Below are 66,338 nucleotides of genomic sequence, written 5' to 3'. Positions count from 1 at the left end.
TTCCGATATAGAACGACTGTCGCGCCTCGCATACCCCGAGTGTCCTTATGAAATTCGTGAAAAGATCGCGTGCTCACAATTTGTGACGGCCGTCGCGGATCATTTTATCCGACGGACGTTACAAATGGAGGGAATAACTTCTTGTGTCAAGCGGTTGAGAGAGCTAAAGCTTTAAAGATCATTCAGGGAGAGGGTTTCGGCCGCGGAAAATTTAATGGAAATACTGTTAAAGAAGGACAGAAAGGGGGCGCAAATGTTGAAGGGGGGAGATTGAGGCTGACAAAGAGCGAAAGGAGGACGGAAAGACAGAAAGGAAGGGAAATTTCCAAAAAGGAAATGGGCGTGGCAACAAATTCAGCGCCAACCGGGGAGAGTGTTGGACGTGCGGGAAGACCGGACATTTCCGGTCCGAGTGCCCCGAACAAAGGGGAAACGCGATTTAGTCAAACTCTGCGGGGTGAGTTTGGCGAGGGTTATCAATACCCCGAATTCTTACAATGAAAATGTTATTTCAAATGTGTGTAATAAAGTTACTTCGAATGAAAATAGAATTAAGCCTTATTTTAATCATTTTTGCTATAAGGGGAAAATTGATGGGAAAGAATGTTTTTTCAAGGTTGACACGGGCTCTGACGTCTCCATATTAAGTAGTAAATTCGTAGAAGCAGGAAAAGAAAGGTCCCATATAAAGAATCTGAATCTGAAATATCCTACTGGAGAAAAAGTTACAATTAAATTCGAGATAGAAGCTAGAATTGAAATAGGCAGTCATTCGGTTGTGTTTCCTTTTCTCGTGGCTGATATAAGTGACGACTGTCTTTTAGGAGTGAATTTTCTGAAAATGGTAAATTTAGAAGAAATTTTTGATTCTGTTTTTGGGACTGTGAATTCGGGAATACGAGTAGCTCGAATTGAGTATGAACCAGTCAGAGTCCCAGTTTCCTTGAGGGAACTTTTTAGAAATAATTCCCAGGATCTTGACTCTTCTCAAAAAGAACTTTTTGCTCAATTCCTTGGAAAATTTTCCGAAGTATTCTCCGAGAACATTGTTGCGGGAAATTGTGATATTGTACAGCATGTTATAAATATGCAAGACTCTCTCCCCAAAAAGCAGGTACCTCGTCGAATTCCTTTTCGGTTGAGAGGGGAGGTGGATAAAATTATTGAGGAGATGAAGGCATGCGGTGTGATCGAGGAATCAAATAGTCCTTGGGTTTCTCCTGTGGTATTAAGACATAAAAAGGATGGAACGATAAGATTCTGTGTGGACTATCGGATTGTAAACGCATTGACGGAAAAAGATTCATATCCCCTCCCCAGAGTTGACGTAATATTTGATCATCTAACAGGTAACGTTTGGTTTTGTACTTTAGACTTGAAAAGTGGTTATTGGCAAATAAAAATTCGCCCTGAAGACAGAGAGAAAACGGCTTTCTTTTTCGGCAGGGGGCTTTGGCAATTCACGGTGATGCCTTTCGGTTTATGTAACGCCCCCGCAACTTTTGAACGTCTCATGGAAAAAGTTTTGCAAGGATTATTATTTGAAATTTGTTTAGTTTACCTAGATGATGTGATAATTTTCGGGAAGACTTTCGAGGAAATGCTAGTAAATTTAGAGAAAGTGTTTTTACGGTTGCAGAAAGTAAATTTAAAAATCAATCCTAAGAAATGTGTCTTATTTAAGAAAGAAGTAAAGTTTTTGGGGCATATAATTTCGGCAAAGGGAGTTGCTACAGATCCCGAGAAGGTCGCTGCCGTGGAGAAATGGCCGGTTCCTCACACAAAGACTTTATTACGGAGTTTTCTCGGATTTTGCTCATATTATCGCAAATTTATAAAGGGATTTTCTTCGATTGCTAAACCCCTTTATGAATTAACGGGGAACCAGATAAAGTTTATCTGGAACGAGGATCATCAAAACTCTTTTGATGAGTTAAAACGGGTGCTGTCCTCTCCTTCGGTGCTTTCTTTTCCGAACGAAGAGGGCGAGTTCATTCTGGATACTGATGCCTCCAATATTGGAATTGGCGCAGTTCTTTCTCAAAAACAAAACGGGGAGGAGAGGGTCATCGCGTATTTTAGCCGCGTGCTGAATAAAGCTGAGCGGAATTATTGTATTACTCGACGTGAGCTTTTAGCGATTGTGGATTCTGTGAAGGTTTTTCGCCATTATCTATTAGGATGCGAATTTTTGATCCGTACGGATCACATTTCTTTGCGTTGGCTTATGTCTTTCAGGGATCTGGATGGACAATTGGCCCGGTGGCTAGAGAGGCTCCAGCAATTTCGTTTCACAATTGCTTACAGGAAAGGACTGTCTCACGGGAATGCCGACGGATTGTCGAGGCGTACGTGTGAGTCGTCTGGTTGTGGATATTGTGCCAGAGTGGAAAGAAAGAACTCGGTAACGAGGACAGGCCATGTCGCTCGGATTATATTTGCTGCAGAAGATCTGTCAGAATGGCGTTCTGAACAGAGAGCAGATCCGATTATTTCGGTCATACTCCGTGGGAAGGAGGCTGGTGTTCGCCCATCACGAGCTGAGTTGGCTTCGGAAGATATTTCCGCACAGATTTATTGGTCATATTGGGATGCCCTGGTCCTGGAAGAAGGCGTGCTCTATAAGAGATGGGAAGCTCCAAACCTTAAGTCTAGTTTTCTCCAACTCATCGTTCCACGGAAATTCGTTAAAGGAATTTTAGAAGAGTTACATGACTCACCGTCTGGAGGACATTTTGGAGTAAACAAAACTCTAGAGAAAATTCGGAAACGGTATTTCTGGGCAACCTGTAAGCAAGATGTGGAAGATTGGTGTAGAACGTGTAAAGTCTGCATTGTCAGGAAGGGCCCTTTAGGAAAGGGGAAATCTCCCCTGCAAATTTATAATGTGGGGGCACCTTTGGAGAGGGTTCAGATGGACATCCTCGGTCCTCTTCCTATGACTAAATCCGGTAATAAGTTTCTTCTTGTTCTTGTGGATTGTTTTACGAAATGGGTGGAAGCTTTTCCTCTAAAAAACATGAGAGCGAAAACGGTTGCGGAAGTTTTTGTTAATCAGTTTGTTTCCAGACACGGGGTGCCCACTGAGGTTCATACTGACCAGGGAAGGAACTTTGAGTCGAGACTTTTCTCAGAATTGATGGGGCTTCTTGGGATAAGGAAAACAAGAACAACTGCCTTACATCCTCAATCCGATGGACAAGTCGAACGTCAACATCAGACCATAACAAATTACTTAGCGAAATACGTCTCTGAAAACCAGAAAGATTGGGATCAGTGGATCCCTATGTTTCTCCTGGCATATAGATCCTCGAAGCATGAAACAACTGGAATCACCCTTGCGGAATTATATTTCGCACGAGATCTTAGATTACCATCAGATCTATTGCGGGGGAATCCTTCTAAACTTCATGGAGAAGAGTCCTCATTGGTAGGAAGTTTTGTTAGAAATTTAAGGAACAAATTGGAGGAGATACATTCTGGTGTACGGAACCAATTGAATTTGAAATCTTCTCGAATGAAAGCACGATACGATCGTGGAGTTCGTCGAATTCTTTTTCAGGAGGGGCAGAGAGTCTGGCTTTTTAATCCCCGAAGAGTGAGAGATAGAGCTCCAAAACTGCAGAGTAATTGGGAAGGTCCTTATTTGGTGATTAAGAAACTTAGCGATGTTGTCTATTGTATACGGAAATCACCTCGACATAGAAGCAAAGTGGTTCATTCAGATAGGTTGGCTGTTTATTTAGAAAGGAAATTGAATTGAAAAGTATAGATCAGAGTTTGTGAAAAGAGGAATGAGTAGCGCTATTTGAGTTGTAATGTGTGGTTAATAAAGAACTATGAGACAATGTGCGAAGTGTTGTAACTTAATATGTAAAGTGTTGTGATCGTATCTTATTGTTCAGATGTTTCTGGTTTCTGTGTGTTTTATTTGCGTTTGTTTAGTGGAACGGAGTCCGAGGAAGTCGGCGATCCTTAAGGAAACGTGGGATACCGCGGCAGAACAACGGCCGAAGACTTCTTCGGGGGCGAGTTTTTTTTTTTTATAGAAGACTGCCTCGCCCACGGTTTTTGAGCTGTGGTTTTCCCGTGGGACGTTGAGCAAATGCTGAGGCAGGGACTTGGGGAGCCTGTAAAGGCGTTGGGTCCACATAAGTTTCCCCCCCCCCCTTGTCCGAAGATTTAGCGGAACGACGACGTAGGAGGCCGGCGGCAGAGGTGACTACACCGGGGAAGCGGAGCTACGAAGTCATCCTGAGACCGTCGGAAGGGGGGAGTTTGGCCAGCTCTCTCCTGAAGAGGTTCCAGGGATTGATGTGCGGCTACCAGGGACCAAAAAGGATAGAGTTCGGTAACTCTGGGCAACAGCTCGAGGAGAACAAGTATCCGGTGCCCTGGAGCTCACAGAAAAGGAGCTGTAACCGCGAGAAACTACCCTCCCGGATTGTCGGGGCGACAATCTTGGAACGGGGGGGGAAGTGTTACACCCGTGCTGTACGCCCGGACCGTGCGCTCACGCGGGTCGCCCCGTTTCAGAAGTTGCGAATCGCCCTTGACGACAACTATGTTTGTTTACTTACGGCGACTGTCGAATTATGCTCCGAGGTTCCGTCACGTTCGGACGTGTTAACCCGAGCTCCGTGTACAAACAGATTATTATTAAACGAGTTCCTTTTATATAAATAAACGAGCCTTATTCATTGAGTGAGTGCCGGAGTGCGCGACGCGAGTGAGTGTGAGTGAGCGGTAAACGCCGGCGGACGTAACAGTATGTACCGACGGAAATGGGATCCAGTCAATAAGAAGTCCTCTTTGTTAGCTACTGATAATATTATCATCACCTTTAAGGATGACCGTGTTCGGAATTTAAGCATTTTTACCAATGGCGTCGGTCTTAGAGTCAGGCCCTACGTGCCTCAGGTGCGTCAATGCTTCAATTGCTTTAGATTCGGCCACACAAAAGTGGCATGCAAGAGCGAAACTCGCTGTATCATATGCGGTGACAAATCCCATGGCCCGTGTGAAAAGACAGTACGTTGTTGCAATTGTGGGGGTCAGCACAAATCAACCTTTCGAGGCTGCCCCTCTTTTGAGAAAAAAAAACATTAATGTTGTAATGGCTCACAAAAACATTTCGTTCCACAGTGCGAGACGGATTGTTGAGGGGGATGTTCCACCCCCCTCGGGGACCCACGACAGATTCTTGAGCCCTGAATCATGGCCAAATTTGCCGACGCCCGCCAGGACAGCTACATACTCGGAGTCCACTAGGACGGACAGACGGGGGGTCAGAGAGCCGCCTCCTCCTGCCCCACCTTTTACTATTGACAATCGGGAACGTTTTCCCCGTGCTGACAATAAATATAGAGACAGGCGTAGCTCGTCTTACGAGGCTTCGCGAAATTATTATAAGTCTTTTGATCTGCGTGCTGGTGAAATCACCAGAGAAAAGAGAGGAATTCTTCTTTCTGCGTCCCAAAATGGGAGGGCGTGGTCCGAAATCGCCCGCGGAGACGGCGCCTCCGCTTTCGCTGACTCGGACTCTTCTCAGAGTGGCTCACGGATCAGGGAGACTATATCGACAACATCCTGCAACTTCTGCAGAGGGTCCCGGAGGCGCGGGAACTATTGATTCGTGCATTGGGTGGATCAGATTATTATGGTGCCCATAGGGGTAAGTCACTCACCCCAGATAGAAGCTACGTAAGGTTTGAAGAGGATTCGGAAAGAAGAGAATTTTCAGGTCGTTTTGGTGGTAATGAGAGGCCTCGTTATCTCCCTGTGCTTTAATTCAGGCTCCTACTTTGGAATTGCCGAGGTTATATGAGTCACAAGAGCGAGTTATCTAAAAATATCTTGGAGTATGATATTGTTGTTTTGACGGAAACCAGATGCTCTGGTCGGAACCAGGTATATTTTTCGGGATTTAAGACTTTGAACAGTAGAAATTTGCTCGGTAGTGGCGGAGTTTCCATTTCCGTTCGCTCTCATATTACATTTGATATATTGCCTATTCCTGGTGCTCTCCTTGTAGGATACGATGTGATAGGCGTCAAGACTACAAATTTGACCCGTAATATTAACATTGTCGCGGTATACAGACACCCTAGAACTGATGTGGCCCGCCGAGACCTCAACTCTATCTTTAATGCGGTCAACGGGAACAATAATAATACCGTCATCCTTGGCGACTTTAATGCCCACAATACCACGTGGAATTGCGATTCCACTAATGACAACGGGGATGTGTTGTATAATTTGATGTATGATGAGGATTTCTTGTGTATTAATACTGACACTAAATCCCGGGTAGGCTATAGTGAACAACGAGACTCCAACCTCGACCTCATGTTTGGTACTGATGGGGTCGTTAACAGGGTCGATTATCAAATGGAGGAGGCCTGGGACAGCGATCGCGTCCCTATCTCCTTCTCCTTCGACATTTCCGCAGGTGTCTACAGGAAGAGCACCAATAGAACCTCTGTTAAAAAGACCGATTGGTCTCAATATCAAGAGTTTGTTAAGGACGAGATCACTTCTTCAATCCTGCCCGATGTGGCACTCTTCGGGAGCGATTTTGAGAAATATTACAATATCTTCACTGACACCCTCAGAAACTCCGTCCACCGTTCTTCCGGCAGGCGAGGAGATCGCTCCACGCATCCTGTTCCGGATGATCCGAATAAGCGTAAAAGATCGCATAGATGGTGGAATGCTGAATGTGACTCTACGATCCAAGACAGGAGATCCGCATTCGCGGAATTCAGGAGGCTCAAGAGTCTTCATACGTGGATCAACTACAAGCGTGTTTGTGCTGTTGCAAGGAAGACCATTAACCGCGCTAAAAAGGAAAACTTTGAGGACTTTTGCAAAGACATAAACAGATTTACAAGCCTCTCCTATGTATGGAGCACCATGCGGATCTTGAAGAACGCCCGCAAGAACGTGGAATGGAACAAATGACAGACCAAAGACAGGGAGACCGAGATCAGAAATACCATAGACAGTCTTGCTCCTCCTTTCGTCGGCACGGAGCCAATCACAGTGTTCGGACAAGTATATTCTGACGAGGAAGTGGAGGCCCCCTTTCGGCGCTCTGAACTGGACAGAGCTCTTGAGATGGTCAAAAGGGACTCTGCTCCGGGTCTCGATGGTATGGAGTATAAAATGCTAAGACTTCTCCCTGAATCGGGTAGGGTTTGTCTGCTCAAATTCTTCAATATTGTTTGGTCCACAGGTGTGCTCCCTGCTGATTGGTTTTGTTATCAGGTCGTGTTTATCGACAAGACTGGCAAGGAGAAGGTGCGACCTATCTCGCTCTCCTCGTGTATTGGGAAGTTAATGGAGAGAATGATCAATGAGAAGCTGATCTGGTGGGCCGAGAGAGAGGAAAAATTCAGTAAGTCTCAGAGCGGCTTCAGGAGAGGAAAATCTTGCGCCGACAACCTGGTTAGAATCACCTCGGATATCCGCGCGGCCCTCAGTGCGGACGAATACACATTGGCGGCTTTTCTCGACGTTTTATTTGCGTATGACTGCGTGGATTACCGCATTGTGCTTGACAAACTAGTGGCGCTTGACTGCCCTGTGGGTATAGTCAGATTTGTTGCTAATTGGCTGTATCGTCGCAAGGTGCGATTCATTATAAATTCTTGTGAATTTGTGGATCGACTTGTATACAGGGATCTCCTGCAAGGCGCCGTACTAAGTCCGGCATTGTATTCCCTGTTTACTCGGGGTTTATGTGCGGATCTTCCGGAGGGTATTGAGGCAGTCGAATTTGCGGACGACGTCGGACTGTACGTGTCACAACCGCCGGCGCAACCGTCTTCTTCTGCAACAAGCCGTCAACATCATTGCTGAGAGATTGAGATCGATCGGTCTTGATCTTGAACCTAAAAAGACGGTCCTGGTTGAGTTTTCCAGGAGTGGCTGTGTCGACAAGGAGTTGAGTATCCGAGTGCAGGACTGCGACGTTTTTAGTAGCTGCGGAGCCAAATTTTTGGCGATCTGGTTGGACAACAGATTAAATTTCCACCGTCAAGTCCAGGAAGTAAAGGGCAAGGTCAGTCGCGCAAATTCTATCATGAGATACCTGTGTCGTGTATCCAAGGGCACGGAGGTCAATACTGCCCTCATGCTGTATAAGAGCCTCGTCAGATCTGTCGCGGATTATGGCATTTTTGTATACTTCCCCAGGGACTCGGCATTTCAGCTGAAATTGGAAAGAACCCAGTATATGGGGATTCGTACTGCCCTGGGTTTTCGTAATAGCACTCCCAACAATGTTCTTATAGCTGAGGCCAAGATCAGACTACTCAGGGACCGGGCGGATATGCTCGGTAGAAACTTCGTAAATAAATCCATTGCTTATAATAATAATAGATTGTGTTCTAAATTGCAACGTACTATGGACCGAGAGAGCTACTGTCGCTTTTGACAGCCGCTGTATAGATTCTCCTTGGTGTCTGAGATCTGGAGGAAACTCTCCACTAGGGTCGGGATCGGCCTCCCGAGACAATTTGAGGTTTTCCAGGGATCCTATGGTGCGCACACGTTCAGATCTGTCGTTGATTTGGACATCGGAAAGGCCAGAAAGCACAACAAGGACTCTGACTCAGCCCTTGTCCGGAACATCATCCGGGCTTACGACTTGGCGGCCTCGCCTGAGGTCATCTACACGGATGGTTCGTATGATGAATCAAAACGATCCACGGGTGCCAGCTTGGTTATTTGCGACCAGGACGTGGCTTATAAAATTAGCCTACCCTACATATGTTCTTCGTACACGGCAGAGGCGTTCGCCATAAAATCCGCCCTACAACTTATGACAATACAAGCTGAGTACAGAAAGAGGGAAATTGTTATTATGTCGGACTGTAAATCTGTCCTCCAGTCTATTAGAAACAACCACCTCAATGTTCACAAGAATTGCTACGTCACGGAGGCCAGAGTTTTGCTATTCAATCTAGAGAGAATCTTCGGTAAGAGAGTCGTTTTAACATGGATCCCTGCCCATGTCGGCATCTTGGGCAACAAACTCGCTGACAAGCTGGCCAAGGAGGCTTCCCATAAGGAGGCTGACCCGTCTATTGAGGTCCCAGTGGGGGACTATACGAGGTGGGATAGGAAGGATACCTGGGAGGCAACACAGATGTCGATTGTCCGGGATTCTACGCATAAGGGAGAATTTTACTTTAGGAATTTCTACGACGATCAGGCAACTAAACCATGGTTTCGCGAGATCAATTCGGAGAGATATTTCGTGACGCTTTTTAATCGTTTGAGGGCTAATCACTTTAATCTGGCCTCCTCTTTGAAAAGAAAACGTGCAGGATGGGAAATGTTAATGCGGCTACGAGAGTGAGAGTCTCTATCACGTGCTTCTAGTCTGCAGAATGTACGATGACTTTAGAATCACAATGGATCAGGAATTGAGAGCGGCCGGATTTCTGGCAGATATTGACCTTATCAGTCTTATTAAAAGGAAGCAATGGAATTTTTTGTATATTATTTTTAGATTTTTTAAAAAAATTGGTAAAGTAATTTAATCATCGCGTTTAGCTTCAAAGTCTATTTCTCGGGTCTACATTGCTTGTGTCAATTACCTCAGGGTACAAGGCACCATATTTCCTCATCCGAGGAAAACAAAGAAAAAACCCCCCATTGTGTTGTAGGAGTTTGGCTCGAACCGCCGTGCGAGACAGACGTGTGTGCTCGATTGCCCCTCTATTTGGATCGCTTAGCGTTTGGACCGTGTGTGCAACGGCATTTGATCGCGTGGGGATATTCCGCGTGATCTTTTCGGGAGGGCTTTTGTTCTTTACATATTTGTTGCTCCCCTCTCGGAGGGGGAGCGTTGATTTTTACTGCTTAACTTGTAATGGATTTACCGGACCCTTCCGCCACGCACTCAGCACGTGACAGCCCTCGCACCTCGGATGACGAATCCCATAATGTGCATAAGAAATTAAAAACAAGTGTAACCGAGCAAGAATTCGATAAAATTACAAAGGACTATATGATTAACGAATTGTCGGATGCAGATCGTAATGTGACTAGGAGTCGCCGAAGTCACTCTCTGAATCAACAAAGGGACGAGGAATTAAACAAGCGGCGTAACCTGACCATCGATTCGGACATTCGCACGCCTGAGGACGAAATGGAGGTGGACGGCATCTCCACGGAAAAATCCGGGGAAGGCCGGGGCCGCGAGCTTTTGATAAATAAAGCGATCCTGCCTAGTAGCGGTAATATTAGTATAGATTTTAAATATGGGCAATTGCCTTGCAACGATCACGTGAACAATTCTTGCGACGCACGTGATACCGGCATGGCTAATACCGTGCCGTCTGTTGACAAGGAATCCTACATAATAACGGATTCTGCTTTGAAAAAATGTGCCTCTGGCTCTGTATTTACTGACACGCAACGTATTGCCAGGTTTGACGAGGATTTTACAGGTACGGCTAAGATAACCCTACGTCTCCCCCCTGACCAGTCTACCACGAAAAAGGGTAAGAATCGCATAAAAATTTGGATGATTCTAATGGAATTGCAAATCCCACCTGTATCAGTAGACATGGTTAACCATTTTTCGGCAGAGGCGATATTTAAAGATTTTGTTGACGCCAATCGTGCTTTGGAAATTATTGATAGGCTCCCGGATCCAGTTAAACTAAAAGCGTATCTTGAGCAGCGCACAGTGATTCGCAAAGGGGTGATAACGGATTGGCCCTCGACGATACCGGAGTTATGGATTGCTATACAGGACAGATCGAATATTACTAAACTAGATAGAATGTATCGTAGAAAATGGGACGCTACTACGAAAACGTCCTCGTTGGTCGCTACGGATAATATAATTATCACTTTTAGAGCTGATAAAATTAGAGACTTAAAAATTTTTAAAAATAAAATCGGACTAAGAGTAAGGCCATATGTCCCTCTGACTAGGCAGTGCTCTAACTGCTTTAGATTTGGTCATACAAAGCTCGCTTGTAAAAGCGAGACTCGCTGTATAGTCTGTGACGACAGAGCACACGGTCAGTGTGAAAAAAAGGTTCAATGTTGTAACTGCGGCGATGAGCACAAGTCTACATTTAGAGGTTGCCCTTCCTATGAAAAAAACAAAAACATTAACGTTATTATGGCTTACAATAATGTATCGTTTCACAGAGCCTTACGGATGGTAGAGGGGGACAACGAGCAACGCCCGCCTGATAGATTCAGACAACCTGAGTCTTGGCCAGAACTGCCCAGCAGGAATGATATGTCCGAACGTGGCGATGGAGTTGATAATGGACGACGGGAGCCTGAGTTCCGGGAAAATCAGGCGGAGGTACGTCGTGAACGACAAACTAGGACAAGGACTCCCTCTAGGAACTTACCACCCACCACAAATGGTGCTCGGGAACATTTTAAGCAGTTTGATACACGTGCGGGAGATATCCCCAAGGAAAGAAGAGGAGTTGCCATCCCCCGGGGTAATTCCTGGGCTCAAATTGCTCGAGACCCTCGCGAGGACAAACGCGGGAAAGCCCGACCTCAGAACACGATTACCGACGTAATCGAGCATATCCTGTGTTTGATACAGAGATCCTCAGAAGCTAGAGAATTGCTTGTTAGTGCGCTAGTGAATTCTAATCTGTTTGATTCTAGAGGTAAGTCAACGTCTGTTGAATACGAACCGTATAATATCAATAGACCGAAGAGAGACGAATTGACTGAGACCAGATGTTCGGGTAGCAAGCGAGTCTATTTTCCAAATTATAATACCGTATGCAGTCTAAACCGATTGGGGAGCGGAGGCGTTTTTATGTCTCTTCGTAGCCATCTCGAATTTGAAATCTTGCTCTTTTCCGGAGTTGTGCCGGTGGGTTATGACATAGTCTGTGTCAAGACAAAGAACCTTTGCCAGAATCTGAATATTGTTGCTGTTTACAGGCATCCTCGCAGACCAATGTTCAGACGGGACTTGTTACCTGTATATAATGCGGTGGGTGGAAATGGCTGTGATACTGTTTTTCTGGGCGACATGAACGCCCACAACATTATGTGGAATTGCCACTCCACGAATGAAAGAGGCGACTTACTATATGAGATGATGACTGAGCAGGGATTTTTCTGTATCAACTCTGATACGTTATCACGTGCGGGCTTCTCGGGTCAGCGTGACTCTAATATTGACTTGCTGTTTGGCATGGAGGGTGTTGTTAATCGAATCACATACCAGCAGATGGAGGAAGCATGGGATAGCGACCACTTCCCCATCTCATTCACGTTTGATAATCACCCTTTGACATATAGGAAAATTACTAATAGACTGTCCACCAAGAGGACTGATTGGCCACGATTCAGCGAACTAGTGGAGGGTGAGATCCAATCCAGGCTATTACCCAACATGGGTCTTTTCAAGAGTAACTTCGACAACTATTATGGTCAATTTGTTGACATTCTTAGAAGATCTATTAACGTTGCCTTGGGCAGAAGGAGCGATGCTCTACCTTTAGCGATAAGCGATGACCCAAACACTCGCAAGAGGTCCCACAGGTGGTGGGACAAGGACTGTGATGAAGCTATTAACAACAGGAGACGTGCATTTGCTGCCTTCAGGAAGACAAAAAGTATTCATACTTGGAACGAATATAAACAGCGTCGAACAGAACTCTGGCGCACTCTCTCAAAAACAAAATGAAGCTAGTAGAAGAGTAATAAATTGCGATTATTTCATTGGTATATTATCAGAGTTTCAAATATTCAAAGGCCTGGACTGACAGGGTTACTTCGAAGAACATACGTTCTTAATCGAAAGTTGTTCTATTTTAACGCCTTTCCTTAAGTTTGGCAGTAACCTTTTGAAACACTCTGTATATATTAATAGTATAATTATAAAATGTTTGTTTGTATAAAAACTATGACTTTAATAAAAAATCAATACCCAGATAGCAGAGTGACGTCAAATAGCATATTAATTTCGTCATAATGACGTCTCTAACGTCATTATAAGACGTCTTTAGACGTCATCTTGCTACCTGGGTACATAATTGACGGCATTAACAATAGAAACAATGTACATTTTTAAAAACATATAAGTGATAATAAGTGTACTGTTTAATGAAATGTATTTACAGTAGGAATCAAAAATAAGTAGTCAGTACTAAAATGTTATAAATTAAAAATTTATGTAATAAAGTAACACAATAATAGTACTGTAACGTATATATATTAAAGATAACATAAAATAAATAAATAATATTCTTTATATTAACAAAAAAATTGCATTTTATCTTATTATGGTTTAATTATATAATTTGATCACTTTTCCTCAATAAGTAGTCATGTGACGAAACAACCTTCAAAAATTATATAACGTAAATAATTTATAGTTAGTAACGTGTTGGACCTTCCTTTGCTTTTATCACAGCCTCTAAACACCGTGGCATAGAATCAACTAATTTCTAAAACATATTGATCAATCTTACTCCATTCCTCAAATAAAGTCGTTCTGTATCTTTTAAGATTTCTTTCTCTTTGATTTTGGTATTCTACGATCTAATTCACCCCATAAGTGCTCTATAGAATGAATTAGATCATAGAATACCAAAATCAAAGAAGAATCTTAAAAAAATAAAGGTAGAAAAAATTGAAGAATATAATAGAATTAATAAAAATTGCTAATAATAAAGGGGTTATCGATTTCTGTTTAAAAAAATCTACGTAATTGCTATAATTTCCGCAAATTTTGAGATATCAAGCTTAATTTTTTTTTTTAGAAACTTGCACCTTGCTTTCTTATAGCTTTTAAGTGTGCAAGTAGAAACTTGCACATTGCTTCTTCGTAGCTTTTAAGTGTGCAAGTAGAAACTTGCACATTGCTTCCTCATAGTTTTTAATTGTGCAAGTAGAAACTTGCACATTGCTTCCTCATAGTTTTTAAGTGTGCAAGTAGAAACTTTCACATTGCTTCCTCATAGTTTTTAAGTGTGCAAGTAGAAACTTGCACATTGCTTTTAAGTGTTCAAGTAGAAACTTGCACATTGCTTCCTCATAGTTTTTAATTGTGCAAGTAGAAACTTGCACATTGCTTCCTCATAGTTTTTAAGTGTGCAAGTAGAAACTTTCACATTGCTTCCTCATAGTTTTTAAGTGTGCAAGTAGAAACTTGCACATTGCTTTTAAGTGTGCAAGTAGAAACTTGCACATTGCTTCCTCATAGTTTTTAATTGTGCAAGTAGAAACTTGCACATTGCTTCCTCATAGTTTTTAAGTGTGCAAGTAGAAACTTCCACATTGCTTCCTCATAGTTTTTAAGTGTGCAAGTAGAAACTTGCACATTGCTTCTTTATAGTTTTTAAGTGTGCAAGTAGAAACTTGCACATTGCTTCCTCATAGTTTTTAAGTGTGCAAGTAGAAACCTGCACATTGCTTCCTTATAGTTTTTAAGTGTGCAAGTAGAAACTTTTGCTCACAAAGCTTCCTCTATGAGGAAGCCAAAACAAATAAATACTAATAATTATACATCGAATAAAATAAAAGCTTCCTCATAGAGGAGCTTTGTGAGCGAAGGTTTCTACTTGCACACTTAAAAACTATAAGGAAGCAATGTGCAGGTTTCTACTTGCACACTTAAAAACTATGAGGAAGCAATGTACAAGTTTCTACTTGCACACTTTTTTTTATTAATTCTATTATATTCTTCAATTTTTTCTACCCTTATTTCATATATAATTCTTTAAAATTTAGTTAATCAGTTCTTGAGTTATAGAAATTTCAGTAAACTTGGCTGTTGTTTTTAACAGAAATCGGTAACCCCTTTATTATTAACAATTTTTATTAATTCTATTATATTCTTCAGTCTTTTCTATCCCTATTTCATATATAATTCTTTAAAATTTGGGTAATCAGTTCTTGAGTTATAGAAATTTCAGTAAACTTGGCTGTTTTTAACAGAAATCGGTAACCCCTTTATTATTAACAATTTTTATTACTTCTATTATATTCTTCAGTCTTTTCTACCCCTATTTCATATATAATTCGTTGAGATTTGGTTGATTAGTTCTGGAGTTATAGAAATTTCGGTAAATTTGGCACATTCATACATACATACACACATACAGACATTTTTTTTAATGCAATATTTCGACGTTTTAGAACACTCTGAACATATTGACATCAAAAATTCAAAAAACAATCTTTTCTTTGGTTTCTTCTACCTCTATTTTATATATAATTCTTTTAAATTTGGTTGATTAGCGCCAACTTTATACGCAATCAAAGATTCATATACGAATTTACGAAAACAAAGCTTCCTCCATGAGGAAGCAAAAAGCAGGTGCACTTGCCAGACGCATTCTTAAACAAAAAAAGAAGCTGAACTTTGAAAAGTTTTGTGAGAATATTAACTGCTTCACAAGTTTGAGTTACGTCTGGAGCACGATGCGTATCTTAAAGAATGCTAGGAAGAATATAGAATGGCACCCTTGGCCCACGAAAAACAGGGAAGATGTCATTAGAGCTTCTATAGATAGCTTGGCTCCCCCGTATGTTGGAGTGAAACCAAATCGAGATTTTGGCGAGATGCACCCGGATGAAGACTTGGAGGCTCCGTTCTGTCGCCATGAACTTGACAGAGCGATTGAGATGATTCGGAGAGATTCTGCTCCTGGACTTGACGGCATGGAATACCGGATGATTAGATCTCTTCCGGACTCGGCGAAAACCTGCCTTCTGGAATTATTCAACAATGTTTGGTCTTCTGGCATTCTTCCTGCCGATTGGCAGGACTACCAGGTGATATTTATTGACAAGCTTGGAACAGAGAAGGTAAGGCCAATATCATTATCCTCATGCATAGGTAAACTTATGGAAAGAATGATTAATGAAAGGCTCGTATGGTGGGCTGAAAAAGAAGATAAGTTCAGCGCCTCACAGAACGGCTTCCGCACGGGCAGGTCGTGCGCCGATAACCTGGTCAAGATAGTAACCGTCAATAGATAGTAACTGACATTAGGGCCTCTCTATGCGTGGGGGAATATACTCTGGCTGCCTTCCTCGATGTTTCGTCCGCTTATGACAGTGTTGAATTCCGTGTAATGCTGGATCAGTTGATTGCACTTAATTGTCCCGCCGGCATAGTGAAATTCATTAGCAATTGGCTATATCGGAGAAAGGTGCGATTTATAATTAATTCCCGTGAATTTGTACATCGCCTTGTCTACAGGGGACTCCCGCAGGGTGCGGTATTGAGCCCGGCATTATATTCTCTTTACACACAGGGTCTCTGCTCTGGTCTCCCGGAGGGCGTGGAGGCTGCTGAGTTTGCGGATGACATCGGGTTGTATGTACGCGGTCCAAACCGTGAACGCAATCGACTCCTTTTACAACGGGCAGTCAATATTATTGCTCAACGGCTACGTCGATTGGGCCTGGACTTGGAGCCCAGAAAAACAGTCCTAGTGGAATTTAATCGGAGCGGCTACGTGAATAAAGACCTTCACATAAGTATTGGAGACTGCGATGTGTATAATTGTGGCGAGGCCAAATTCTTGGGTATCTGGTTGGATAATGCGCTGAGATTCGACCACCAGGTCCAGGCTGTCAGGAGTAAGGTAAACAGAGCCAACTCCATCATAAAATACTTGTGTAGTGTATCTAAAGGCATGGAGGTAAACACTGCCTTAATGCTCTATAAAAGCCTTGTAAGATCCATAACCGATTACGGCAATTTTGTATATTACCCCAGGGATGCCACTCTTCAGCTGAAATTGGAGAGAGCCCAATATATGGGTCTTCGTACCGCTTTGGGATATAGAAACTCTATACCCAACAATGTAATTATAGCTGAATCTAAAGTTAGGTTGCTCAGAGGCCATGCTTTCATGCTGGGCTGCAATTTTGTAAATAAAATAATTGCATACAACGATAACGGTCTGTGTAGGAAACTCCAGAGTTTGATGGACGGCGAACAATATGCCCGATTCCGCCAGCCTACTTATAAATTGTCATTGCTGTCGGAGATTTGGAAGAGATCTGCGCTATATAAGGTGAGCATTGGGCCTCCCCGAAAATTTGAAGTCTTCCACGGCTTATTTGGGGCTCATACATTTAAACCGACCGTAAATTTCGACACTGGTAAAGATAGGAAGAATAAGATTTCGGACATTGCACTTATACAGAGAATTACGGACTTATACAACTTGATTCCCTCTCCTGAAATCATATTCACGGACGGTTCATACAACGAATCGGCTAGGTCTACAGGTGCCAGTATAGTGGTTTGCGATAGCGACTTCGCATTTAAAATTAGTATGTTATATAGATGTTCGTCTTACACGGCTGAGGCTTTTGCCATTAAGTCTTCCCTGCAACTTATGAGAAATCAGGTTAACAAAGAATTTAAGGATATAATTATTCTCTCTGATTGTAAGTCGGCCCTTGAATCTATTCTGAACAATCATCTGAATGTCCATAAAAATAAATACGTCACAGAGTCTAGATTGCTGATTTATGATTTGGAGGTGCGTCTCGGCAGGAAGGTTGCTCTCGTATGGATTCCCGCTCACATTAGAATAACCGGAAACGAGATGGCGGATGAGTTGGCGAAGGAGGCGGCCAATGAGGAGGCTGACCCTCTATTGAGGTTCCGGTGGGGGATCTTATGATGTGTGCGAGGAGGGAGACATGGGAGTCGACTCAACTATCGATCTCTCGAGATGCTGAATTCAAGGGAATTTTTTACTTCAAGAATTTTTATGATGGACAAACTGACAAACCGTGGTTCCGAGAGATCAACTCTCCTAGATATTTTGTGACTCTAATAAATAGATTGAGAGCCAATCATTATAATCTGGGATCGTCTTTAAAGAGGAAAGGCTACATAGACGATGAGAGGTGCGAGTGCGGCTGCGAGTGCGAGGATTTGTCACACGTCCTCTTGAGATGTTGTAAATACGACGAGCAGAGAATTGCTATGGACTGTGAATTGAGAGCTGCGGGCTACTTGGGAGAAATAGAAATCTATCGACTCATTAAGAGAAAGAATTGGAAAATTTTATACAATATATTATTTACAAATTTATAAAACGGCTTGATAAAGTCATCTAAAGTTAGTGCTAGTGTATCATCAGGTCTAGAAAAATTTAATTTATGTGTTAATTACCCCCGGGTATAAGGCACCTTACATCCCTCAGGGCCGAGGGAAAAGAAAAAACCCCCCCATTGTGTTGTATAAATACTGAGATATTACTTATATTTCAGTGGTTGTACATACATAATAAGTTATAGTTATAGTTTTTACACACTCAAACTTGACTGCAAATTGTCCAAATCTATTTTTCTTGACAAAGTGTCATAAAAGGTATAGAACATTGTAATCAGAAAGTGAAACATAAGAGTATGTTAAATTTATTATATTTGTCATTATTTCTGTAAATATCCCGTATTTAAATATTTTTCAATAAGGCAAGAACACACAGTTACGTGTTATTTCAATAAATGTTCAAAGTTACCTTCTGGGGTGCAATGAAAAGTATAATTTAGTCACAACAAGTCAAATCCGAGAAGGATTTGGTCACATCGTTAAGGCATCTGAAACCATCCGACACATGCCTAAAATATTCCAAAAAACGCGGCAGTCATTGCTCCGTCGCGGTGCTGTGACTTTTGTTGTAACGTTGGCGGTCGTAATTTTGAACATTTACTGTAAACTAGAGACCCTCTATACAGAATCTGGCCATAAGCGATTTTGTCAAAATCCTGCGAGAGAGACGGATATACATTTTCTCTTTAACCTAGCTTCATCCCACACAGCACAGGTAGATTCTGAGAATGTACTCAGTATATCACAAACGTAGATTGTGTATATCCTGTTGATATTCGAAATACGTCCATGATATTTTGAGAATGTACTGAGGATGTTCTAATGTCTGCCCTAAACGCTTACTCAGTATATACTGAGAATATTTTTTTGTATATTGTGAGTATATTAAAAAAATATTTTGATTACATTACCAGTATCTACTATAGAATATCTCCTGGTATATTATCAGTATACTTATAAAATATTTTGAGCATATTATTAATCTATATATATAAAGGAAGATGTCCTGACTCACTCACTCACTCACTCACTCACTCACTCATCAACGCCCAGCCCAAACCCCTGAACCGAATTTTTACCAAAAGTATATGAAATAGGGGTAGAATTTTCCGGGGAGTGCCACTAAGAAGGGATTTTTAGAAATTCGAGCCCTAACGGGGTGAAAAGGAGTAAAACGTTTTCACGGATTCTTTAATATCGCTCAGCCTAAACCTCTGAACCGAATTTTTATCAAAAGTATATGAAATAGGGGTAGAATTTTCCGGGGAGTGCCACTATGTGTATAGTTTTTTGTTACTGATTTTCTGAAAACCGGTTTTTTTAATTTTTCTAATTTTTCTAATTTTTGTTTTCTAATTTTTTTAATTTTTCGGGAAATAATTGATTGAATCTCAAAGAATTATAGACCAAACAGGGGTAGAAATTTCCGGGGAGTGCTATAAAGTGTATAATTTTTCGTTACCGATCTTTTTGGAAGCCGGTATCGAAATTTTTTTAATTTTTCGGGAATTAATTGACCGAATCTTAAAGAATTGTATATGAAGTAGGGGTAGAATTTTCTGGGGAGTGCCATGATGTGTACAGTTTTTGTTATTGATCTTTTCGGAAACTGGTTTTTTTAATTTTTCCAATTTTTCGGGAAATAATTGATTGAATCTCAAAGAATTATATATGAATTATACATGAATACTATAATTATAGCATTAAATGCTATGATCATAGCACTAAATGCTATGGACATTGTTCAGGAGTGCGGTAGTCAAGCCCAGTGAGGTGGCAGCACCTCCTGGACGATCGTGCGGATCGTTTCGAATAGCGATGGCACGTGATGCTAGCATGCTCCGGCCTTCGCCTTGCCGATATCGCCGGCATTCCGGCAGTTACTCTCTTGCTTTCGTGAACAATGGCAGTCTAAATTCTAACGCTCGCGTAATCATTTATTCTGTCGGGCACTCAGTAAGGATAAACCTCATCTTTGAGGCCAATGGACCTCATTAATATTGTTACGCGGATTAATTAAACTGAGGTCCAGTGTCTCGTTGGTTAATCTGGTGAAACGTCTCATTTTCTAAAGCCACGTGGCTGCTGATTGTAATCGGAACGATTCAACGGCCTCACGTTGTACTCTACGCAAGTAAATCAGTTTAGCACGGTACTCATCGTTATTGTATAAACCGCTCACGCTCAGTTAATTAGTACTTAACGCAGTGTATATAGTGTATATAGTGATTTACGACTCTGTGAAAGAAATAAATCCTGAAACTCAGTGCCGATCTGTTCATTTCAATTACCCCGTTGTATGATCTACTCATCCGTGTGTTAGCATTCTATCAGCCAAGCTCATTCTCAAAAATTTGGTCCTTCGAGCCGGATACAACGGGGATTGAAAGGAGTGAAAATTCAGTGACTCTCGGTTAATGGCGGTACGCAGTGTCGGTGCGCGCCGCCATTTCACGGTTCTCGAACGATCCTTCACGGTCAACATGTCACAACAAGATGTCAACAAACCCATAGATTCCGGACGTAGCACTCCGACACAAACACTCAAGGTACCATCACAAACTAAGACTAGTGAGCAAACAGATCCGTCAAGGACGTCTCAACGTACAAAATCCCCAGCTCGCCTTTCAGCAGAGCTCTACTTAAAATGCAGAACCCAGATGTGTCGAGTGGAATCAATTCGGAAGCTTGTGGAATCTATCCCTGATTCAGCAACGGAGACTTCTCTTGGAAGAGTGACGGCTCAAATTACTCAACTGGAGGAGCTGCACAAAGCGTTCCTCAAGGAACATGCCTACTTTGAAGTAACATGGCCGGAATCATTCTTGGACCATGAATACTTCAGCAACAATGTGCACTTTAACGAGACACTTCTGGTTTGTTCAGGCAGAGAGGCGCTGACGCAACTCAAGCATGAACTCACTGAACCACTCCTCACGCAAAACTTGACTACTCAATTGAATCGCCCTGCTCATCCGAGGCTGCCAGAAATCTCATTACCAAGCTTTGATGGCAGCTACACAGCGTGGCCACAATTCAAGGAGCTCTTTTCGTCCGTAATCATGGACAGTTCACGATTAACTAATGTCGAGAAGTTACATTACTTGAGATCGTCCTTGAAGGGCTCACCGGCCCAGCTCATACAAAATCTTTCGATGACAGGAGATTCATTAATGCCATCTTGGGAATTACTTATCGGGCGCTATGAAAATAAACGCCTTATAATACAAGCACATCTCGATCAGCTGTCCAGCATCAGAACGCCCGCTCACAAAAACGCGTCATCCCTGACGAAGCTCATCAGTACGGTGACCGAAGCAACCAATGCCTTACAGTCGTTAGGCATCTCAGAACAGCTGGGAAATTGTATGTTAGTGCATCACGTTTCAAGATTCCTGGACAGTGACACAAGAGAAGCATGGGAAACCTCACTCGGTGCTTCTCAAGAATTTCCCAAGTTTGAGCTACTCATGGAGTTCCTCACTGCCAAGGCAAGGGCACTGGAAAGAGTGGAGGCCGCTAATGCTCAGTCAAAGCCAACTCAACGAAAGGCAACTGCTCACCACGCGTCCTCAAAACCAACCACGCCGTCCTCATCAGCCAATCAGTCCAAGCCGGCACCCTATGCTTGTGACATGTGCAACGCCAATCACTTCATAGTGACCTGTGAAAAGTTCCGGCAACTCACGCCTGCACAACGAAAGGGAATTGCAGAAACAAAACGCCTCTGCTATAATTGTCTTGGCAGACACAACGCTCGTGCATGCAGATCAACTCAAGGGTGCAAAACATGTTCTGCTCGACATCACACCATGCTTCACTCAACTTCATCGACACCGACACAGCCGACCACCTCACCCTCTCAGCAAGTAGCGGCTACTTCAACCTCATCACCCTCAACAACATGCTGAGGCGATGTTGCAATCGTCAACCAGGCAACTCAGTGTTCAAGGCTCGTCACTCAGCTCTCACTCAAGCGACAACATTCGTCAGTTTCGATCACTGGAATTGGTGGCAACCAAACAACTCAAACCAAGGGAGTGGTTGACCTCAGTCTGCATTCAACTCACTCTCACGCAGCTGTCACCGTCCGTGCTCACATACTCAAGACACTGACAACGATTCTGCCAACATTCGAATCCCCTCAACAAGATTGGCCCCATCTTCAACATCTAAAACTGGCGGATCCGGATTTTCTCAAACCAAGAGCAATTGACCTTATCATCGGAGCTGACTCGTATGGACAAGTCATCAAACCTAACATCAAGAAATACACGTCAGACTCACCAGTTGCTCAATTATCCGTATTTGGTTGGCTTGTTCTTGGCCCAGTTCGGTCCACAATCCCTACTCACACAAGGACGGCACATCATACCAAGGTACTCCAGCATGACACCAACCTAGAAGAACTGTTAACGTAATTCTGGATACAGGAGGAGCCTCCAACGGCAACCACAGCTTCACTCACCACAGACGAACAGGAGTGCGAGACTCACTTCAGGACTACTCATTCACGGGACTCTACGGGTCGATACATCGTCCGCATTCCATTCAAATTGTCAACTAGTGTCTTAGGAAACTCATATGAGGCAGCACGTAGAAGTCTACAGGGAACTCTCAAAAGGTTCAAACGAGATAGTGAACTTCAGAAACTTTACACCCAGTTTATGCAAGAGTATGAACAACTCGATCACATGGCTAAAATCCCATCAACTACATCAAGAAGTTCAACTCATTATTATTTGCCTCATCATGGAGTACTCAAACCTGACAGTGAAACTACGAAGCTGAGAGTAGTGTTCAACGGGTCTTGTGCCACTTCTACGGGCTTCTCGCTAAATGACACCATGTACACCGGAGCAAACTTGTTGCTCAACATCTTTGATGTACTCATCTGGATCCGACAGCACCGATACCTATTCTCTACTGACATCACCAAGATGTACCGTCAAATCAAAGTGCATCCATCCGATTGGGATTTGCAACGCATCATCTGGATAGACGAGCTATACAACGAAGTACTGTACTACCTCACCACTGTCACCTATGGAACGAAAGCTGCCCCATTCCTTGCAGTGAGAACTCTTCTCCAACTGGCTAAGGATGAAGGCCACAGGTTTCCCCTCGCATTGCCGCCAATCGAGCGTGGGAGATGTGTGGACGACATGTTCGGTGGATCAGACACAATCAAACATCTCATCAAAATAGCTCATCAACTCAGAGATCTGTGTAATGCGGGCGGATTTCCTCTAGCAAAGTGGCACTCCAATCATCCTGAACTCCTAAAGGCAATCTCATCGAAAACAGTCGCTCACTCTTCAGTCTCACTTGACGATTGCAACACAAAACTACTCGGTCTCAAATGGTCGCCTCAGGAAGATACATTTTCTGTCTCAACCATGTTACCAGCTCACCAGGGTCAATTCACAAAACGCCTCATATTGTCTGAAGTGGCTCAGATATTTGATCCACTAGGTTTTCTCTCACCAGTAGTGATCAAAGCAAAGATGCTTCTTCAAGAACTTTGGCTTCACAAACTCAGCTGGGATGATCCACTACCATTCCAGGTCGTCTCACGTTGGCTCAACATCAGAAAGGATCTCACCAGCCTGGCCAGGCTCTCAATTCCTCGTTGGTTCAACACAACCAGCAGCTCAATAGTGGACCTTCATGGCTTTTCTGATGCATCTCAATTCGCCATGGCTGCCGTGATTTACTTGACGGCATATACACCATCCACAGGTACTCAATCGACATTTATCTGCTCAAAAACAAAGGTCGCGCCGCTGAAGCGACTAACCATCCCGAGGTTAGAGCTCACGGCAGCTCTCCTATTGGCAAAACTCATGAAGCATGTCCTAGCCACACTCACAATGGACATCAGGGACAAATACCTGTGGACAGATTCTCAAGCAACGCTCGCGTGGATCAAAACTCATGCGTCTCGCTGGAAAGACTACGTACGCAACAGGGTGTCTCAAATTCAGGAACTCACTGAGGGAGCTCATTGGAAATACGTGCCAAGCGCAGCCAATCCAGCTGACTGTGCGTCAAGAGGCGTCACAATGTCTCAACTTGAAACCCATGCACTTTGGTGGACGGGACCACCTTGGATCGTAGCCGCTGAAACCTCATGGCCCACCCAACCTACTCAATTCGACGGGCAATGCACATTCGAGTCTCTTCCTGGAACCTCGCTCTTCACGGCTCAATCAGCTCAAGAATATCATTGGGATCTCATCTATAGGTACTCAACTCTCAATAAATTACTCAGAATCACAGCTCTTTGTTTCAGATTTTGCTCACGGTTACAACGCAAGCTCAACTCATCACCAGCTAGTCTCATTACCCTGGCTGACATGGAAAGGGCACGAACTTTCTGGATCAATGCCACTCAAGCTGCCTTTTTCACTCACGAACTCAAGGTGTTACATTCCAACTCTCTGTTGCCAACATCTCACCCATTTAGTCGCCTCACAGCGTTCATCGACAATCAGGGCACTATTAGAGTGGGTGGTCGTCTCAATAACGCTGCACTCACGTACGAAGGTAAACACCAAGCAATTTTGCCTCGTGATTCAAAGTTATCTGAACTCATTATAGATCAAGCGCACAGATCTACCATGCATGGAGGCACTCAGCTCACGTTGGCTCATATCAGACAACTTTACTGGATAGTTGGTGGACGAGCTCCTGTCAAATCCCACATCTTGCGGTGTGTGGTGTGTGCTCGGCAAAGGGGGATCCGTGCTCATCAATTGATGGGCCAACTACCTCTGACCCGAGTCACACCCTCACGTGCATTCGCTCACACTGGACTTGATTATGCAGGGCCAATCATCCTTAAGACTACCAAGGGAAGAGGAGCAAAAACCTACAAAGCATGGATTTGTGTCTTTGTGTGTCTCACTACATCAGCCGTACATCTAGAGGTCGTCTCCGATTACTCAACGGAAGGGTTCATCTCAACGTATAGACGATTCACTTCGAGAAGGGGAGTGCCTGCCTCCTTGACCTCAGACTGCGGAACAAACTTTATTGGAGCCGACAGGGAGCTTCGGAAGTTATTCACTCAATACACTCAAGAAAATCAACTCATCACGGCAATGCTCACAGAAAATAGAACTCAGTGGAGTTTCAACCCACCTGCTGCCCCGCATATGGGAGGAAAGTGGGAAGCTGCAGTGAAATCCATTAAATTCCATATAAGGCGCACTGTGGGTGAAACGCGGCTCACCTTTGAGGAGTCAATGACGCTGCTCACGCAAATCGAGGCTATACTCAACTCAAGACCTCTGGAGCCTCTCAGCGACGACCCGGAAGATATCTCAGCCCTCACACCAGGACATTTTCTCATTGGAACAGCCCTCACTGCCATACCAGAACCTTCACTTATTGATCTCTCTACTTCTAGGTTGTCAAGATGGCAATTCATTCAACAGAAGGTTCAGCAATTTTGGTCTCAATGGTCAGTTCACTACCTACAACGACAGCAGGCAATCTCAAAATGGCATCATCCTTCAAATCTCATTAAGCCAGGCTCATTAGTCTTGCTCACCGATGAGAGATTTCCTCCCTGCAAGTGGCCTCTTGCCCGTGTCCTAACATTAATGCCGGGCAAGGATGGCCTCACCAGGGTGGTACAGCTGAAAACCGCTACCACTACACTCACCAGGCCCATCACCAAGCTTGCTGTGCTGCCAGTGTATCATCCTGAGTAACTTATTAAAGATCACTCAAGGGACATCATCAACTCGGTTGCTGATGGCGGGCAGAAATGTTCAGGAGTGCGGTAGTCAAGCCCAGTGAGGTGGCAGCACCTCCTGGACGATCGTGCGGATCGTTTCGAATAGCGATGGCACGTGATGCTAGCATGCTCCGGCCTTCGCCTTGCCGATATCGCCGGCATTCCGGCAGTTACTCTCTTGCTTTCGTGAACAATGGCAGTCTAAATTCTAACGCTCGCGTAATCATTTATTCTGTCGGGCACTCAGTAAGGATAAACCTCATCTTTGAGGCCAATGGACCTCATTAATATTGTTACGCGGATTAATTAAACTGAGGTCCAGTGTCTCGTTGGTTAATCTGGTGAAACGTCTCATTTTCTAAAGCCACGTGGCTGCTGATTGTAATCGGAACGATTCAACGGCCTCACGTTGTACTCTACGCAAGTAAATCAGTTTAGCACGGTACTCATCGTTATTGTATAAACCGCTCACGCTCAGTTAATTAGTACTTAACGCAGTGTATATAGTGTATATAGTGATTTACGACTCTGTGAAAGAAATAAATCCTGAAACTCAGTGCCGATCTGTTCATTTCAATTACCCCGTTGTATGATCTACTCATCCGTGTGTTAGCATTCTATCAGCCAAGCTCATTCTCAAACAGACATAGTAATTTTACTATAAGACTATAGCATTTAAACTTGGGCGTCTTGATGGTCCGCAGACGTATAAACAAAGCTTTAGACAAAAATGTTATTTCACACTTTTTATTCATTTTTATATAAAGTATCTACTTTTTGATATAAAAATGTCTCTCATTTTACATTGCATATATATTTAATATCACATAAATCATATACATATATGTTCATATCACATAAATCACATATATTTCTACATTTTATAAAATATATGTATCATATAATCGGAATTTATACGACATAATCCGAATTTCTCGGATAAAAGATTCAATACGGCAATAGTGAATATTAAACAACTAAAATTAATCAGTTCTATATTCTCGAAGTCTTATTATTATTCAAAGAAATAACTTTCGCGGTCCTTCAATTAACTCGTTCTATAAAAGCTTTTAAAAAAGTGACGACACGCTCGGTACAATTAATAACATTAAAGTTAGTTTAGTTTTCTACATTTTTGAAATATAATTAAAGAACAAAACTAAATAAAAAAGAAATAGTTACAAAAACTTAATTATGAGTACATATTAATAGCGAATATTGAACAACTAAAATCAATCACTTCTATATTCTCGAAGTCTTATTATTATTCAAAAAAATAACTTTCGCGGTCCTTCAATTGACTCGTTCTAAAAATATACAAGCTGCGAAACTTCGATTTGAATTTTGATAACAAATTTCGTTGACTAAAAGTTGACTTCGCCAGATTGGCCAAAGAAAAATATTAAAATTGAGGTCGCTTATATTCCAGGATACCCTATATTCGAGGCTAACTCAAACGAATTCTTTGTAGAAAAATTAAAAAATGTGCGGATCAATCCTCTCTGTTTGCGATTGCAAAAAATACCTCTTTATTTACACTTCCTTGAAATCTCTTTTTTCTTTGGCAGTCCGTTCTTTGGCATGAGCTAACCATGTTTTTATCGGGGCTGATATCTGATCATCTGTTGCATACGTATGAGCCTTTCTTATCACACCTGGAACATATTAATTAGTATTATATATTACACAAAATATATTACTTGAAATATTGTGGCAATAATAAAATGATCATAAATAAAGTGATATTTAAAATAACAATATAAATTTTTAATATTATCAAAATTTACATGTTAATAAAATTAGAAACGGAAATATTGAGCAAAATACAAATAATATTCTAGATGAAATATTGAATGTGATAAATTAAAAACCTGAACATTCCGGTGCGTAAAGCAGCACCGATTGGACCGCCGCCACGTAGAGGCGCCTCACGCGCCCGCTGGCTCCTATGTTCGGCAAGAGCCGGGCATTTGCCGCCCCGACCGCCTTCTGGGCCACGCGGGCGACGTGTTCGTCAAACCTTCTTTGGCCGTCCAACCACACTCCCAGGTATTTCTGGTGAGGAGTGGCCGGGACGTCGACCCCTTCGACTCGGAGGCTGAGTCCTTCCGGAGGAAGTACATGACCCCGCGTTTTGTTGTAGAAGACGGTCACTTCCGTCTTCCCCGGGGCCACCTCCAGGCCCAGCCTCCTTATCGCGCGCATCACACTCGCTGCTGCCGTCTCCGCCAGTCTGGTTAGCTCCCTCCACCCCTCCCCGCTGACTCCCAGGTATATGTCATCGGCATATCCCGAGAGCCAGCATTGCATGGGGAGGGGTGTTCTAAAGACCAAGTCGTAACCAATGTTCCAAAGCAGGGGCCCCAGGACTGACCCCTGGGGCACCCCGCATCCGATCAACCTGGTCCTCAGAATCCCTTCTTGGTCAGTGTACGTCATTCCTCTCCCCCGGAAATAGTCCCGGACGACCTCCACCAGGTATGAGGGGACCCCGAACCTCACCAGGGCCTCCCCCAATACCGGCCAGGGGAGGGAGTTAAAGGCATTTCTGACATCAAATGAAATGCCCATCACTACCCTCCCCTCCTCGATCTCCGCCTCCGTGCGGGCGAGGACGCGCTTGATCGCGTCGATCGTATATCTGCCCGCACGGAAGCCGTGTTGGTCGTCCGAGAGACCACCATCCTCCTCCTGGGAGAGGTGCTGGACGAGACGTTCGGCGATAATCCGCTTGAACACTTTGCCTGCCTCGTCCAGCAAGCACACGGGCCGATACCCAGACGGGGAATCTGCTGGTTTCCCCGCCTTGGGTAGGAGCACCAGACTGGCTCTTTTCCACCTCTTGGGGAACCGGCCGGTTCTTAGGCATGCGGTATATAATCTCCGCATCCGACCGGCCAGTCCCCCTGCGGCCAAGGTCCACATTCGGCCTGGGATCCCATCAGGGCCAGGAGCTTTTCCTCTCCTGACCCTTTTGAGCGCCCTCGCGAGCTCTTCCCCCGTGACCCCCAGTTCGTCGTCCCATTCCCGGGATGTTTCCGGGAACCGGACCTCTCCTCCATCGCCGACCGGGAATAAAGTTTCTATTACCCGGTCCACGAACTGGGGGTCTAGACTCTCCGTGAGTGGGGGCGCCCATGGTCTTAACCTGTCCTTGACCAATTTATAATGGCGCCCCCACGGATCCTCTTCCACACTCGCGAGGAGCTCCTTCCAGGCCGTCTCCTTGGCCGCAAATATTGCGCGGGAGAAAGCCTGGCGGGCAGCACGCCAGGTCTCTCCCGCTTCCGCCTCTTCGACCGGCGCGCGCCCTCTGGAACCTTCTCTTGGAGCGAACGGAGGAGCGTCGCAAATCCGCGATCTCCTCCGTCCACCAGTAGGCGGCGCGCCGGGGGGGGAGTCTGCGGACACGGGGCATGGCCACGTCGCATATCTTCGACATGGTCTCGGTCAGCCCCTCCGCCTCCTCATCCGCTTCCCCAAATTCCCCAGCGTCGCCGTCCTCTTTCCTCCACGTTAGGACCAGGATCGCCGCCTCCATCAGATCCCGGTCCAACTTTTTGAAGGCCCATCTCCGTGTGATCTTATCCCTCTCGCGGCGGCGGGTGAGCAGCCCTGGGGGAGTGGCCCGGACCCTCATCTCTATATAAAGATGATCCGAGAGACTTTCTTGGTCCGTGACCACCCCCCACCCCTCTATCTCGCGTGCGGCTAGGGGGTTTGCCCACGACAAATCTACGATCGAGGCCCCCTGCCGACGCACACAGGTGATCTCTCGGCCTGTGTTCAAAAGACACAGGCCGAGGCCCGCCGCCCACGTCTCTAGTGCGAGACCCCTCCAATTGGTGGCCGGGGAGCCCCATAGCGTGGACTTCGCGTTGAAGTCCCCGGCCACCAGGACCCGACCAGGCAATCGCCTTCGGACGCACGCATGTAACTCATGGAGCGCCCGTCTGAACCTGGCCTGGTCCCATCTCGGAGGGGCATACACGCTCACCACGGAGATGAGCCCCCATTGTATTGCCACGAATCCCTCCCCAGCCTCCAAGACTCTGCTTGGGGAGGATTCCGGCATATGCCTCCACGTAATCGCGGATAACCCCGATCTGCCTTGGGCCCAACACGGGTGGTTCGTTGGAACCCTGTAGGGCTCCGCGATTATCCCAAGACCACACCCGCCCTCCGCCATGGTTTGGACAAATAAGTCCTGGGCGGCGCGGGCGTGGTTCAAATTGATCTGCAATACGCGTAGAGACATTTCAGTTTCTCGCTATTGGCCCTCCTGTTCCCATCCCTGAGGTTGACGCTGTCGCGTCTATCGTTACCTCCATTGAATTATTCAATGTCGCGGATGCCACCCCATCCGTCCTATCCTCCGTGCCCTTGTCCTCAACGACAACCTCCATCTCCTCTGTCGTCGTTAGTTTCGGGTCCTTTGGCCCTCTTATGAGCTTTCCCTCTTGTTTGATGCCAGTAGTTACAGCGGCCACTGACGTTATTTTAGGGGCGGGCTTTTTGCCCTTTTCCGTCTGTGGCCGTTCCTTGCCTTGTCCCGCTGTCACCTCTCCTTTCCCTTCAGCGGTCTTTCCCTTGTTGGCATCTGTCTTCTGGGCCTTCCCTCCTCCAGTATTTGGGGGGCTCTTGCCGCTTTTCCTTGTGCGACCCCCCAAGCAGGCTTTTCTACCTACCCTGTGGCCGCTCTCTAGGCCCTTGTCGCTACATACTGCGCAGTGTGCCTGGGATACGCACTCGCGTGCCGCGTGCCCCACTTCTCCGCACCTATAACACGCGCCGGTGCGGTCCGTCGTGTTCCGGCACATGATTCTCGTGTGCCCAATCTCCTGGCATCTATAGCATTGGAGTGGGGCGTTTTGTGAGCACCTCCGTCTTTGCTCTCACCCACCCCAACATGATGCGTCCCTCCTTTGCCAAAATGTTCGCGGTCTTCAGCGGACACTTCACGACCGTCGTGCACATCCCTCTCGGCCCTCCTCGTATCGGTCCCACCGTGACCTCTCCGAAGGAGGAGTTTCCTGCGTTTACTATGGCCGCTCTCACTTTCTCCGCCGTTACGGATACGTCAAACCCACTCACTCGTATCTCGGCTGTCATAGTGGGACGTCCCACCTTGACTCCCTCTTTGTCTTTCAGGACTTCCATCATCCTGGCTGCCAGGGCGTCCGCTTTCTCAGCGCTTCCCTGCCCCGACAGCTCAATATTGAAAGCCCCGGTAGCTGTCGACCTTACATTCAGGGGTCCTTCGATTCCCATATCCTTCAATTGGATGCTCCTCCTGACCATGCCCATATACTCTGCATAGCAGTCTTTGGGACATGTCAGCGTAACCGCAGAGGTTCTCGGCGCTTTCCGCGTTACCTTCTTCTGCTGTTGCTGCCGCTGTTGTTGTTGTTGGGGGGTAGGCGCAGTCTTCTTCGCCTCCTGTGTCCGCTGTTTCTTTGCAGCCGCCTTCTCTCTCCTGCCTACCACCCGCGACCATTGAGCGCCCGAATCTCCAGCGTTCGCGGTCCGAGCGGGGGCATGTGTAGCTGCAGGTGTGGTTGCTGCAGAAGCCTGTCCCTGAGAGGTTGTGCCCTTCTCCTTGGACTTTTTAGTCGTCTTCCTATCCCCCTCCTTTGTATTCCCCCTATGTCCACCGACCGGTACGGCTGGGTTTTTCCCGCCATTTGAAGGAGCGGGGGGAGGAGTAAGGGCGGGAGGTCTGTTCCTAGTCGTCCCTCTACGATCCTCGGAAGCTTGAGGGATCTTTTTATTTATTTCCTGGAGGAGTTTTTCCCCCAGTTTGCCTATCTTCTCGTCCACGCACTTGACGAGCATGCGCGCCAATCTATCCTCCATCGTCGAGTTTTCGCTCGTTACTTTGGTAGGGATTGTCGCGCCCGGCATTTCTTCCTTATCCTTTCTCGGGGGTACCACTGAATCCAGCGTTCTTCTACAACCTAGAATCGCCGGTCGTATTGCCGGTGGCTTTCCCTCCTTCCGAATTTCCTCGAGTACCTCAAGTCTAGAACTCGTTTCTTCCTCGATCACCTCCATTTCTACTTTTTGGAGGTTCTCCTCATTCTGTGATGGGATCGTCGTAATCTCTTCCGTTTCTGGAGGATCCTCCTTTTCAGGAGTCACTATTTCCTCGTCGGAGGAGGAGGAGAGAGGGTTAGTTTGTTTCCTCTTCTTCGCCCTCCTTGGTTTGCCCTCTCGGAGTGGAACCTCCGTTCCCTCGCGATCCCCCAGCATTACACGCATACGATCCAGCTCGGCTCGTTGCTGTTGCATCTCGCCTTGCATAGTTAGTTAACTAAATATTAGTTGTTTCAACAATTTATTTTGTTTCCTTAATCAAGAATTAATTAATTCACTTAATGTTTAGTTAAGTAACTAAAATGTTTAGTTGAACGTATCGGACTAAATATTTCTTGGGATTGACAAATTTTTTTTCTCAGTGTATGTTCTCTCTGTAATTGGCGCTGTAATTTAAAAAGAGATATCATTTCTTTTTTGGAATTGTAATAGATTATTTGAAGCGCGACTCATCTTTGATAAGGTAACGTAATTTTGTGATGTGTATTACTTGAGTTATAATTTTTTAGAAATTAAAATGCTACTGCTTAGGTTTTTTCGAGATTTTTCGAGATACAAAGATTACGTCTACCACTTGTTACTTCGGTTTTTTCGAGATAAAGATACCACTGTTTAGGTTTTTTCGAGATTTTTCGAGATACAAAGATTACGTCTACCACTTGTTACTTAGATTTTTTTGAGGTATAATATTACCACTTTTTTTTCGAGGTAACAACATATAATTTAAAAAGAGATATCATTTCTTTTTTGTAATTGTAATAGATCACTTGAAGCGCGACTCATCTTTGATAAGGTAATGTAATTTTGTGATGTGTATCACTTGAGTTATAATTTTTTGGAAATAAAAATGCTACTGCTAAGGTTTTTTCGAGATTTTTCGAGATACAAAGATTATACGTCTACCACTTGTTACTTAGATTTTTTTGAGGTATAATATTACCACTGTTTTTTTTAGGTAACAACATATACACTACTAATGCGTGTACTTGGCGCCTTTCTTTACCTTTTTTTTAAAAAAGATAATTTTGTACAGATATCACGCCTTTTTGTAGTATTACGCATTTTATAAACAGTATGTACAGGGTGTTATTTCGAGGTATAATACTAGCACTTTGTTTTTTTCGAGGTAACAACATAATACATATATACTACTATGCGTGTACTTGGCGCATTTTTTTACCTTTTTTTGAAAAAGGTTATTTTGTACGGATATCACGCCTTTTTGTAGTGTTACGCATCTTAATCTTAACAGAAAAAAATTACACCTTATAAAAAAATGTGTCTGAAGTTGTTAATATATATGGGACATTCCATGTCAACCGGAACAGCGCCACGCCCAAAATTTGAGAGGGTTTAAAAATTTTTTTCGGGGTGCAAAATTTTTGTAAACATATTAGCTTTCGAATACCGAGTGCGCATTTGAAAAAATTCAAAATGGCGGACTCAGTATGGCAGACGAAAAATCGAAACTTCAAATTTATAATTAAAAAAAATATGGTTATATTCTGCGTCAAATTTGAAGTATAAATGCCCTCTTGCGATTTTTCGATATAACGCATCCTTTTCGAGATAAAAATTCATTAATCGAAGTGCTGATTAAACTTGGAAGACACGTAACTTGTGCACGTGATAGTAGGTTTTGGGGTCACTGAAAACAAATCTGATATGATGAATGATATGAAAATTCAAAACGGCGGAGTCAGAATGTGTGTGTGTGTGTGTGTGTGTGTGTGTGTGTGTGTGTGTGTGCGTGCGTGCGTGCGTGCGTGCGTGCGTGCGTGCGTGCGTGTGCGCGTGTGCGCGTGTGCGCGTGTGCGCGTGTGCGCGTGTACGCGTGCGCGCGTGTGCGCGTGTCGCGTGTGCGCGTGTGCGCGTGTGTGTGCGTGTGCGCGTGTGTGCGTGTGTGTGCGTGTGTGTGTGTGTGCGTGTGTGTGCGTGTGCGCGTGTGTGTGCGCGTGTGTGTGCGTGCGTGTGTGTGTGCGTGTGTGTGTGTTTTTGTGTGTGTGTGTGTGTGTGCGCGCGCGCGTGCGCGCGTGTGCGTGCGTGCGCGCGTGCGTGCGTGCGTGCGTGCGTGTGTGCGTGCGTGTGTGTGTGTGTGTGTGCGTGTGTGTGTGTGTGTGTTTGTATGCGCGTGCGTGTGTGTGTCTTAGCGCGCGCGCGAGAAAGCATGTAAATGAGAGCGCATATTGATGTCCTGATGTAAGGACTTCACTCATTGAAACCTACGGCAAAACCAGCGATACTATCGATCAACTGCAAATGCTATTTTTCACGTCAGCATAAAGAAATATCTTTTGATTCATAAACAATTTTTTAAACTTTTTTCACACACATTCTGACTCCGCCGTTTTGAATTTTTATATTATTCATCATATCAGATTTGTTTTCAGTGACCCCAAAACCTACTATCACGTGCACAAGTTGTCTTCCAAGTTTAATCAGCACTTCGATATTAATGAATTTTTATCTCGAAAAGGATGCGTTATATCGAAAAATCGCAAGAGGGCATTTATACTTCAAATTTGATGCAGAATATGACCATATTTTTTTCAATTACAAATTTTAAGTTTCGATTTTTCGTCCGCCATATTGGATTCGCCATTTTGAATTTTTTTAAATCCAATATACCTAACGTAAAGTACACGAATGAACACACAATTTAGATGCAAAACAAAATTTTACTCTGTGGTTTTATACTTTTTTTCAAGTTATAACTTTTTATTGTGTGACTCTCTTTATTCTAGGCGCCATACTGAGTCCGCCATTTTAAATTTTTTCAAATGCGCACTCGGTATTCGAAAGTTAATATGTTTACAAAAATTTTGCACCTCGAAAAAAATTTTTAAACCCTTTCAAATTTTGGGCGTGGCGCTGTTCCGGTTGACATGGAATGTCCCATATATATACATTGCCGGACATTGCTTTTATGTAAAATATGCATCTATATTATGTTGCTTGTATAAATTATTTCTTACCAACTTTTTCCAAAAATAATATATAAATACCTTTAGCACCTGTAGGCCATCGTTTATTTTCTATAATTTTTTCATCATCAAATTCAATCCAAAATATCCTTTCTCTACACATACTTGTATAATGACCATCTTCAATAGATGTACCCTGATGAAATATAGTATTTATTACTTTATACTGCTGTTTAGCTATTGATATCTTAGTCGTTGGTATGGCAGTTAAATGAAATGTCTGTGGTATTTTCACTAATTTATTATCCTGTGACGAGAACAAAATTAAATGAATGATAACTATTTCTTTCGTCAACGTTAATTCATTTCTAAATACTAGATTTCCTGCACAAAATTGGCATGTTTTTCCGTATAATGGAACCCAATTTAAAAATGTATCTTTTAATAAATTATTAAGATTATAACTTTTCTTCTTCAAATTATTAATAGAAATTGGAACAACTATGTTGTTATCAGTAATAATTTTTGTCGTATAACCACACGAGTTGCTAATGCACTTAGTAGTACAAGTAACTTGATGCCCGACCAAATTTCTTATGTAATTATATTTTGTGCAAATGGCAATAAGAAATTCAAGAGCGTCTCGTTTTGCCGGTTTTTCATCACCACGACTCGTAAAGCGCTCTCCTAAATCTGTCCGTATCGCATCAGCATTCAAATTAGATAATCGTTTGTCATATTTATGCGCTAATATACTTAAATCATCTTTATCAACTTTAAGCAACACTTTCCTATTAATACTTGACTGCAAGAAACATTGTATTACTGAATTTGCGTAGCATGAAACTCCATCTTTATTTTGCAAAGCAGGTATCGGCTCAGCAGTATTTTTTCCAGCTTGTTGGTCTGACTCTTGACCGGCATTGATTATTTTCGACAATGTCCACGGAACATCTTTTACTTTTCGAAAACGTTTTTTCGAAATAGTAATCGTTTGTGCTTGCGGTAGAAATTTTTGTTTTAGCCGATTATATTCGGTAATAGCTCTTTCACTTGCCGTTACAGATGAAGGATCAAAGTTAATTAAATGCAATCCATCCAGAGACGTTACTCGGGATAACGCAACATATACCTGACCACAACTAAATATAGAATTGCCTATATCCATAACAGCGTTTCGCAAGCTTAATCCTTGACTTTTATGAACGGTTATGCCATAACTGAGAGTTATGGGAAATTGTTTTCTGATAACATATGCTTTCTCCATTACTTTAAACTTGACACTTACTCTTTTAATAGAATACTCCAAACCAGACGGTAAGAGAAGTTTAAGCTTTTCTACATAATCGGTAGATGTATCCTGCACAACAGAAATAACTGTAGCAATTGTACCATTTACGAGGCCCAAAGTGACATCAATATTGCGTCTTATCATAACTTTCGCTCCAATTTTAATTGTAATTTGTTTCAAAAGCCCAGCTGTATTGGTATCATCGTCTTCATTAACCGTCAATCGCTTTTGTACTGTTCGTTTAATATATTTATCACAGTCAAGCGTATCTTCAGCAATTAATAATATTTCTTTCGAAGCAATACGACTTAACATTGCAGTGTTAAGAACATCGCACAAATAACGAGTAGGCAGTAAACAAACAGTATCAGGCGGCAAATTATCAATAAAATTACACAATTCGTATAATCTTGCATCGAAAGACTGACCTTTCAATGATATTTTTCTTTTCTCGAGAATCTCAGAATCAGAAGTTGTCAATAAACCAACACGAACTCTCGAGAGTAATTCACGATAAGATCTATCTCCTTGCTGACGCATATTGATCGTCAATTCATCATATTGAAATTTTTGCCACAACCATTCCTCAGGAGTAGTCCCCACACTGCCAATATATTTATCAAATTCTGCTTTTAATAGTGGAACAAAGATAAAATTTTCACGTACAGGAGGTAATTGAAGCAGATCTCCAAATAAAAGAACATGCTTTCCACCAAAGAAATCGTCATCCATGGTATCAAATATTTGACATAGTCGTAAATGTATATACATGAAAGTTAAATTAGATATCATTGACACTTCATCAATTATAATAAGACTAACACCTTTAAGATCTGCACGTAAAACTTTCAAAACGTGATCAGATAATAGTGTATACTTAGGAGACTGATCACCATGTTCAACAGGTAACTGGTATTGCCTGTGATTTGTTAAAGCAGCGATATTAAACGCCGCTATACCAGTAGGTGCTGTTACAGCAGTATCCTTGTTGAGATTTTGTTTTATCCAGCATTTAATTGTTTTAATTAAGAAACTTTTACCAGTACCTCCTTCTCCGCTAACGTATAATAGTAATTGTTTAAATTGTTCATCATCCGGCGATATCGTTACGGCGTTGATCACTCTGTCAAATACTCTTTTTTGATCTGCGTTCATATTTGAAATCATTTCAGAGACATCGATTTCCTGATCTAATTTGTCACCAAGATCCTTAAAATCTTGCATCGCTTCACCAGCCTCAATATTTTGAACACCTATTGGATTATCGGGATCATCTTGAGACTCATGCTGTTTTTCCAAATCATTTAAATATTGTTCAACTAATTGCTTCGCAGTTTCAAATGCTTTTTGCACTTCCTCTAATTTTTCATGATATTGCAATGCTTCCGTAAGATATAACTTTCCCTTGTGAAATGCTTCTGTATATGTATCACATCCATCTTTAAGATCTTCTATTTTCCGCCACGGTTTAAACATGAGCAGTAATGAAAAGAAATAATTTTCCGGCTGCGTATTGACATTATATTTATAGTGATTAATAAGACATCCACGCTGTCGCCGTTTTAGATAATAACCATTCTCCATCGTGTAGTATTCAATATTTTTACCTCGTGGTTTATTTTTCAAAATATCATACCACTGTACAAACTCATATAAAAACATAGATTCCAATTCTTTCGGTCTCCGTGAATAATGTTTATCTATTATAGATGGACAAAATATATTTGTAGAATCTCCGTCAAGAGCTTCAATTTCCTTATAAGTTTTAACTTTTCTACGTCATATCTGATTAACATCTAACCATTTTATAGTCGTTTTTGAATCAGTCCCCCATAAAGGAATACCACACATTCCATCACAGGCTTCAAGAGATCCACATTCCCTATTACTCGTGGCTCGCAAAGTAAAATTCCAAAGTTCTTGACGCAATGATTTCTTTTTCTTATTTTTACTATCAAGGACAGCATCAGATATTTCACATTTTCCTGGTTTATTTACGTACTTAGTAATATACCAAGTAAGCAACGTGAATGTTTCACTTACGTATTGTATATCGACATTTCCTTCTAATACCGTAAGAAGAACAGGATGATAATCATTTATATTGATCTCATCATGTTTTCGAGGAACATGATAAAGCCTACTTCTATGTTTCAATCGTTTCCTACCTGCTATCGGACTTATGACATCTTTCAAAATCAATGTTTCCGTGACAGGACGAGGAAACCCGAAACGACACACACGAATCGTTTTGCGTCCTACTTTTTTAGAACGAAGACAATAATCGTTATGTTTGTGTCGTTGATGCGTATTGACTCGCCTGTATAACAATGGTGAAATCTTTGGATCTGGCATTTCACAAGTTATGTGTTGCAAAATAAATTGAGAAACTTCTTCAACAGAAGATTTCCCGATAATTGGCGCACCTTCAATCCAAATTAATAAATGAAAATGTTGTATACTTCTACCTTGGTATTCTCGTCGCCAGAAGTAATGCGCTACTTTTCCGATCGGGTTATCTTTGGAACAAATAAAATCAAGGAATGCTTTAAATTTATTATCAAGAAACCTTGACGTTGACACGGGATCCTTAGCAACGAGTACACTAATGGGCGTCGAATCGTCAGGCCATCCATTTACTTCACGAAGATACGCAGCTAAGTCAGGCATCAGCCATTCAGCAGGACTCCATGTTACGAACCATGTCGCAGGTCCGTATTCTTGCGTCATACATCTTAAATTACTCCTCGGTATACGCCAGTATTGTTCCGTATTTCTTATAGTGGCGAATATTGTACTCAAGTCAGATTCTAATACATCTGTCTGTAGTGCTTCTAAATATTCTGAAGCCGTATAACGCTTAGTTGTACATAGTTTGCTATAAATACCACGGCAGAGATCCCAGGTTTGAGTCGCTGCTGCATAGCCGTGGCTGTAAAGGGGATAGGATCGCGTCACGTGACGCTGACGCACACAAGCCAAGCGCCCCGTGTACATGTGCGCTCGGCGTTCGGCCAGCCTCGGCCAGCTAGAGAAAGCAAACATGCTATGCTCTTTCTCTTTCTCTCTTGAACCGGCGCGTCGTCAGCCACGCGGACGAAATACGTATATTAACGGCTTGACTGTCGCGTGCCTCTTTCTACATTACATGCGATCAGATGCGATACACTATCATATCGCTTAATGATTTTACAATCTAGAAGTTATAATCATTAATTAATTAAATTATAATTTCTTGTGTATATAAAAAGTATAAAAAAAATAAAAAAACAGAAAATAATAAAAATTTATTCTTGGTCGTTTGAACAACTTGTACGCTTTTTTTTTAAACCTTTCATCTGTTAATAATTTAAAAGGATGATTTATATTACACGAATCTTACAAATATTTCATATAAAAATAAATTAATGTGCATTTTAATCACAATGATTAACTACATAAAAATTGTAAAGAGAATACGTAAAGAATGTAAATGTAAAATAAATGATTTAATCGTTGTAGACCCAATAGTATTTTATTGGAATATGTCGAAAATTAAGCATCCAAAATTCTCAGAAACTGCAATAAAATTAATACAATTATCAGGTCCATTAGCACAAACGAAAGACTTGTCCAACTGTTTATATGTTTATTCTTCCATAAGTATTAATTTTTGAACATTCAAAGAAGCTCCTTCATATTTGTTATGTATTACAAATTTTTGTTAAAAATGGAAATAATGAATATTGAAAAAAAAATTTGTTTTTCACTTTACCAGAGATTTATTCAGTTTTCATTTTGTGTATTTGATATAAATTTTTTTAAATGAATTTACAGTGCCGCTCAAAAATTTGTTTTTTAATTTTTTAATTTTTCAGAGCGAGAGATAAATTGTAATATCTCCGTAAGAAATGGTCGTAGAAAAATTTAAAAACAAGAATTTAAAAGTATGCAGAAATAGCTTTCCAACCATGTTGTTGAAAAATTTTCAAGATTTTTTTATCACGATTAAAAATAAATTTGAAATATTAGACTTTTTCAAGTTTTTTGAAAATACGTTTTGTCGTCCGTTTTTTAAATAATGACACTAAAAATTTTTTTTGTATCTTATCTGAAAGTACTAAAAATAAAATTTTATTTGCTTGTTGCACAATTCTTTTACGATTTTTTTTCACGATGTTATTAGCTTCCAAAGTTGGTAAGATTGTAAGTTTGTTCTGTCAAATGAAAACATTGAATTTAATAAAATATTCTTGTTTATTATAATCGAAATAACTAAATAACATATAATATATATATAAATACATACACAGAATGACTATAGTATAATGTACAATAATGCAAACAATTAGATTTTATCTATAATGTATGTATGCATGCGCGTAACTGTAAATGCGTGAAATCAAAATACAATTAAATATTATGTATGTACATACATAAATTAACAAAATTTCCATATAAACGTCAACAAGTATTAATCAAATAAAGTATAACAATATGATTCCAAAGCCATTCTCGGCGGCAAAACCAATTTCCTTTATTATGAAAATTTTTTTAATTTAAAAACTATAAAAGTTATGAATTTTTAATAAAAATTAGGTTTTTTCAATTTTTTACTTTAATTTAAATTTATAAAAAATAAGTAAAATATAATACAGCTGTTGCAATGGTAAGAATTTGTTAAAACTCACAAACATATTAAATTTCTTTCACATTTTTATCATCCATGTTCTTTATGTTTTCTATAAATATTCTTCACATTTAAAAAAGATAAGTCATGTAAAGAATTAATTTATTATGTATAACGAATAACGTAAATTATAAGGCATATCACTGGCCTTGTTTATAACAAATGTGTTTAATACGCATGAAGTAGAAAGTAAGTTAATTAGCCAATGACCAAATTCATTTCATAGGAAATAAACATTTCATACGTATTTAACACATTCAGTGTAAATTACGATGCATCCGCATAGAAAACGTTTTGTTTACATAGGAGAAAATCGTGACCGCCCCCGCGGCGCGTCATCGTGCATCCCCACTTTTTCAATCGAGACAATCGGGTTGACTTACTGCGCTTGCTTTTGTTTTTCTGCGATCGTCACGGACACGTTCATTGCGCTGCACCGATGTAGCTTTGCGAAACTCTTTTTACGGTTAGATATTATCATTCTTTTTCCATATTTTCAGTTTCTATTTATTTTTTTACTGCTTCTCTCTTCATTTTTCCGTTTCTATATTTAGTAGATTTCTGCTCTCTTTCTTGTTTTTTTCGTCATTTTTCATTCTTTTCCTCAATCCTTTTGCTAGTTTCTTTCTATCTTTCTATCTTCTTATCTATCTTCTTCTATATATATATATATTGTGTAATATATATATTGTGTAATATATATATTCTTATATATATATATTGTGTAATATACGCATTGCACAATATTCATCATGGAAACTAGCGAGAAATCGAAAAAAAACCCGAAACGAAAATTCACAGAAGCTTGGCTTAGCGATGATGGCTACAAACATTGGATACGCCAAGTATTATCTGATGAATTTTCGTTTTATTGCAATATACGCAAAAAAAATTTTTCGTGTTTATCGCTAGTTTCCAGGCATGCGGATTCTGCGTGTCATAAAAATAAGATGAAAGAAGTAGAATCGTTGGACAATAACGTTAATAACAATGTACACACTTCTAATAAATCTTCAAAAAGGACATTCCGGCAACAATGGCTCAATATTGAGGAATTCAAATTATGGTTACGCGAAGTTCCAAATAATCCTCATTTGTTCAAATGTGACATTTGCGAAAGGTCATTTGTTGGCGGTTTGTCGCAGATATGTAGACACGCAGAATCCAACATGCATATAAATAAATGCGGTAAAAGCGATGTAGAAGCGACCAAATGGAACGAAAATTTGAATACGCAACCTGATGAATCTTTTCTAACGTTCGAATGATTTCAAAAAATCATTTGAAATACGATTTTCTGCATTAATTGCAGAAAATAGTCTTTCATATGGAACTGCAGAAAAGATTCTCAGACTTTTTCGACAGGCAGGGGAAAGAACAGATTTTCCCAAACTTTTGAAAACTGTTACTATTGGTTCGACGAAATGCGCAAATATTACAACGAATGTTCTGGGTCCAGTTGAAACGGAACGAGTAGTTGATAATATTCGGAATACTAAATTCTCTATTTTTGTTGACGAAACATCAGACATAACAAATAATAAATGGATGACGTTTTTTGTAAGATATGTAGATTCTGAAACCTTAGATGTTCGATCACAATTAGTAAAATTGATGGAAATTGATGCAAGAGATTGTAGTGCAGAGAAATTATTTAATGCATTTCAATCTGAAATGCATAAACTTCAGATTCCATTCCAAAATATTCTTGCCCTGTCATGCGACAATGCGTCTGTCATGACAGGAAAACATTTATCGTTTAAAACAAAACTTGAGACAAAGTGTAAAAATTTATTATTATTTTCATGTCCTTGTCATTCCGCCGCATTAGCGGCGCACGCTGCATGCGCTAAATTGCCCGATTTTTGTGAAGAATTTTTAAGAAAAATTGCCACTTATATTAACAGTAGTCCAAAGCGTTCTGCTATTTTCAATGAATTTCGTGAATGTTTCCAAGATACAAATCGAAAAATTTTAAAGTTATGCGATACTCGATGGCTTTCACATTATATGTGTGTTGATAGACTTCTTGAATCGTGGGATACAATGCAACATTTTCTAAACGAAATGGTTGTAGGCGAAAAAACAAAATTTGCTGAACCTTTATTAGCTTGTATGATAAACGTAGAAACAAAAGCATATTTTCTATTTTTAAAGTATATTTTAAATTACTTCAATTCGTTCAATGCATTCGTTCAAGCTAGTGAAACAAGGATTCATTTGTTAGAATCAAAATCTGTTAATTTTCTTGTACAAATATCGCAAAACTTTTTAAAACCAGAGTCCTTGAAACATTTACTTACAAACACATCATTTCAAGATAAAAATAATCATAAATCTCTTTGTGATATAACTTTAGGATCAGATTGCGATGAATATCTTTGTGACTTAATGACAGAAGGACATGAAGATGCTGTCACAAATGTACGACAAAATTGTTTGACTTTTTATGTAACGGCTGCCGAGGAAATTAGAAAGAGATTACCTGTTAATAATGCATTTCTATGTAAATTAAAAGTGTTTCAACCACAGATAGCTTTATTTGATAGTAATAGAGTAACGTCGTTTAATGATGTTTCTTATATTGCAAAAACTATTCACGGTTTTGATGAAGACGGTTTAAAACAAGAATGGCTCACATTGCATTCTGATTTTACAATCGAAGCAAAACAAACTCTTGCAACATTAAATTTTGATGGTATGTGGAAGAAAATTTTAAAAAGTCAATGTAACAATGTTCCTAAATATCCCAATTTGACATCACTTATAAATGCAATTAGATCACTTCCGAATTCGAATGCTGATCCAGAAAGAACATTCTCTGTTTTAACAGATATAAAAACTAAAAAAAGAAATAGACTTTCGTCGGCCAGTATTAACGCTATTTGCGTATTCAAGTCAGCGTTGAAGACGAGGGGGGAAACAGCCTTAAGTATGAAAATTTCCAAAAGACATTTACAATTAATGTGTACGAGAAATTTATATGCACCCGCAGCTAAAAAGTCAAAAAGTTCTTTGACATTACATGCTGCGGGTAATGATATTGCTGGTCTCTCTTCGTCTAATGACACGCAGTAATAGTGTTCAAAAGATAATATATTATCTTTTAAACATTATTATGTATATCATATTACATGAATAATAATGTTAAAGAACAATGTATTCTCTCTCTCTCTCTCTCTCTCTCTCTCTCTCTCTCTCTCTCTCTCTCTCTCTCTCTCTCTCTCTCTCTCTCTCTCTCTCTCTCTCTCTCTCTCTCTCTCTCTCTCTCTCTCTCTCTCTCTCTCTCTCTCTCTCTCTCTCTCTCTCTCTCTCTCTCTCTCTCTCTCTCTCTCTCTCTCTCTCTCTCTCTCTCTCTCTCTCTCTCTCTCTCTCTCTCTCTCTCTCTCTCTCCTCTCTCTCTCTCTCTCTCTCTCTCCTCTCTCCTCTCTCTCTCTCTCTCCTCTCCCTCTCCCTCTCCTCTCTCCCTCTCCCTCTCCTCTCTCCTCTCCTCTCTCCTCTCCTCTCCTCTCTCCTCTCTCTCTCTCTCTCTCTCTCTCTCTCTCTCTCTCTCTCTCTCTCTCTCTCTCTCTCTTACTCTTAAACATTATTGTTCGATGTACTATGATACATAATATGGGTATTTGTTTTAGGTTTTTTTTAAAGACAGAGACACACACACACAGACAGAGAGGGTTTGGAGTCGTTAAATACTGTGGAAGTGACGAACCACGGGGTCCTGATCTCTGCTGTGATACACACACACACACACACACACACTCATACACAGACAGAGAGGGTTTGGAGTCGTTAAATACTGTGGAAGTGACGAACCACGGGGTCCTGATCTCTGCTGTGATACACACACACACACACTCATACACAGACAGAGAGGGTTTGGAGTCGTTAAATACTGTGGAAGTGACGAGCCACGGGGTCCTGATCTCTGCTGTGACACTATTTGAATTTTGAATACCCATATTATTATTAAAATATTAAATGTTCCATTTGTTCGCTTTGTCTCTCTAAAGTTCTTGGATCGAAAATTCATTTGAAAAATAATATTATATTCCCCATACAGCAGAAAACTTGCACTTACATTAAAGCAATGTAGTAACAAGATTGTAATCTTGCAGCAATATTGCTACAATGTAACTGCAAAGTTTGTGCTGTATGGATTGTCATTCAAAGCATAAATATTTTTGTACTTCAGTTTTTTATTTCTACAGTAAAATTATATATATATATATATACATAATATTAAATAAAAGCAATCTTAAATGCAGATAGATAAAAGCCTATTTTTTTGTAGTTTTTAAATTTGTTAAAGGGGGATGTTCTTTCCGGATCAGCATTCGAATTCGGAAGTGATCTAATTGCATTTATAAGTTAATGTTAAATTGGGATATTTAGGAACACTTACATATTGACTTTTTAAAATTTTCTTCCACATGTCATCAAAATTTAATGTTGCAAGAGTTTGTTTTGCTTCGATTGTAAAATAAGAATGCAATGTGAGCCATTCTTGTTTTAAACCGTCTTCATCAAAACCGTGAATAGTTTTTGCAATATAAGAAACATCATTAAACGACGTTACTCTATTACTATCAAATAAAGCTATCTGTGGTTGAAACACTTTTAACTTATATAAAAATGCATTATTAACAGGTAATCTCTTTCTAATTTCCTCGGCAGCCGTTACATAAAAAGTCAAACAATTTTGTCGTACATTTGTGACAACATCTTCATGTCCTTCTGTCATTAAGTCACAAAGATATTCATCGCAATCTAATCCTAGTTATATCACAAAGAGATTTATGATTATTATTATCTTGAAATGATGTGTTTGTAAGTAAATGTTTTAAAGACTCTGGTTTTAAAAAGTTTTGCGATATTTGTCCAAGAAGATTAACAAATTTTGATTGTAACAAATGAATCCTTGTTTCACTAGCTTGAAAGAATGCTTTGAACGAATTGAAGTAATTTAAAATATATTTTAAAAATAGAAAATATGGTTTTGTTTCTACGTTTATCATACAAGCTAATAAAGGTTCAGCAGATTTTTTGTCGCCTACAACTATTTCGTTTAGAAAATGTTGCATCGTATCCCACGATTCAAGAAGTCTATCAACACACATATAATGTGAGAGCCATCGAGTATCGCATAACTTTAAAATTTTTCGATTTGTATCTTGAAAACATTCACAAAATTCATTGAAAATAGCAGAACGCTTTGGACTACTGTTAATATAACTGGCAATTTTTCTTAAAAATTCTTCACAAAAATCGGGCAATTTAGCGCATGCAGCGTGCGCCGCTAATGCGGCGGAATGACAAGGACATGAAAATGTTAATAAATTTTTACACTTTGTCTCAAGTTTTGTTTTAAACTATAAATGTTTTCCTGTCATGACAGACGCATTGTCGCATGACAGGGCAAGAATATTTAGAAATAGAATCTGAAGTTTATGCATTTCAGATTGAAATGCATTAAATAATTTCTCTGCACTACAATCTCTTGCATCAATTTCAATCAATTTTACTAATTGTGATCGAACATGTAAGGTTTCAGAATCTACATATTTTACAAAAAACGTCATCCATTTATTATTTGTTATGTCTGATGTTTCGTTAACAAAAATAGAGAATTTAGTATTTCGAATATTATCAACTACTCGTTCCATTTCAAGTAGAAAGAATGCGGAATCTATTTAATATTATATATATATTTTTTTCATTATAAAAATTTATTAATTTTAAGAACAAATGTGTTTACTTGAAGCAATGGGATATAGGATTTCATCGAGAAAAAAAAATTACTTAATTTACTGAAACATGATCCTACATGGATTGAGAATTCTCTCCTTGGGTGTAGCTAAATGTTAATTGTTATAAAAGATGAAATATCCTTTTGAGTGTTAATATTATCACTATTGCTTCAAGTAAAATTGCAATAATTTCGGGTAAAATTTTGTTCCAAGAAATTTAGAGAGCTTATACTTTACTTAATGTAATGCTCATTTAAAATATTGAATTGAAAGTATGCAACATAAGACAAAATACAGAATTCCTTTAATTTTACTTAGAAATGTTCTTTTAGAGACCATACTTTTCTAGTCAAAATAATGTAAAAGAAATAGTAAAAAACTGCATTTAAAAGACAACCTCCAATTTCAAAATAATTTTTAATATTTTGAAAAATATTTCATTGAATTCTTGTTTACATTGAGTACCTTCTTATAAGAAATTGTTCTGCTTTTTATCCACGATTATTTTTCATATACTCTTTCTTTGTGCTATTAATTAAAAAGTATAAATATTTGATAGTCCATCAAATTGAATTTTTTTACAAATTTTGTTGCAATTACAGACATATTTAGAATCGTAAATATAATTGTGGAATCTAAAAAGATTATATATATTTCACAATAAATGATTATACCAATTTTATGATTGTACACTTAACGTTACATTTTAATAAAAACAATGAGTACCACCGATTTTAGCATTGTATGATATGGATTATATCATTATATGAATTATAATGTAAGCTATCACACATTTTGAAAAAGTCCTCCACATTTGTGACTCTCCAATTTGGAATTTTTGACACTGAAGAATTTGACAATGAGGAATAAATGCCATTCGACCTACAAACAATATTCTCCATCAACATAAAAAAATGGATTAATATTGAAGAAAACAAGGAACGTCAATATATTAATCACGCTCAATAAAAACGAAGGATATAATAACAACAAGACAATTGCTTGAGAATAGTTCGTCATCTGGCTTCGACTCTGAATTACATATAGAGTCTAAAACTCGGTCTACAGAAGTAACATAAATACCTTCTTTGAGACCAGTGAAATAATTGTCGATTGGCACGTCCACCTATAATACGGAGGAACACTGTTACGGTCCGATGTCCCATTTCGGAGTAACAGAATTAAAGAAGAAAGAAAAGAAGAAGATTAATAAGAAGAAAACGATCTGCGCATTTCTCATCAACGTTCTTCTGGATTTGACTCTGAATTACACATAGAGTCTAAATCTCGGTCTACAGAAGTAACATAAACACCTTCTTTGAGACCAGTGAAATAATTGTCGATTGGCGCGTCCACTTATAATACGGAGGAACACTGTTACGGTCCGATGTCTCACTTCGGAGTAACAGAATTAAAGAAGAAAAAGAAGAAAAATAAGAAGAACAAGAAAAAGAAGATCCGGAAATTCTCCATCTACAATCTTCTGATTTTGGCTTTAAACAACATAAGAGCCTTTAATCTAGTCTGCAGAAGTTACCATCTGCGCTCTTATTTGGAAAATTATGGACTCTTAATCATTGGACTTCATCACATTATTGCATAAGAATAATATCAATTTCAATGGACTGAATAGCTGTGGAGAGTCAAAAAATATGTATGCAAATATATACATATATAACAAGCAAAATCAGATGAAATAATTTCTCCGTGATGCATATTATATAACACTAAATCCAGTGGTACTCTATTTTCTATAAATAATAAAATAATAAAATAAATGAATGATAAAATGCAAAGTGAACATTAATAAAATTGGTGTATATATAGAAAAAAATTATTTAAAAAATATAAAAATGTACACATATTTCAAGGAACAAAAATATATTATTTTACAATTATAATGCGTTTTTGTAAAAAAATTTAATTCATTACAATATACAGGGTGTTTCTTAAAAACCGCCCACTAAGTACATAGTGTTAAACCTCATTAAAAACTTAGTCGAAAAGTCCTGAATTATTTTTTTCTATACTGCTTTATTAAGCATTATAGTAAAAAATGGTTCAGGACTTTTCGACTCAGTTTTGTATCACTATGTATTTAGTGGGCGGTCTTTAAGAAACACCCTGTATTAAAAATAATCATTTAAAAGCAAAATAATTCTTTATTTGATATTCAATAGAATGAACGAATAAATATAATGTACATATTTTAATGGAAAATATTTCAAAATATTAAAAAATGCTTTTAAATTTAAATTTTATCTTTAAAAATACTGTTTTTGTAGACAAAATACTGTTTTACATAAACTACAATTTTGACTCCAAAATTTTAGTTTTAAGTATGACATTTCTTAAAAAGAACATTTTTTTCCATGACATTTCCATGACAGAATCAAAAAACATTCCGTATTTTGTTTTGAATGCAGTGTCTAAAAAATATATAGATGACATATATTAAGATACATAAAAAGATTATTTCCTCCATCTGATCTGTGATATATATACATAATATATATATATTTCATACATATTTCTGTGATATATATATACACACCATCTGTGATATATATATATATATATATATATTCTGTGATATATAAATTAGATTCTATTAATGTTTATATTATTTTTATTAAATTATTTGTTTTGTTAATTTTAATCATTATTTACAATTGTAAATATTTAACTATATTTTGAAAATATTTTTTTATTAACATATACTATATTATTTAAAACATTATATTACATTAAGTAATGTAAGCATGTGCGCTTTTACCAGTTAAATACTAGAAGTACTAAATAATTTCGACCGACTCGATTTTTTATTTTGTTGCAATCCTGTACTTGATCGAAAATGCAAAATTTTGAAATATTATAAAATTTTATTGATTGCTCTTTTTATTCTAATAAAAAATTTTATTAGACTAAGAATTAGAACTTTCAATTTATTTCATTTCAATCTTTAATAAGATCAAAAATATATTTATTAAAAAAATCGAAACGGTTTAAATTATTTAGTACTTCTTGTATAAAGGTCACTTTACACAATTTATAATTCATAACAGATAAAGAATACAATTATATTAATAATTTTTTGCATCGTATAATATAGAAAACAATTCATTTATGAATGTATGCATACATTTATAAATGTAATTTTTTTAATTTTTTCTATATACATATATACGATTTTATTCCACATTCTGTTAATTATAAATTGTGAAAAGTGATCTTAAAATTATCATAATATTCTCTATATATTACTTTTGCTTTTCTATTCTCTATCCTTTATATTCTTTTCTATTTTATTTATTCTTTTATATCTATCCTTTTAACTATCCTTTATTCTATCTATTCTATCTATTTCTATCTATCTTCTATCCTATTTACATTAAATATTCATTCATTCATTCATTCATTCATTGGAAATGTAGAAGTTATTTTCTTTAATATTATATTAAAGAAAATAATCTTTTACATTTCCTACTGACGGAAGAGACCACCACCTTCTCGCGGTTTCCGTTGAGCAACAATGTGTACGTCGTCTATTAAAAAAAAATTTACATAACAGAAATATTTGTTCCTTGCTTAATTACTTTTACTCGATATTTTTCTTAATTTTACCATAAATCGATAATTTTGTTATTTTAATCATTAATTCCAAATGAAAAGACGAACCATATTCAAATATGAAATCTTAAATAAGTACATTGTATGGAAATATCATGCGTTGGCTCAAATAAACCTTCAGCTTTATTTAAAAAATTATTTATTTTGTTGTAAAAATAATTTCTCTCTTTTATTTTATTACATATATTTTTTATTAGTAAAATAACAAATATATTAGAATAATTTATCCACTAGCATGTAATAAAACCTTAATATAAATTCTTTGTTTACATTTTATTGTGCTAATTATAAATCATCTTTTTAAATTACTAACAGATGATTTTGTAAGAAAAAGACGTACACGTTGGCCAAGAGTGGATTTCATTTTCTTTTTCTATCCTTTACTTCCTTAATTTTAAGTTAATACTTTTTATATACACAAGAAATTATAATTTAATTAATTAATGATTATAACTTCTAGATTGTAAAATCATTAAGCGATATGATAGTGTATCGCATCTGATCGCATGTAGTGTAGAAAGAGGCACGCGACAGTCAAGCCGTTAATATACGTATTTCGTCCGCGTGGCTGACGACGCGCCGGTTCAAGAGAGAAAGAGAAAGAGCATAGCATGTTTGCTCTTTCTAGCTGGCCGAGGCTGGCCGAACGCCGAGCGCACATGTACACGGGGCGCTTGGCTTGTGTGCGTCAGCGTCACGTGACGCGATCCTATCCCCTCCACAGCCACGGCTATGCAGCAGCGACTCAAACCTGGGATCTCTGTACCACGGTTTATTTGACGAAAAGTGTATAGATTGTACAGAAAAAATACGAATTGTATATTTAAACTGAATTGTGGATGTTTGGACATCAAACAACATTTATCAAATTCATGATCGTGAAGTTTAACCCGTCTAGCTTGGTGTCGTCCATTAATACCAAGAGGAAATAAATCTGGAAAACACAATAGATCTAAAGATGCCTCACGATTGTCCAAAAGCAAATCGGCTATTTTTAACATTTGATATAAGGCGGTATCAGTTTTACATAATTTTTTTTCATATAAAGGATAAATAGTATATTGCTCGTAATAATCATCATTACTGTTGTGGAACGACGAGATCGAAAGAAAGCCGCGGCGATAACAAATACTTTATTTGTTCCTAAGGTCATTTGTTTCAAACGCTGCTCATCAAGCATTTGTTACCGGCTTTCTTTCGATCTCGTCGTTCCACAACAGTAGGTGCCCAGAATTCGATCTGTGTGTCTTATAAAAATTATAAAGAAATGGCGGGATATACTGCAAGAGAATACACCGATATGATTATCGCGTACGGAATAGCTGGAGAAAACGCTGTTGGCGCGGCTCGTGTTTACGCGGAACGATTTCCCGAGCGTGAACGACATCCCGATGACAAAGTAATTTCGAGGTGTGTGCAACGCGCCAGAGATACGGGAAGTGTGGTTTTAAATCGGCGAAACGCTGGTGCACCGATGCAGATTCGTGTAAACGATGAGGAAAGAATCCTGCAGGTGTTCGAAGAAAACCCCAGGTACAGCGTACGCTATGTGTCTCGGCTGCTTGGTTTCTCGCGATACAAAGTGCACAGTGTTTTACGTCGGAACAGACAGCATCCGTATCATCATCAGGGAGTACAGCAACTTTTTCCGAGAGATCAAGAACAGCGCATCTATTTTTGTGAAGGTATTTTTATTATCTTTATTTAATGTTTTTGCGTTAGTTTTTAATAAATATTAACAGTCAGCGAAACACATACAGGATTTCTCGCGCAGTGTCGGCGGAATAATTTTTTCCCCGACCGTATTCTATGGACGGATGAAGCTACATTCACCCCGAATGGCGTGTTTAATACACGAAATTATCTGTATTGGGCAGAAGAAAATCCGCACGTCGTTCGAGATCGCGCATTTCAATATCGCTGGGCGATAAATGTATGGGCGGGAATAACAGCGGACCGAATCGTAAGTAGTAAATTTACTTAGTAAGTTAAGGAATTTTATTATGAAGAATATGGCAAGGGGGGAAAGCCGTAACAGGATGTTCGTGTTAAATTATTTTTAATAAACAAATATTTTTCCAACCATAGCAAACTGCGCGCCGACAAATCGTCAAACTTGAAACACAATTTTGGTTGGTGTAGTAAAATTCTCTCTCACAAAATTTCTTTACAATTTTTAGATGCTTAGCATCAAAAATTAAATCGTAACGATTTAATTAAGGAGGTGGAAGGGAATTTTACTACACCAACCAAAATTGTGTTTCAAGTCTGACGATTTGTCGGCGCGCAGTTTACTATGGTTGGAAAAATATTTATTAAAAATAATTTAACACGAGCATCCCGTTACGGCTTTCCTTGTCCTATTCTTCATATTGAATTTTAATCATCGGAGCCATTTAAAATTATTTAAGGAATTTTCTTTCGCAGCTTTAAAAATCATTTTTTTGGGGGCAATTTTTAGATCGGTCCTTATTTCCTACCGCCCCGTTTAAATGGAGAGATATACAGGAATTTTCTTCAAAATGAGTTGCCTGCTCTCCTCGAAGATATTCCTCTTAATGCAAGAGCAGAAATAATTTTTCAACACGACGGGGCTCCTGCACATTTCTCTCGGCAAGTACGCGAATTTTTAAACGCGCATTATCCGGACAGATGGGTGGGTCGAGGTGGCCCAATCATCTGGCCGCCGCGATCGCCAGATCTTAATGTGCTGGATTATTTCGTGTGGGGCCACATTAAAGCCGTAATCGAGCACAGGCGTGATGGTACAGAAGCTGAAGTACGAGAAGCAATTCTCGCAGCTTTTAATACCATCACGCCAGAAATGGCGTATCGCGCGACGCGCAATATTACTCGAAGGGCCAAACTTTGTTTACAAGAACGAGGGAGGCACTTCGAACAATTGTTGCATTAAATTTTATGAGAGTGGATTAGACCTACTGGGGATACCACTTAAAAAAAAATGCGCCGTGCTGTATACCGCAAGGTGGCGAGGAAATGACAGCATGATCAAATTAGAATAAAATGCCATTTACGGTCCGAGTTTGGATCTTATTGTTAGTAGCCTAATAATATTTTTTGTGCACTACATAAAATTTTTCGCAATAAATTCTTTACAGTTATTTAGATGCTTAGCGTCACATACTACGTTTACGCGAAGTAAATTATCGTAAGTTACTACAAAATCCCGTTTACGAGAAGGAATTATCGTAAGTTACTACAAAAGTAACGCTCGCGTAAACGTAGTAATAGTTAAATCAAATCAATTTAATTACGGGGAGGGAGAGGATTTTACTACTCCAACGGGAGCTGTTGTGTTGCAAGTCTGCAGACAATTTAGTCGGCGCGCAGTCTACTAAATTGTTGGAGAAAAAATTATGTGTAATACACAAAAAATATTATTATTAGGCTACTAATTGTAAGATCCAAGCTCAGACCGTGAATGGCGTTTTATTCTGACAGCATAATATTTTTTATTTCGTACGCGCGCGCGAGAGAGAGAGAATAATTCGACGCGGAGCTTTAGCGTTAAACCCCTTGCACAATAGGCGATAGCGATAGCGATAGCGACAACGATAAAGTTGCCGACAAAGCTATTGTGCAAGGAGCTTTACGCGCCGCTCGCGAGCCAGCGGCAGCGTCCCTTCCACTGCTTCGCCGCGCGCCTAGTACGGGGGTTACGGTGGGAATGTGGGACGTCTCTTCTGGCCGCGCCGGCTTCTACTCGCGTGGATTGGCCGATCTTTTTCAATTAATTTCTCAATAAGTATTGCGAACTTCGCAAAATGATAGAGGACTTTTCTACTCGGTTTAACTCACTCTACTTGCATACAAGAGGTCCGGCGATTACTACCAGACACCCTGTATTATGTAACCAAGTGATTCGCGTTACGTTAAACGGCTCCTAGACAGTCAATATTATTGTACAATTATATTGTATAATATCTCTAGATTGTGCAATATATTTATTATCTAGGAGCTGCTTTAGTCGGATGTTTTAAAATATTTCGGCTATTTTTAAATAAAATATTCTTGTATATTAACTAACTATAATACAACACTCGTCTCCGTTCTGCTTGACTATGTTGCACGTGAAACATTAAATAACTAAACTCGAATCACTTGAGATAAAACGTAAAGAAAGTAATACATTACTCACAGATTTAGCCTGAGAAAACAGTATAAACGGGTGGTTGAAAAACACCGATAAATAATCGATTAAAAACCACTTTCACCAATCCGTTTGTTCGAAAAGCAAGCTGCAATTGAAAGACATGCCTCTAACACGCTTATTTAAATAATTAGAATATTTAGAAAAGCGTAATGAGCAAGGATCCGCAATCAAAGATTGAATATCGAAATAATTTTACTAGCAGTTGTTAAAACGCCTTAATGACGTCTTTGAAACGTTATATGTCGCGATTTGAAACATTATGTTTACTGGATTAAGAAATATACCTATATACATATAACATTAACATATATACAAGAACCAAGAAAATCGGAAAATAAATTTTTCCGATGAAGAGTAAAGTACTTTTCAGGTTCTTGTTCTGGTCTGAAAAATTTTGTTCTGAGTTGTTCCAGTAGAGAACACGATAGTTTTAAAGCGGGAAGCCTGGACCAAGATTTTTAACCAAGAAAATGGCCAAAAACTGTTCTTAAATTTTCTAAATTTTTCTTTTTTCAATATCTCTTAAAGTTTTTAACCAATCAAACTAATATTCTAGAACAATGTTTACAACAACTAGAACAACCTGGAATAACCTTGAAAAGTTCGATTTAAAAAAAATGGGGTGCCAGGTCAAAAAATCATTTTTATTAATTTTCCGCGAATTAAAGTTTCAAAGAAATCTGAGAGAATGCCGTTATTATATACTACACAGTACCACTTCCGGTCCCATATAGCAATTGCAAGACATCTTCATAAACATTCAGAGATTCATCAAACTTTAAATAATAATTTTTCTTCGTTTATACATGTACTATTTCCACATAAATATTAATCATTTATGTCTATTAGTACTCAAAATAACTGCAATATTTTTCAAACTTTTTTATTTATAACTTTTTAATAAACAATGACCGCCAGCTAAAACCTTCCGAAGATTACTCAGAACGATGACCTTGACGACATACGTCAAAGTCAAGGTCATCGGTGAGGTTTGACCTAATATGCATATTTACTTATAATAGCTTTAAAATAGTCTTTTTAAACAAAAGGTGCGTATATTCAATCGACTATAATTGGCCAAAATTTTCACAATTACACGACGTTTCGACCCAAGCTTTGGGTCCTTCTCAAGTAATCTAACAACAAACAATTATAAAAATCGCAGCGTCAATACAGCGGGTCAAAACATGTACGGAATTTAAATCGTGAGTAACACTTAAAAATACCTGATGAGGAAAACGTGCCATTATCAAACAATTCTCAGTCAACAAGTCGTGAAATTTTGATAGAAAAGTCACAGAGTGCTAAAAAATAAATTTGTCAGTAAGTTGTCAAAAAAGTAAAAAGGAACACGAACAAAGAAAAAACTTAGTTACACAGAGAAAGTTTTCCAAAGGCACCGGTTCGTATCATGCTCGTTGAGTTAACGAAGTATCGTCAGAACGGCACAGCAATTACATGTTTATGTGATGGAAGTCGGAAACGAACTGAACATATCGCGTCATGTAGTTGAGAACAGATCGAAAGGTAGACGGAGCGGGTGACCCCAATACAAATTATAAACAAGAGATGACGTTGTCATAAATAGGGTTTAAGTTGTCCGTATCTTTCTGTAAATTAATGGTATCGGAATATTTTTTGATGAGAAACATTTCAGCGATTTCTCTTTTTTTAGTATTTTTTTCTTTATGAAGTATTTCAACTTCAGACCATTTAAATTCGTGGCCGAGAGAAACGCGGTGCTTGCTGACCACAGAATGCTGATGATCAATCTTTTTTATATCATTGAAATGTTCCGTGACGCGAGTTTTCAAGTATCGCTTCGTTTGACCAATATAGGAAGCACAACAATCGTTACAGTTGATTCTATAAACCACCTCAGTAGACTGGTTTTTATCGAGACGATCCTTGCCCTTTTTTATGATGGTATCTAATTTTTTGGGGACAGTATAAACTGTAGTAATACCGACATTACTGAGTGTGCGACTTATAGTCCCGCCAAGATCTTTAACATATGGTAGTACCACGCAACGTCGAGGATCAAATTGAACCGGCGAGCTAGCAATATCTGGTTTGTGTCGCAGCTGCTTAATTCTATTGTTGATGTGCTTATTAATGAGATCCATTGGGAAGGAGTTATTCACCAAAATTTTTTTGACTAAATTGATGTTTGAATCATGGTAGCGAGCATCAGACAATAGAACAGCATGATCGACTAAGCTTGTAATTGTATTCACTTTATATTTCAATGGATGGCTAGAGAAATAATTCGTGTAACGGCCGGAGAACGTTGGTTTTCTATACCAATTCGAGGTCAATTTATTTCCATCGCGGATGACTATCGTATCGAGAAACGGGAGGCCATCGTTGTTTTCTAGTTCATATGTGAAATTTAATCGCGGGTGGTAACTATTGAACACATCAAGTATGTCATTTAGTCTTGACAACGGAACTATAGCAAAACTATCGTCTACATACCTACAATAAAAAGGAAGGTCAAAGTCAAGAGCACCAAGGCAATGGGTCTCCAAATCCTCCATTACAATGTCAGCCGCCTTGGGAGTCTTTTTTAAAACATTTATTTATATTGCTCTAATTATTGCACAAAATAAATTATTTTATCCATGCACATATATCCACTTATTTACTTAAATTAATTTTGTCCTACCAGTCTTAATCTATTTGTCATTGGACAAATCTGAGCTTAGAAAACTTCCAACAGTTGCAAAATAAACGTTCTGCTGTATTAAAAGAACGTTTATATGATGTCTGTTAAGTTAGCACCCTCCCCCACACACAAAACCGGAATAACACATATGCAGAAATTAAGTGCTCTTTATGTGCTAATTATGTGCTCTATTCACGATTTTTGTGCTCGAGCGGTTTCGCGGGAAATCGCAATTGAAAGTGGGGGTGCTGGCTTAACGTAAGCTAGCACCCCCACTCATTAAAATTACATAAAAATAAAAAATTCAATATGCTAGAATTATGTGCTTTTTATGTGCTTTCAACCACAAAAAAATTAGTCTATCTGTAATAGTTTAAAAGATATACACAAAAAAAGATCTATATACTACTGATATAAGAGTAAAGTACCAGTTATAATACAGATAGCTAATTAGTTTTAGTCTTAAAATGTTCTTTAATTTATGTGCTTTCAAAATAGCTAATTGGTTTTAGTCTTAAAATGTTCCTTAATTTATGTGCTTTCAAAATATGCACAACGAGATTTCCGTGCTCATCCCCTTCGGCCGACCCGAACGTTAATACCCCATATGTACAAGAGTAAAGTACCAGTTATAATACAGATAGCTAATTGGTTTTAGTCTTAAAATGTTCTTTAATTTATGTGCTTTCAAAATATACACAACGAGATTTCCGTGCTCATCCCCTTCGGCCAACCCAAACGTTAATACCCCATATGTACAAGAGTAAAGTACCAGTTATAATACAGATAGCTAATTGTTTTTAGTCTTAAAATGTTCCTTAATTTATGTGCTTTCAAAATATGTAGAATAAGACTTTTGTGCTTATCCTCTTTAGCCGACAAACCTCCTTGAAAGTGAGCACCCCATACATACAAGACTAAAGTACCAGTTATAATACAGATAGCTAATTGGTTTTAGTCTTAAAATGTTCCTTAATTTATGTGCTTTCAAAATATGCACAACGAGATTTCCATGCCCATCCCCTTCGGCCGACCCGAATGTTAATATCCCATATGTACAAGAGTAAAGTACCAGTTATAATACAGATAGCTAATTGTTTTTAGTCTTAAAATATTCCTTAATTTATGTGCTTTCAAAATATGTAGAATACGACTTTTGTGCTTATCCCCTTTAGCCGACAAACTTATTATTATAACTGGTACTTTACTCTTGTATGTATGGGGTGCTCACTTTCAAGGAGGTTTGTTGGCTAAAGGGAATTACATATTTTGAAAGCACATAAATTAAGGAACATTTTAAGACTAAAAACAATTAGCTATCTGTATTATAACTGGTACTTTACTCTTGTACATATGGGGTATTAACGTTCGGGTTGGCCGAAGGGGATGAGCACGGAAATCTTGTTGTGCATATTTTGAAAGCACATAAATTAAAGAACATTTTGAGACTAAAACCAATTAGCTATCTGTATTATAACTGGTACTTTACTCTTATATCAGTAGTATATAGATCTTTTTTTGCGTATATCTTTTAAACTATTACAGATAGACTAATTTTTTTGTGGTATTTGAAACCACATAAAAAGCACATAATTCTAGCATATTAAGTTTTTTTTTTATATGTAATTTTAATGAGTGGGGGTGCTAGCTTACGTTAAGCCAGCACCTCCACTTTCAATTGCGATTTTCCGCGAAACCGCTCAAGCACAAAAATCGTGAATAGAGCACATAATTAGCACATAAAGAGCACTTAATTTCTGCATATGTGTTATTCCGGTTTTGTGTGGGGGGGGGGTGCTAACTTAACAGACATGTTTATATGTTTGTTTTATTTTGAAGAACTTCCTAAACTGGTGCACATCAGTAAGGAAGATCGGGGCTCGTTGGCACAGTTTTCACAATTTCAGCATTTGATTTTTTAAACAACTAATTATCATGATTAACCCTTTGTAACTCCGTGTAACAATACTGTTACAAACCGGCAAAGTTTCCATCAACATTCTAAATCATGAATTTATCTGTTGTAAATCAATTTAAAATAGTTATCATATTTCTTATTTTTGATAACATGAGTTACAAAGGGTTAAACAGTACTAATATGATAGAGAGAACCTTTCTCTACATTTTCATAGCAGGAACGATCTTTTATACTGTATAGTTTCTTTGTAATAAGTAAAATATGAACATGCTGCATTGTAGCCAGCTTGCCCCGATAGTAGGGTAAGTTTGCTATCGAATAACAAAATGCTATTGCAGAAAATTGTTAACTATTTTAGATGTAGCTTTTTTCGATATAAAAATATTAAAAAGTGTGCAAGTAGAAACTTGCACATTGCTTCCTCATAGTTTTTAAATGTGCAAGTAGAAACTTGTACATTGCTTCCTCATAGTTTTTAAGTGTGCAAGTGGAAACTTGTACATTGCTTTCTCATAGTTTTTAAGTGTGCAAGTAGAAACTTGTTTAAGTGAGCAAGTAGAAACTTGCACATTGCTTCCTTATAGTTTTTAAATGTGCAAGTAGAAACCTGCACATTGCTTCCTCTATGAGAAAGCCTGTTTTTTAATGCATAATTATTAGTAGATATTTATTAATTTAGCTTCCTCATAGAGGAAGCAATGTGCAGGTTTCTACTTGCACACTTAAAAACTATAAGGAAGCAATGTGCAAGTTTCTACTTGCTCACTTAAACAAGTTTCTACTTGCACACTTAAAAACTATGAGAAAGCAATGTACAAGTTTCCACTTGCACACTTAAAAACTATGAGGAAGCAATGTACAAGTTTCTACTTGCACATTTAAAAACTATAAGGAAGCAATGTGCAAGTTTCTACTTGCACACTTAAAAACTATGAGGAAGCAATGTGCAAGTTTCTACTTGCACACTTTTTTTATGGATAGAGTATCATTAAAGATAGATTGGTGTTGAATTTGGCAATGATCGGTGAAAGGGTTACCAATTTTTACCTAAAAAGTATACAAGTCATACATGTAATCTTATATATAAGGTATCATTAAAGGGAGGTTGTTTTGAATTTGACGAAGATTAGTGAAAAGGTTACCGATTTAGAGAGAGAAAAAGAGACGGAGAGAGAGAGAACGTACCTTTAATGATACTTTTCACCAATTTTCACCAAATTCAGAGAGAGAGAGAGAGAGAGAGAGAGAGAGAGAGAGAGAGAGAGAGAGACCTACCTTTAATAATACTTTTCGCCAATCTTCGCCAAAATCAAAAGTGTGTAAATTAGAAACTTGCACGTTGCTTCTTTATAATTTTTTTCGTTTATATATAACTCAAAAACTGATCAACCAAATCTTAAAGAATTATATATGAAATAGGGGCAGAAAAAGACTGTAGAAAATATAATTAAATTAAAAATAGTCCAATATTTCAAAATTCAGCCCTATATCTCAATATTTGCAGAAGTTATAGCAACCACAGACATTTCTAAAAAAATTCAAAATTTTTTAAAAAAGAACCCCTTTACCAATCATCGCCAAATTCAATACCAACCTTCTTTAAATGATACTCTATCGATTAAAAAAAAACAGCCCAATATTTCAATATTTGCGGAAGTTAGAGCACCCATGGACATTTTTAAAAAAATTCAAAATTTTTTTAAAAAAGAACCCCTTGATTATTAGCAATTTTTATTAATTCTATTATATTCTTCAGTTTTTTCTACCCCTATTTCATATATAATTCGTTAAAATTTGGTTGATTAGTTCTGGAGTTATAGAAATTTCGGTAAATATGGCACATACACACACACATACACACATACACACATACATACATACAGACATTTTTTAAAATTGCAATTTTTCGACGTTTTAGAACATTCTGAACACATTCAGAAAAACAAAACAAAAATTTTTTTTTAAACGAAAACAAAGCTTCCTCTATGAGGAAGCAATATAAACATATATCTAGCAGCTTCTATCAGTATTATAGGTAGTAAATCACATATTCACATACGTCTCACGCTCGCGGCAACAGCAAGTCAAACTAAACGTACCTTAATATGAGTCAACATATCCCATCTTTACATACTTTTGATTTAAGTCATTTTATTAAAATAAATTACTGTTGTTACTCAAAAAAATAACACAGTCGAATATGAAGAACAAATATAATATTTTGAAACGCTCGAAAATTTACTTGCCACCTCTTGAACCAGAGTTTTCTCTTTTTTTATTGTAATACTTGTTTGATTTAAATAAAAGGAGTAACAAAGATAAACTCTGAACTAGCGCAGCCTGTTCAGCAATTGTGATAACTTTTCCACATTGTTTCTTTCCATAAATACATAAATGGAACGCATTGTTAATTTGCCTCTTGTGCCAACGAGCCCCGATCTTCCCTAAGTTAGAGTGACATAAGTATATTTTATTTCACTTTAACTTATTGCACGAATGTGTACCAGTTCAGGAAATTTCTTCGAAAAAGAATAGACGCCATAGATGGTATAATGCATAAAGCTCCTAGAACATTCTCACGCATGTCTTAAAGACGTCATAAACACGTTCAAAAGACGTAAAAAGTAGAAATTTTAAAACTTCTTTATTAAAAAAAAAAACGTTTCTATAATAGTTTTTTAAACGTTATTTTATCAAAAAAAAAAAAACGTTTCACCGAACGTATTTCGAATGGACATTTTTGCTCATGAGAAATGTTTCTAGAAATCGGTTATAAAACGTATCGGAAAAACGCTTGTAAAGCATTTTTGAAACGTGTATATGCTAAATGGGAAAGGTATTTTATTCTAAAACTCAGTAAATTTATGATTTGCATACTTAAAAATTATGGGGAAGCAATGTGCAAGTCTCTACTTGGCCACCTAAAAGCTATGAGGAAACAATGTGCAGGTTTCTACTTGCACTCTTAAAAACTATGAAGGTGCTTTTTCATGCTGACGCTCGACGTTCGATTTGAGCGTCAAAATTGATCACGTGATAGATCACGTGATAGTCTTTTTAATTTCAACGGCAAATGGCAAAAGCTCAACTGTGTTTAGCTTTGACGCTTGACAAACAACGCTACCCACACAGAACACAACCTCCAATGGACGTCCAAAGAACATCCATAGCTCCACCAGACATCTACCTCTATGGTGGATGTCAAATGGACGTCTAATGGACGTCCATATTATATCCATCCATATAACATTTAGCATGGACGTCCAGTGTACGAGGTTTTTATCTCGGAACCGGTTAAAACTACTCGGATTTGAACGTTTTTTTTTTTAATGTTAGGTAATTAAAAACACTACAATGTTTATGGGTTAAAAATTGACGCTAATTGTTTATTTAATAAATTTTCAGGTTTATTTTAATTATAAAAAAAAGCGTCAATTTTTAACCGATAAACATTGTAGTGTTTTTAATTACCTACATTTAAAAAAAAACGTTCAAATCCGAGTAGTTTTAACCGGTTCCGAGATAACGCACTTTTTTGGTCTAATTTGCCTCTATTAATGGATGGATATAATATGGACGTCCATTAGACGTCTTTTATAAACATATAACCGCGAGCGTTAGTAACCCGCACTGCCGCGACGCGGCTACCATGCGCGAGTACTTTCTCGTAATAAAAAAACATCACGCGCTAGTATATTAAGAGGCGAGCCTGTGAGAGGCCTGACTGCGATAATTCTTTGCTGCAGATCATCTGAAGTGATACCTCTGGTATCACATAGCAGGGGTCTTCAAAGCAATTTTTGATAATTTGTTGGATACACTTATAAATAATTATCTAATTTGTTGTAAGCTTTATAAACAAGGCGTATATCCATAAAGAATTTATAAAACGTTTAGTTAACATATTTTAATTATCCATCGAAGCTCCATGAAACATCTATGGTTGATCTATATGACGTCTAAAAGAGATCTATCAATACGTCTAATGGAGATCTAATGGAGGTACTACAAGCGGACATTTCGAGTATTAGTGGAAGTTCTGTGGATGTTACATGGACGTCCATTAGAGGTTTTGAATCTCCATGATGGATGTCTAATGGACATCTAATGGATGTTTTGCTCCGTGTGGGTCGTGTGTCTCTTAATTGCTTGTGAATTGCAAATTGTTGACTGTAAATAAAGGGTGTATATCGTTAAAATAACAGATATTAATATAACAGATATTAGTTGCAATAAAGCTTTATCACAATAAAAAAGTGTGCAAGTAGAAATTTGCACATTGCTTCCTTATAGTTTTTAAGTGTGCAAGTAGAAACCTGCACATTGCTTTCTCAAGGTGTCAATTCATGAGACGCTGAAAATGAGCGTCATCAACAAGGTGAATGTGGTGATTTCGCTTTGACGCTAACATCAAAGAAATGAAATTAAATTTGTTTAATGTTCAGCGTCGTCGCTGAATCATCGTTAATTGTCCCAGTACAATCAAACATGGACTTCGAAATACGTAAAATATTAATTATTTTCAAGTAATATCTTCAAGTAATAATATTTTATGGATACATATATAAATAAAAGATATTATTTCTGAAGATTTTTACTTGCTGAAAATGAGTGTCGAGTGTCAACGTGAAAAGGCACTTTAAAAGAAAATAGTTACCTTGTTATGGGCCGCGCGGGTACAGATAATAAGCAGGAGCGGTGCCGACGCAACTCACCGTCCGCTGGATGTAACCTGTTAGCAAACAATTCACTCACTCACAGAAAGAGATATTGTTTCAGAGATATCGCAATATATCAACAATATAACCTTCACTCACTCACAGATATGATGAGATAATGTCACGGTGTATCGACAATAATTTCTGGTCGCAGCTATCACCAGATAATTGGTGATAGTTGCGATTAGCTGATCGCTACACACACGTACCTTACACACGAGAGTACACACACAAATTCGATGACTTGTGTTGCAGATTTTTGCATGTGTAAAATATAACTGGTAATGAGTTTCGAGACGCTGCCCGCTGGGCACGTGTTCTGTAACTAATTACCGACAATTATCGGTGTCGGTAAGTGTGATTATAGAATACGCGCGCAGCATCCCAGACAGCACGCATGTCCAAAAACGGAATATCTTTTAGATGTCTTATGTCCCGCTTTTGGACATGGTGCTGTCTGGGATCTTAAAATTGGCATTATCTATATTTTGCGTTGTAGAGAGTTATTCCATCATGATCATGATCATGAGATTTAATAATTATGGTAAAGGATATTAAATATACCTTAACTAACAAATATCAAAACAGGATATCTAAAGATGAGAATGCGTTATCTCTTTCTCTCGGCGGTAACAAAAAATTTAAATATATATATACAATATATATATACTACTAATTAGAAAAGATCTACAATCTAACGAATTATTAAATTTTAAGTAATGGATAATTTACTTTTACCTAAATATTAATTTTTTAGATAAGACGCGAATTATGCGGGAGATGTGGCCCGAAACGGAGATAGAGAGGATACAGTCGAAGTACGCTCAATTAAATTGAATTTTTCATAAACACTTTAAATACACATATTTTATATTTAATTAATAGATCCGAGATACCTTTTACATTAGCGATATACATTAACAATAAAACTTACATTTAGCGAATATAATTAATGGATTTGAGATATACATTTTACACTAGCGATATACATTAGCGACCTATTTAGACCTAATAAAATTATGTGCTGCATATATAAGATACAATTTATTCTCGCTCATGTACAAAGTAACGTGGGCCACGCAGAAATTATAGATAATGACAGTACGGGTACAAAATCGAGACCATGTTTTTATATATTTTTTTTTATTACAAAACTTACACGAAAATACCAATCTGGTAATAGTAGGAATTGTCCGTACAAACAGCACATAAACTAAAGATAATGAGTGATATAAGTTTATTAATACAATTACACCTGGGAATTGGAGTTGCGCATTCTGTGTTTTGTCGTTTCATTAAAATAAACTTAAAAGTTACTACAAAAAAAAATTGAAAATATTCTTTATATTAATTATATCAAAATGGGTACGTTCAATTAATAATCGTCAAATAATGCGCGATGCACCGCTCCTAAACTTGGTTGTACATAACTCGAGCTGATACTACGTCTCGACTCCGTGAAAGATCGGACGGCTGGCCCAGTTGGATTATTTGTGGGTTGGGGCGTGGATTAACGAGAAGACATTTCATTGGATGGCCGTCTAATTCTCGATTATGATAAGTTTCAACTGCTTTAGTCGCATCCTTCAGTGTTTTATAAATTACTTCCGCTGTACCTGGACGTACTAGTCTCGATACCAGCAGTTCTTCAATCTGAAATAGAAAAGTTGCGTGTGTCACAATAAGTTTTTGAATTTAGATATTTACTTAATACAGTCACATATTTACTTAGAATTAGATATCTTTACTTAAATCTAAATAAATATATGATTATATTAAGTAAATAAGCCATTGGTACTATCTGAATAAATATTTTCTTGGATCTAAATATTTTTTTTCAGTGTATACCAAATATTGAGCATTATAAGCATTTGTATAAAATCTACTTACACATAAGTTTACCTTGTATATGCTGCTGTGTGCTTAATTTCCTTGACTTCTTCCTCTGCCTCTTCCTCTTCCTCCATCCCCTCTTCCTCTTCCTCTTCCATAATAGTGACTACTGTACGTGTCACTCATATGGAACAAAAACTGAAAGAAGGTTTTTGCCTTGCGATGTTTGCCGGCTTTCGTGCCCCTTCCTCTTCGTGCTATAATAAAAAAGTAAGTCATCAATAAATAAATATCAAGAGACACGGTAGTGTCTCGTGCCAAGTACACGCGGAGCGAGACCGACCGTGACTCTTTTACGCGACGCGACGGGTTGCGAGTACCCAAGATGTTGAGATCTCGATAACGAGTGAACGGATCAAGTTCTAAGTAGGCTTGATCGATAGCTTGGGGTCGACTTTGGGGGGGTATCTCCTATAATATTTTCCGCTACGTGCCCTACGAGCGGAGATATTGCGACGCAAAGTCCAAATGTGAAAATTTATTTTTAAGATACGGAGATACGTCGTCGTCTCTCAATCAATATAACATATATATATCAGAAAATGTCACTTTCACTTTTTCGACGCTGGCGGCGCAGGTATCGCCAGTTTCGATATCGCGCGCGTATTTCGATCGATCTAGTAGGCAAATTAAATAAGGTCGATAGACTTATCGGTCAGGAGGAAGATTTCTATTTAGGTAAATTAGGTATTAGGTATATAATACATATTGAGTCAATTGCTTCATGTTTATCTGGAGAGATTTCGTATCCTTACATCGTATT

General features: G+C 39.0%; 4 protein-coding genes across 4 annotated transcripts; 3 read left to right on the top strand and 1 right to left on the bottom strand.

Annotated features, from left to right (window-relative positions):
• The first annotated feature begins 5,891 nt into the window (after nucleotides 1-5,891).
• On the top strand, nucleotides 5,892-9,367 carry LOC139784280 (uncharacterized). The gene is made up of 8 exons (XM_071723444.1): nucleotides 5,892-5,910; nucleotides 6,035-6,807; nucleotides 6,967-7,153; nucleotides 7,238-7,529; nucleotides 7,683-7,799; nucleotides 7,927-8,065; nucleotides 8,114-8,353; nucleotides 8,444-9,367. The coding sequence occupies exons 1-8, from the start codon at nucleotides 5,892-5,894 to the stop codon at nucleotides 9,365-9,367; spliced, it is 2,691 nt and encodes an 896-aa protein (XP_071579545.1).
• Nucleotides 9,368-24,310: 14,943 nt separating this feature from the next.
• LOC139784277 (uncharacterized) lies at nucleotides 24,311-26,128 on the top strand. Its single transcript, XM_071723442.1, has 2 exons — nucleotides 24,311-24,649; nucleotides 24,704-26,128. Exons 1-2 carry the CDS (start codon nucleotides 24,460-24,462, stop codon nucleotides 25,819-25,821), a joined length of 1,308 nt encoding a protein of 435 aa, XP_071579543.1. The 5' UTR covers nucleotides 24,311-24,459; the 3' UTR covers nucleotides 25,822-26,128.
• A 1,252-nt stretch (nucleotides 26,129-27,380) lies between these two features.
• LOC139784278 (uncharacterized) lies at nucleotides 27,381-30,667 on the bottom strand. The gene is made up of 4 exons (XM_071723443.1): nucleotides 30,173-30,667; nucleotides 29,257-30,084; nucleotides 27,719-29,102; nucleotides 27,381-27,502 (listed from the first exon to the last, which is right to left on the bottom strand). The coding sequence occupies exons 1-4, from the start codon at nucleotides 30,665-30,667 to the stop codon at nucleotides 27,381-27,383; spliced, it is 2,829 nt and encodes a 942-aa protein (XP_071579544.1).
• A 20,804-nt stretch (nucleotides 30,668-51,471) lies between these two features.
• LOC139784276 (uncharacterized) lies at nucleotides 51,472-53,118 on the top strand. The gene is made up of 3 exons (XM_071723441.1): nucleotides 51,472-51,889; nucleotides 51,947-52,167; nucleotides 52,666-53,118. The coding sequence occupies exons 1-3, from the start codon at nucleotides 51,472-51,474 to the stop codon at nucleotides 53,116-53,118; spliced, it is 1,092 nt and encodes a 363-aa protein (XP_071579542.1).
• The last annotated feature ends 13,220 nt before the right edge of the window (nucleotides 53,119-66,338 follow it).

The sequence above is a fragment of the Temnothorax nylanderi genome, unplaced genomic scaffold (genome assembly GCF_030848795.1).
Source record: "Temnothorax nylanderi isolate EJ_2023f unplaced genomic scaffold, tnyl_v1.0 TNYL_tig0604_pilon, whole genome shotgun sequence".
In the NCBI taxonomy this organism is placed as follows: Eukaryota; Metazoa; Arthropoda; class Insecta; order Hymenoptera; family Formicidae; genus Temnothorax; species Temnothorax nylanderi.
Note: the sequence above shows the minus strand (reverse complement) of the source record. Positions and strands in the feature narration are given on the sequence as shown.

Coding starts and splice junctions, on each gene's coding strand:
- LOC139784276 (XM_071723441.1), top strand. CDS start 51,472: ATGGCGGGATATACTGCAAGAGAATACACCGATATGATTATCGCGTAC. Junction 51,890..51,946: donor GCGCATCTATTTTTGTGAAG/GTATTTTTATTA, acceptor AAATATTAACAG/TCAGCGAAACACATACAGGA. Junction 52,168..52,665: donor GAATAACAGCGGACCGAATC/GTAAGTAGTAAA, acceptor GGCAATTTTTAG/ATCGGTCCTTATTTCCTACC.
- LOC139784280 (XM_071723444.1), top strand. Junction 7,530..7,682: donor TTTCTCGACGTTTTATTTGC/GTATGACTGCGT, acceptor ACTTGTATACAG/GGATCTCCTGCAAGGCGCCG. Junction 8,354..8,443: donor ATATGCTCGGTAGAAACTTC/GTAAATAAATCC, acceptor CGCTTTTGACAG/CCGCTGTATAGATTCTCCTT.
- LOC139784278 (XM_071723443.1), bottom strand. CDS start 30,667: ATGTGCCGGAACACGACGGACCGCACCGGCGCGTGTTATAGGTGCGGA. Junction 29,103..29,256: donor GCGACGTGGCCATGCCCCGT/GTCCGCAGACTC, acceptor GCTGCCCGCCAG/GCTTTCTCCCGCGCAATATT. Junction 27,503..27,718: donor TTACGCACCGGAATGTTCAG/GTTTTTAATTTA, acceptor AATATGTTCCAG/GTGTGATAAGAAAGGCTCAT.
- LOC139784277 (XM_071723442.1), top strand. CDS start 24,460: ATGGAAAGGGCACGAACTTTCTGGATCAATGCCACTCAAGCTGCCTTT. Junction 24,650..24,703: donor CGCTGCACTCACGTACGAAG/GTAAACACCAAG, acceptor AACTCATTATAG/ATCAAGCGCACAGATCTACC.